We start from the raw sequence: 71,763 nt of genomic DNA on the forward strand, positions 1-71,763 counted from the left end.
CTGGCTTATAAAATGTGAGGCTGGGGATGTGGGACACTTCTTTGTAGAAGCTTGATGAGCCGGGAGATGCTTTACCTTGATTTCCCTCCCGCCACTCCAAGGTTGCAGTGTGCTTAGCAGCTACTCTGTTCGCCTGGGTCCCAGAGTAAAGACGAGATGAACCTGAGCCACTGCCATCTTGTGACCACCATGTAGTAAGAGCAGGAAGTTGTTACAAACCACTGAGAACTCCGGGTTGTCCCTGCGGCATAATTTACCCTAACCCGACTAATACGCACACCATCCTTATGTTACCGGTAAGAATGCTGATGGGAACAGCCAGATAGAAATAAAAACGGAAAAACATATTCCATTTGTAACAGTGATAAAAGTACAGAATACTAAGGCTAAATTCAACACGACAGGCTTAAGGCATATGAGGAAAATCGTAAAATATCATTGAAGGATATACGGCATGTAAAGTTTTCCCATAATCGTGTACAAATTTAATGTAATTCCAACCATAATCCTAATGGTTTCTTTTTAATTAGATAAAAGCATTTTAAAGTTCATGGGGAATACTAGAACTGACCTATAATGTTGCGGCCAGGATTAAATGGGCTAAAATACAGGCATAAAAAAATGTTAGCTAGTTTTTCTGTTTGGAAAACTAATGAGATCATTAGAATGGAGAGTCTCAAAATGTATCTTAGTGTAAATGGGATTTTAATATAGCCTCTAGAGGAAAATAAACTTAAACCCCTCGCTTACTCCGTATTTAAAAATAAATTCCATATGATTTAGAAACAAAGTATGAAAAATAGCATTTTAGAATAAAATTTGAGAATAAATTCATGAACTAGGGGCTAGGGAAATATTGTCAACTGAAACAGCCAGGAAGTTGCAAAGGAAAAGAAACGTTTATTAAAAATGTATAGGTCAAAGATACCAAAACAGAAGAAAAATATTACAGATTATGAGAAATATTTGTGATGAGACAAAGGTCAACGTCTATAATATATGAGCACCCACAAATTTATAGGAAGATGAAAAATTCCATAGAAAAATGAGCAAAGGATGAGTGAACAGGCATTTCCAGGAAAGCGTATTTAAACAATAAATAAATGTGAAAAAAAATGCTTTATCTTACTAGCAATCAGGAAGAATCAAACTGAAGTAACAATAAGCCATGACTTCTCATTCATCAGATCAACAGAAATTTGTTGACAGCAATGTGCACTTACACATTCTGAATCACTTTGTGCATCTATTTAAAAAAAAGGATATCTCAGAACAATCCTTTAATAAATATAATGGTAAAGGAAGAAATTATTTTGTATTGCAATTAGTCATACAGAAACTACACTATTTTGAAACTTCAGGTTCTCTTGGAATATATTTTGACAAGACGTTGACTTATGTCGCTCTTTGTTATTTTCCCCACCCTGTAAGATCCCTCTCAGCCCAAAGAATTTTGCAATTACTTATGGTCACTGGACAGTGTTGTTTTGTTGTCTTGCTTTGTTTTTTAATTTTTACATTTTAATTCCAGTTGCTTAACATACAGTGTTATATTAATTTCAGATGTACAATATCATAATTTAACACTTCTATACCAAACCCTGTGCTCGTCATGACAAGTGCACTCCTTAATCCCCATCACCTATTTAACCCATTCCCCCTCCTCCCCACAGTTTTTTTTTTTTGTTCGTTTTTTACTTCATTACCTTTCTGACCCAGGACCTAGTCCTAGTACTCCCGAGAGCCCTACTTGTGCAAGTTCTGAACTCTGGCTACCAATACCTTTTTAGATCTGTGCTTTGTATGGCTGTCCACACCTGATTCTTCACCTAGTTTCTCACAGCCCTTACTTTTTCTACTGAACTCCTCACTCCTCTCCCACAGTTTGCTGGAATCTCTCAGCAGGGTGCTAGGGTCAAGGCGGTCTTAATATTTACTGAAGGAAATAAATCAGACTCAGTGCTAACTGTGCCCTGGGGCTAATTTCACCAGACCTTTGAAACCCGCAGCCATTGTTTCTTAAGTCTACTCACCGTGGTGATGGTGTGGAGAATGGACTGGGGAACAGGTGAGGAGACAGGCAGGCAGGCCAGCTGAAAGGCTATTAGGGTGTGCCCTAATGAAAGGGCTACCAAAGGATACCGTCAGCTCGAAAGGATAGGAATGGAAGTTACAGTGTAACAAGGAGAGGCACATTTGAAAACAAGAAGTGGAACTTTGTGTTACCGATGCTGTGATACCACTCCTGTAAGTACACGCAACGGGGCACAAATCTATTCTCTTTGGAAGGGGGAAAGCAGGACAGCACAAGCCAGGAAAGGCTTCAGAGAGGAAGTGATGCTTGCCCTTGAGACCATGCAACAGAGTCTTCCAGAAAAAGGGGAGGACAGGAGTACAAGTACAGGGGCATGAAACGTGTGACATTTTCAGAGAATTCCAAGTAATTTAATATGACCAGAGTAAAGGATTTAGGAATGAGGTTGGCAGTCAGATCACAGAAGGCCTGTTTGCCATTCTGAAGAGTCTGGAATTAGTCCTGGAGGGCAGACAACAGGGAGCTATTGAAGGGCTTTCAGGAGGGAAGTAATAGGTTTGAATTTGAGGGCACAAAACATCTTTAGCAGCACCATGGAAGACGGTTTGGAACAAGGCAGGAGCTCTTCTTCTGACCCAGGCATCAGGCAATTAATTCTGTTAACCATAATACCCTATTTGTCAGGCAATCTCACTGAGGTATCTGAGAAATAATGCTTTCCTTCCTCACTGATGTAAACACCTCTAACTACAACGATAAAAAAAAAAAAAGGCTTTTTTTTTTTTTTCTTCTAGACTCTATTGTGTAAACTTAGTTGCACACTCTGATTTAATAAATAGAGTGAGGCTGAATAGCCTTTGGCATCAATCCCAGATACTAAAACAGTGAGAAAACAACAAAACATGGAACGTAATATCTATCCATAAATCCAATTGTATGGTTAGGGCTATGGAGCACTTTAAGAGTTATGATTTCCCTGGCAAAGTATCAAAAAAACATACCTTTGAAAATTATTCAGAACAGCCGTTTGGCATCCAACCATGCTGACAGAATGAAAAATACTGAGTAAATAGCCTACGTGTAGTTCACCATCCTTTAAGTAAAGAAAGGATGTTTTCTAAAGCTTCAGAATGACATCTTTTGTAAAATAAAAACATGGTCATGACAAAAGCCAAGAGAAAACTTCCCAACTCACTTAGAAGACGGGGTCAATCTATTTTTGTAAAAAAGATAAATAGATCTATTCTGTCATATAAAAGAATATCTTCAAGCCAGTATGTTCCCGGTGGTCATTTCTGCTCTCCATTCCCTTCTTTTTGTCCTTTGGCGTTTTCTGATTTTCTACAATGACTGTGCATTGCTTCCATAATTAAAAACGAAAAACCTCAGACAGACCAATCATACGATCAGAATGACTTAGGCTGCTGTCTCAGCTTTTAAATTCGAAATCAGCTTTCTGATTCTGAAAAAGATGAGTGTAAGCTGTTTTTGAGGTAGCCTTCTACTATGTTTGGAATGAATATAGGCAAATTTTCTCTCCTCCAGTTTTTAATGGGCTTCAAGGAGCAAAATTTTGATTTTCAAAAATACAAAAACTTCTCCTCAAGTATTCACACCAGTGGAGAAGAATACGGACCCTAGATTCCAAAACTATCATCCGGATTGAAGATACCATTGTACATGTATATCCTATGAGGGTCTATCTGCAGCTGTATAATGCTTTTGGCAGATATGCCTTCCGAATTAAATTTTTCTTTAGCTGATATTAACACAACTCTGTGCTTCTACGTGTGGGCTGGCAAATGAAGGGTAACAGAAACAAGTCTAGAATTTAAACTTCGTTGCATATAACCTACACACTGTACGCTCCACAAATAAAGACTCTCTATGATAAAAATATAAACCACTTTTTCAAAAGCACAGACCCGAAATAGGGCTATGAGAGCATGAAAAATGAAATGCTAACCTCTGCTGTCTGATGCAACGCAGATGGAAAATAGTAAAACGAGACACCTGGATTCCAGAGTCCACGCTACTACTTACTCTCAAATCCCAGCCTTTCATATTCAGAGGACACTCTTCTAAGAGCACCTCCATCTGAAATCAGAGTCAGCAAGTATTTCAGAAGAAATATGAAACATTCATCTCTTAGGGTTAAAGAAAATGGTCTGTCAAATACACTTGGTGTGAAGTATTTCTCCGTCCCGTAACACTTATGAAGGGACTTGCAAAGAGAGATGTGTCAGTGGAATTTGTCTGAAATTAAGCACACTGAATCTTCCCCACCACTGTAAGAACTTAGATCATTTAAAGGAAGAGCTGGGTGTAGTATTTACGATTTATATAGATTCTCTTCAGGTCCTCTGAAGCATCGTAACTTTCTTACCATTGACATTTGGACCACCCCTTCACAAAAACTCCCTCCCCAACCTCATAGGGGAGCACCACTGCTGAAACTGACGCAGCCGGAGTACATGTTTTACAAAATTTTTACACTAAATATCTTTCCCTCCTGTGTCTCGCAAACAATGGAGCTCTTGTGCTTCTCCTACTCTAAACTCTGAGGGAAAAGTCGCTGTCACCAACCCTCATCGCCAATCCCCCCATTCTGCTTTCAGAGCTCAAAAGAATCCATGTGGCTAAGAACTGTCAGAGTCTGGGAGGACAAAAGACCAACCAGGACTGGCCAGAATTTGTAGCTGGAAGGGGGAGGGGGAAGGGTGGGCATATCTCTCTCTCTCTCTCTCTCTCTCTCTCTCTCTCTCTCTCTCACACACACACACACACACACACACACACACACACACACATCCGTGGCTCTTAATGTCAGTGGATGTCAGAACTGTTGACTTTTTGGTGAGGTGCCGGATTTTGTGGAGTCTAGCCCTGGGGGAAAGGGGATCATTGGAGCCAGGCAAGGATTAAGGGCCTTGGCTTATAGTGCTGAGCTTTAAGGTTGGGTTTCAGGCCCGAGAAGATGCTTCTGGAAACTTCTCCAAATAAGTTATCTTGGACCACCCTTGTCTACCCCCACCTATTTCCCAACCATGTTAGTCTAGTCTTGCCTACTAGGCACAATGATCCATTCATCTGTTCTTTCCTACACTTTTCATTCAATAAGCATTACTGGTGCTGTGTGCCAGATACAGATACAATAATGTGTAAGGCATAGCCCCTGACTGCAGAAGCCTGTCAGAGAGAAGGAACAGAGAGACCTGAAAATAGATGAACACAATTAATAGATTAACAGCTAAAGGTTACGGCCAAGGGTGTATAGGTTGTATCAGGTCATAAGGGAAAGGACCTTGACTTCTCTACCCCATGTATTCCTCTGGTACCATTACCTGTTCGGCCCCTGAACCTGCTACTCACTGGTCTTTCCTTCATAAACCCCTGCCACCATGTCCCTTGGAACATACAATTAGACTTCCCTAGTTTATTGTGACTACATTTCCCAGTATGGTTTACTTGGCCACAAGTTCTCTTCCCACATCTTAGCCCCAACTAAAACCTAGCTTTCTCATAAGTGATGCCACTTTCCTCAAGTCTATCCCTTGAGTGGAGTCTCATCTTCCTCCCACTTTCCCTAACTCACAGGGTAAGAAAAACGTCAGCACGGCCTCCTGCTCCCCACTTTACTGCTCGATCATTGACTTTATCACTCAACTGACGACGTCTTCTTTGAAATGCACGTGCTTGCTTTATACCATCCTTTCTTTTGAAGGGACGAGGACTCAACCAAAGCGAAGGGCACATTTCAACTCAGCGTGCTTTTACACCAACCCGAGCTGTATCCATTCACCTGTGCTCACCCATGTTCAGCAGGCTGCTGCACTCTAGATGGGTTTCTTCTGCTACGTCCAACAATGCGCACGAAACAAATATTTTTGCCAGAGAGCCTGAAGAGTAAAGTCAGGGAAGACAACAAAATGTGAAACAGAGTACTTGTTCTCTTACAATGTACACAGTGAGCCTGTTTCTTACGGAAAATGGGAATAATAGTAGTACCTACCTCACAGAGTAATTGAGGATTAACTGAAACAATGTATGTAAAGAACTAAGAACGCCGCCAGCTACTCAGCGGACGTTAACAATTACTAATAGTCTGTCCTCCAAACGATATTACATAAAGTCTAAGTAAACATTAAACCATTCTAATGTCAAGTCTAATTGAATTCTTCAAGCTACTTGAGCATACTTAACACTGACTTGTATTGGTTAATGCTGTAACAAACCTTTTAAAAGGATATAAATATAGGTGTGTGTATGGCTCAAAGGAAGGCGATTTTTCTCCTTGCTGCCCTCCTGATAGTATCCTATCAGTCACCGGAGACTTATTTTTGACACTTCATCTTTTTTTTTTTTTTCTTTTTTCAACGTTTTTTTTTTTATTTTTTTATTTTTGGGATAGAGAGAGACAGAGCATGAACGGGGGAGGGGCAGAGAGAGAGGGAGACACAGAATCGGAAACAGGCTCCAGGCTCTGAGCCATCAGCCCAGAGCCTGACGCGGGGCTCGAACTCCCGGACCGCGAGATCGTGACCTGGCTGAAGTCGGACGCTTAACCGACTGCGCCACCCAGGCGCCCCAACACTTCATCATCTTTTTAAAGCGATTTTAAAGCTACTTTTAAACCTTAACTACTTTTCAATCTCTCATCCCTTCCTTCCCCTGTGGACTCTAACTACTGCAACACTCCAAATGGTACCTTGGTTCCTAGTTTCTCCTAATTCCAGTACAGTCCTCAGGCTGCCACCAGAATAATTGTTTTTAATGTCAAGTGTCTTGTGAAAAGACCTCCATTATTGCCTATTCCCTGCAAGATAAAGCCTAAAACCCCAGGATACCATACAGGGCCCTTTATTTTATCCTCAACCAATCCCTCCAATTTCATTTCATGCTGTTCCACCTGCTCCCCCTGAACTCCCAACTGCATGGGAATATTCCTCATTGTTCTTATTACAACATGCCCTTTTGCAAACCTCTGCCTTTCCACATTTCCTCTTCCTCAAAAGCCGGTTTTCCCTGTTCCCAGCCACTTTCTGATCCGGCTCCTTTCTCTACTACACATTTACATTTATTTACCATACTTCTACCCCCCGGTAAAATAAAAGTATCTCAAGTATAGGGAAATGGCTCTTCTCTTTGGCTCCAGAATCAAATGCTCAACGAAAATGTAATGACTGAACTGTGAGCAATCAACAACCTTAAAATAATTTCTTTTTAAGAGCTGCAGTTTTAAAATTTCTCCTTAGGTGGAACTGAGTGAAAGGAAAAAATGCAAATGAAACATTCAAACTCAAATCTCAAGGAAAACATGGAAAAGCCAGAAGAAGACACATAAAGGCAGCAGTGCAGAATATTCAAAACCTGGAACTTCAAGGTTGTAGGACCATGGCAAGTGGATATACATAACATACATGACTTTATCACCTCCCTTAGAGGTGACAGAAGTCCTCCAATGGTTAAAAAAAAATTTTTTTTTAATGTTTTTATTTATTTTTGAGACAGAGACAGACAGAGCATGAGCAGGGGAGGGGCAGAGAGGGGGAGACACAGAATTGGAAGCAGGCTCCAGGCTCTGAGCTGTCAGCACAGAGCCCCACAAGGGGCTTGAACTCACGGACTGTGAGATCCGTCGGACGCTTAACCGTCTGAGCCACCCAGGCGCCCAGAAATCCTCCAATGGTTTTTAAAGATAAAGCCTCACCCTTAATTGGCACAGAGGCCTCCAAAATAAACTTGCCTCCATCTATTCACAGCCTCATCTCCCACTACTCTCTCCATACTCTCTGAACTTTGGCCACACAGACCTCTTTTCCCAGTTCAGTTTTTGCGCAAGCAAATTTGCCAGTAATGTTCTTTCCCATACTCTCCTACCTTTCAGTATCAGCCCAAGGATTCTTTAAGTTATCCCCATTATATGGTAACAGAGTAGGAGTCCATTTTATCGCGTTATATTTGGAAGGCAACACAGTATAATGCTTTGAAAACGGATGATTGGGTCCTTGGGCATATTTAAACTCTTTTGTCTTGCTTTCCTTGCCTATAAAGTTGAGATAACAATAGAGCCTACTTCATAAGATTATTGAAGAGATTAAAGGGGATAATTCAGGTAAAGGGCTTAGAATTCTATCGCGAGAAGAGCCCCAATATATGTTGGTAATTATCATCCGTACTTCGCTCCATGTCACCCGCCCCACCCCCAGCAGTTCCGCTGCTCCTCTTGCCTAGGAACCACATCAGCCCGATTCATTTCTATATTCTTAGCCTCCGCACAGGGTTCTGAACATAGCAGACCTTCGTTCTATGGTTTTAAAGAATGAACTGGCAAAGCCTCGTGTTCTACTTTTGCCTTTTTCTAGCTGAAACGCTGCAAATTATTCATTGCACCTGTGCCTCGTTTGCCCTCACGAAAAATGTAGTCTCCCCTTGGACGAGGTTTTGTATTCACTAAGGGGATGCATCTACCAAAGCACACTGCATACCTTAAAATACTGTACCAACGGTGGATGTTTATCATTAAGCGGAGGTCCGCGTCTTCCCTCCCCTCCGGCACATCTCGTCCCGACCCCACCCTCCCCCCAGCCCACACCCTTACTGCGCCCTTGGCCCCGGGTCCCTCGGGACTTCAGGCGTGGGAGCCCCGGCCCCGCGCGGCTCCCTCCCGGCGCCCCGCGCCCTCCTTCCTTCCTCGCCCGGACGGACGCACTTCCGGCGGATGTGGGGGGGCAACCCCGGAAACGGAAGTGAGCAGTGGGGCCGGCTGACGGTAACGGGGCTGAGAGGCTGTTCACTGAGCAAGTTGAAGATGGTGAGTGAGCCCCCGGGCGACCTGAGTTCCCGGCGGGTTCGGGACCCTGGCCCGGCAGGAACAGGCCGCCTCCTCCTGGCTCGTCCCGGGGTGGCGGCGGCGGCGGGAGGATGAGGCCGGCCTCGGGCGCCATGATCTGTCGAGTCACGGGGTTGGGGGTTTCGTGGCTGTCGTCCGGGCTGGGCTCGGCGCGGGTCCCGCGAGTAGCGCTTCGGTTTCATCCCCTTCGCTTGGTTCTCTTCTCTCGGTCTGCGCCCCCTCGTCCCCAAGTCCCCAGTACCCCCCGGCTCCTTCCTCGTGGTTGGCGCCGAGCTGGCACATCCGAGAGTGCAGCCTGTGATGCGGCGCTGCAGACTACCCTGCCCCAGAGGGGCGAACCTTGGGGGCCCAGAGCCCTCGAACTCCTCGCCCACCCCCGACCTCGGAACTGCTTTGCGAACAGACCCACAGCTGAAAGTCTCCTTTTCATCTCTTACCTTTACAGACATTTCTGGGAGCTTGTAGTGTGCCAGACGTTGGAGGGGTAAAAATCAAGGCAGTTGTTACTCCCCGTGTGTCTGTATCTTTAGTGCATCCCCTCCCCCCCTCCACTCCCTTTCTCTCCTTGTAACGTAAAAGTAGTGATGCTTGGGAAAGACTCCTGAACCGCCCTGGCCCCTGATTCTGATACTAGGCCATCTAAATCTAGAAAGCTTGTGTTGGTAATATTGCTGATTATTATGAAGATGTTGTATAAACTCTCTGAGGTGTAACTAGTGATACTTTTCATAGATTTGGTTTTCTCTGCTGCTTTAAATTTTTTTTTTCAACGTTTATTTATTTTTTGGGACAGAGAGAGACAGAGCATGAACGGGGGAGGGGCAGAGAGAGAGGGAGACACAGAATCGGAAACAGGCTCCAGGCTCCGAGCCATCAGCCCAGAGCCTGACGCGGGGCTCGAACTCACGGACCGCGAGATCGTGACCTGGCTGAAGTCGGACGCTTAACCGACTGCGCCACCCAGGCGCCCCTCTGCTGCTTTAGTAGAAACATCGGGTGCCTATCCTGATGTTGTACAGAAGGAAATTGGGGGAAATGATAAAGTAGAACCCAGAGATCAGAATTCTCCTTTTCTTTGTGCATAGAAGAAACTTTCCTTCTGTTACTTTACAATAAAGCAATCTGGGAGGAAGAGAGTGTTCCTTTCCTGGTGGGAAAGTACCAGGAGATACATTTGGTAAGGTAGAATCATACCACTCTGGTCCTGGCAAGAGTTCAGGTGCCTGGGAGGATAAGTAAATGGGGCCAGAGACATTGTATGCCTTGATCATAGTCACGTAGGAGGTTAGAGACAGGCCACACTACATAGATTCCAGATTCTGTTTCCTGATCAACCTTGACTTCTGTGTTGGGGAACCTGTTGTGTAGGTTCTTGAGTTCCAGGATAAGGATATTGGGCTTTGTTTTTCAGACTGGACATTGGTGAATCGGTGAAAGGTGGTGTTTTTTTTTGTTTTTTTTTTTTAACAGGTTGGTGGGGAAGATTATATGTTTTAGGAAAACCTTGAGATGCAGAATTGGAAAGTGGAAGAGTCTAGAGACAGCAGTACCCAGCAGAGTGCTGTTAAGGTTACCCAGGTGTGAGGTCTTGAAGTAGGGCGGTAGATTGAAGAAACCCTGGACAGGATAAAGTACCTGACCAAATAAAATACACGGGTAAATCCAACAGTCAACATAAAACACTGGTTTCTCAGAGTAGTTTCTCCTAGAGTAGTGTAAGGCTGCTCACCAAACTACCTGTAGCTGTTGTACATTTTTCTGCAGAATTACAGGGTTGTTGTATGTGAGCAACACGTGATTAAAAGTTAGCTCTTGTGTGTTCCCTGTTGTAACATTTATTGCATTTTATTTGCTTGTTTGATTTATCTTCATTAGACTCAACCCTGGGGAAGGTGTCCATTCAGCATCTACCAGAATACCTGACACATAATGGGTGTTTAATAAATCACCTGCTGATTATTAAATGGTTTTTATATTTAAATATAATTATTGAATTTTTTTTGATTAAATGTCTTATAGCGTAGATGTGGAGGGTGATAATACGGTAGTACCCAATGTACTGTGAGTCTTTGGTTTTGTTTACATTATGCTGATTAGGTTTAGTTTTCATAGGGTGTACCCTCTTTCAGAAACCAAATACTTTCTGAACGTCCCTTTTTTTCTTAGCTTCTGTGACTTCATTCTTCTAGCCATTCTATTCATTCTTAACCCCATTTCCTTGTGCTTTTTTAAGGAATAGTGGTTTCCAGGATTCTGCCCTCGACTTTTTTTCATTCTGTGCTAATCATTTCAACCTAGGGGAAGAATCTTTCTGATGAAAGTAATTCTGATCATGCCAGAACCTTCAGAGGCTCTCTCAATTTCAGAATAAAACCTGAATTTCTTCTCATGTTCGAGCCTTTTTCCATTTTGCCAGTCTGCCTTTACCTCTGCCTCACTGAGACATGGAGTTATCTCAGACTACTTGTAGCGTATTCATTTATGTCTCTTTCTTTTACCTGTGTTCTTTTTTCCTAGAATGCCTTTCAATATGACAGTATTCAGAGATCAACTCAGGGATCCTACCTACTCCCAAGTTTGATATTATTTAGTGTACCATGTATGATCACCCTACCATAATGCTAAGTCTCATCACAATTGTCTAGACTATGGGCTCTTTGAGGGCAGAGACTTTATTTTTTTGTCTAATGCTTAAACAGTTTTTTACATAGATGTTCAGTGTAAGTTTTAAAAAGTTTTTTGTATTTAATGGTGTTTTTGGTTGTGTCGTAGAATGCCAGAGGACTTGGATCTCAGCTAAAGGACAGTATTCCAGTTACTGAACTTTCAGCAAGTGGACCTTTTGAAAGTCATGATCTTCTTCGAAAAGGGTATATGGGCGGGGGGGAGGGGCGGAATTGTGACTTTGACTTTGTTGTAATAAAATGTTTCTGTGAATTCTTTTTCACAGTATTCTTTAAATATTTTGATAGGCCATAAATATATATTTAATTGGGGACATAGCAAGTAATATACCTTAGACTGGGTGAGTGTGGGCGTGGATGTTTTTTGTTTTTGTTTTTCTTTAATTTTTATTTAATTTACTTCTTTAATGTATATCCAAGTTAGCTAGCATATAGTGCAACAGTGATTTCAGGAGTAGATTCCTTAATGCCCCTTCCCATTTAGCCCATCCCCCCTCCCACAACCTCTCCAGTAACCCTCTGTTTGTTCTCCATATTTAAGAGTCTCTTGGGGCGCCTGGGTGGCTCAGTCGGCTAAGCGTCCGACTTCAGCTCAGGTCACGATCTCGCATGAGTTCGAGCCCTGCGTCGGGCCCTGTGCTGACAGCTCAGAGCCTGGGGCCTGTTTCAGATTCTGTGTCTCCCTCTCTCTCTGACCCTGCCCCGTTCATGCTCTGTCTCTCTCTGTCTCAAAAATAAATAAGCGTTAAAAAAAAAAAAAGAGTCTCTTATGTTTTGTCCCCCTCCCTGTTTTTATATTATTTTTGCTTCCCTTCCCTTGTGTTCATCTGTTTTGTATCTTAGAGTCCTCATATAAGTGCAGTCCTGTGATATTTGTCTCTCTCTGACTGACTTCGCTTACTGTAATACCCTCTAGTTCCATCACGTGGTTGCAAATGGCCAGATTTCATTCTTTTTGATTGCCGAGTAATACTCCAGTGTGTGTGTGAGTATTGTGTGTTTGTGTACCACATCTTCTTTATCCATTCAGTGGATGTTTTCTGTAATGAAGAAATGTTTTAACGGTAGTGGGTTCCCAGATTAGGGCCTCCTTCTAGGAGCTGTCACCCAGGAGCATGATTTGCTAGGATTCTCCTTTTTGCTACTGCTGACTTGGAAAGCCATTGTGTCCTTATCTTATTTCCTACTGGAGTAATTCTCTGGGAGACACTAGAACACAGCAGATACAGAATTAACTCCGGACTAGGCCGCCTGGGTTTTGATCCGCTCTTTACTAGATGTATGACTTTGAGCAGGTTACTTAATTGCTCTATTTCTCAGAGTCTTTGTATGTGAAATAGGGCTGTTAATAGTATAAACCTTATTTTGAGGAATAAATGAGTTAGTACATGAAAAATAGAACAGTCCCTGACATTAGTAAGTTCTTAGTAAGTGTCAGCCGTTGTTATTTTTCTTCTCTACCCTCAGTGCACAGTTGTACCCTTGATTTCTTCCAGGTTTCTATATGTTTAGGTCTCGATTTCTAGTACTTCTTGGCAGGTTGCCTTTCTGCTTAATCCAATAAGAGTAGCATCTGAATTTTGAATTCTATATGTAACTTTAAGATATTTAGGTCCTGCTATAATAGAATGTTGTTCTAATACTGGTGTCTGGGGACAGATATGATGCCTTGTTATTATTGTCTTTCCATTTTATAGTGAAAGATGCAGTTTATAGTCTTTGGAATTAGAGAATATAATTTGATTTATGGCATAGTGTAATCAAGTTCACGAGTTAGTCAGTGACCAAGTTCTGATGATTTGTTATTTATTTATTTTCACATTAAATGCTCCTTTTTCTTCCTGGTTAGACTATAAGATTGCTGTGAACAGAACCATTTTCAAATTCCACTTGTAGGATACTTCTGTACAAAGACAGTATTCAGTAAATGGTTGTTGCAGGATTTCTGTGGTTTCTTTCAGCTTTCAAATCCTGTTTTGGCAATAAGAATAGTTATCTTTATATATCTAGGGTGATAAAGACCAGTGGTCTGGTTCTAGCAGCGTGTGACCTTACATACTAGGTGTTCAGTAAATGTGAAACACATTGTTCAACATGTGTTTATTAAAGATACGTTAAATATTGAATATGTATTAGACCTAAACAGAAGGGGTGTAGATATTTTGTATAGTAAAGGAAGCACGTCATCAAATAATAGTAGTTTTAAACATACTTTATTAAATTTCTTCTAGATAATAGGACATCGTTTAAACACTGTTTTTTGAAGGGCTCTCCCTAGTTAATTGACTACTAGTATCTATAATTGGTACATTTTAAAACAGTTATATAGTAGATTTGACTTTTTTTCTCTTAATGTTATATAACTCGTTATAATTCATTATGTTACAATTCATAGTTATATGAATTTTAACACATGTATCAGTTTCTGTAACCACTGTCACAGTCAGGATGCAGAGTGTCATCGTCCCCCAAAAGTCCCTTGTGGCATTCTGTTATAGATAAACGCATTGATAGATGTGATTTTGAGCTTTAGGGATTGAGTGATTTATCATCTACCTTTTAAATGTTTATTTTCAGCCTTCCTTGTGTGAAAAATGAACTTTTGCCTAGTCATCCTCTTGAATTATCAGAAAAAAATGTAAGTATGTTACTTGTATTTTTACTTTTCTTCTCTAGTAGAAGAATAGTTTTAGTAATACTTATGTGGTTTCATTTATTAAGACATTTTTGATTTTGAGCATTTGACCATGAAGAATATGAGGACTTATTTTCAGTATCCTGGTAGAGTAGGCTTCAAATTATCATTATACTGCTTCACTAAAGCTCTACACATTCCTTCTTTTGTCTTTTTTATGGATGTTTCTTTTTTTTTCTTTTTTAAATTTTAACTAGGCTCCACGCCCAGCATGGGGCTTGAACTCATGACCCTCAGATTAAGAGTCGCATGCTTGGGGCGCCTGGGTGGCGCAGTCGGTTGAGCGTCCGACTTCAGCCAGGTCACGATCTCGCGGTCCGTGAGTTCGAGCCCCGCGTCGGGCTCTGGGCTGATGGCTCAGAGCCTGGAGCCTGTTTCCGATTCTGTGTCTCCCTCTCTCTCTGCCCCTCCCCAGTCATGCTCTGTCTCTCTCTGTCCCAAAAATAAATAAACGTTGAAAAAAAAAATTAAAATAAAAAAAAAAAAAAAAGAGTCGCATGCTCTACCAGCCGAGCCAGGTGCCCCTTTATGGACATTTCTGAAAGCCAATCCACCATTCCTCTCATAATATTTCCCCATTTGATGATCCTGTTTTCTTTCATATTGTTGCTCTGCCATTTTTGCTATTGATCTCCAAATCCTTATCTCTAGCCTTGACCTCTTTCTCAAGCCCTGCACCTCCAAGGTACTGAGGGACATATCCTCTTATGTGGTATAGTAGGTACACAGAGGAATATGACATAATCCCCATCCTGGAGGGGCTGAAAATTTAACGGGAGGACAGGCAGTGGAGAGGGGCTATATAAAATGCTATAGAGGACGAAGACGGAGCAACCACTTGTGCATATGGCTAGTGGAAGGCTTTAGAGAGCAGACATTTGAATAGTTTTAGATCAGTCACTCCAAAGGGAGTATAGCCTGGATGGATGTTGTAAGGCAGCTTACAGGGTTTCTAAATACACGTTCAGAGCAAGAATAAAGAGGGGTCTTATTACTTCAGGAAGATGGTGCAATGTTGTTATTAATAAGATGGGGCTCACTCAAATCAAGGGAGGAGACAGTCTCACTTTCCCAAGTATTATTTGGAATATTGGTTCACTTCTGGGCAATACATGTTAAGAGAAACTTGGACAACTCTGAGTGAGACTGGCCCAGATGAAGAGTTAAAAAATCATATAGTTGTTTTGAGACTCAGCTTCTATGTGCTACCTCTGTGTAGTCTCCTTAATCACTTAACCAGGTAGTGGGAATCTCTTGAAATTGTCTGGCACTTTCTGTTATAAATCCTTCAGCACAGGTTGTGTAATTGAACTATCCAGGTTTGAATTCTTGGTACCATACTTAGCAGCTAAGTGAACTTGGCAAGTTTCTTAATTTCTCTTTAAGTCTTAGTTTCTTCATCTGTATAATGGAGTTAGTAATAGCCATGACTTGGCACATGCTGACTTAAAGTAGCTCTCCATGATTGGGAGCTATAGTAACGATAGGGAAGATGGCCATCGTTATTCATACCAGTGGTTGTCAACTAGGAATGATTTTGCCTCCTCCAGGGGACATTTGAAAAGGTCTAATTGTCACAAGGGTTGGGGAAGAAGGATCTTTGGTAGTGGCATCAGTTGGACGGAGGCCAGGGATGCTGCTAAACATCTTACAGTGTACAGGACTGTCCCCGTGCACCACGACAGATAATTACGTAGCCCAAGATGTCAGTAGCGCCAGGGGTTGAGAAGTCCTGATCTGTATGTAATGTTTTCCCAGTTCGATCATACAACCTTCTCCGTGGTAGACTGGTTGTCGTACATTGCCACAGAGCCTAATTCTAATTTTGCATGTGGTTGTTAGTGATTAAGTATATGTTGACTGATAATTGCAGTTTGACAGCATATTATAAGGTGGATACATTCATCAAAGTTTGTAAAATTGAATCTTTTACATAAAACTGTATTTACTTAATTCAGTATTTAAAGGAAACCCTTCAGTGAGAACTTCAGATTATATACCCCTAATGAAATATTGCATATTTTCTCTAAGGACCATCTGTTAAAATTTTGCATTCCAGCTACAGTAGTTAAAAACCATATTGCTTAATATCCTTTAGACTTCACGTATATGGCCCCAGGTTGTGTCTCAGTGGGCACTAATCTCTCAGTAGGTATTTGATTAAAATTTCTTACCCTGCCCCTGCCATGACTTAAAATCTTACCAAGAGAATGTAGTATAATAAAAAATGATCACACAGGTCCCTTTACCTTACTATAGTTAACTTACACAGACCTTTGTAGCAGTCTGTCTGCAAATCATATCCGCTACCCCTAAGAGCCATTTTAGGAAACTGTATGATTAGAATCCATGAATGGAGTTGATTCATTTTGCCTGAAGTACATTAAATTGTCAAAGTTTTTTACAAGTAATATCAATGTTTAGTAAAAATATGATTCCAGAAAAAAAAAATTCCTTATTAGCACCCAATGCAAACTGGACAGACTTTAGAGTTTCGGATCCCTACCCCCCAGGAATCTACTACTCCAAAGAGTGGAGTTTAAACATTATAGCCTAGTTAACAGGGTGGTATAATGGGTGTGATTATTTCTTCTGTGAAATCCTTTGAATTGTATATTTTCATACTGAGAAATTCACCATTTTTGTCACTTGTATGTAACTATTTCTGGATCTCAGGTTATTTATACCTTTCTGTGTTTTACCAGTTTTGCGGGAATTCTAATCAAAAGCACTGAAACGTTTTGTAAATGTATTTTTGCAATGTGAAAAACATTCTTTATCTAAAGTTTTGTAAATCCAAGTTTTAGGGGTAATTTTACGTTAGTGAAGTACCCTATACCTGCATGCTGGATAAAACAGACGTACGTACTCTAAACTTTATTAACAAAAGTGTTTTGTTTTTATTTCAGTTATGGATAGTAAAATGCTTTGTCTAAGTGTTGTGTTATACATGTATCAATGAAGTTTTGAAAGCAGAGTGTTGAGTGTAACCTTTCAACTTCCGTTGTTGTCCTGTGTAGTTCCAGCTCAACCAAGATAAAATGAATTTTTCCACACTGAGAAACATCCAGGGTCTGTTTGCTCCACTCAAATTACAAATGGAATTCAAGGCAGTGCAGCAGGTGAGTTTGTGCATGTCAGCTATGATACATTCCACCTGTGTGTTGCTATGGACTGGAAGGACTCTTCCCTAGTCATAGCCCTATAAACCTTACCTTCTCTTCTCTACAGCCTATTCTACTTTGTCCCCTTTTAGGATAGGACCCCGAGTCCTACTTTATACAGAAAAAAAAGAAGACATTAAGCGGAAGACTTCAAATTAAGAGCTCAGTGCCAAAACTTACCTGCATCTGCTTTCATGTTTTTCTTTTTGGAGGGTTACATTGAATTTGAAATGCCTCTAGAAATATCCATGTGGTGGTGTGTAGCAGGCAGTTTGCATATAGCTGGGTACGTACGCCTGTTGCTAAAGAATAAGATCTTCAGAAATGTCCTTCCAGGTGTAAGAACTGTCTCGACCTGTGTTCTAGGTTCTGCCCTCTCACACCACGTCAGAGAATTCTGTTTTCGTGGATCCTTTCTGTAGCTGATGTCTTCATCCTCTCCGTCTACTTGCTCAGACTCCTCAGCAGTGTTTATGTGCATCCCAACCTTTTCTGTCTTTTAAAACAACCCAAATGTTGTATCAGTCCCTTTATAGCAACTTCTCGCTCACTAAATGTACTTTTGCCAGGTTAGTGTCGTAGACTTGCCTGTTTGCTGCGTATGTGCCTTTGCCTCCTGTCCACCCAACCCAGTGTTTCCTGGCTTCCATCACCAGTGAAAGTGCTCCTGAACAGTGTGGACGTCTGGTCTCCCTGTGGTGTGTAATACCAATGACTCCTTCCTTCTTCCCCTGGCTTTTAGGACACCACACTTTTCCTGATACTCCTTCCTGTCTGAAATCGCCTTCTCGGGTATTTCTGCGTAGGTTCCTTTTGCTTTTTTCTTCTGCGTCTTGCAATACCAGGTTTGTTAGTTCCCGTCTCCAGTCCTCTTCTCATCCTATTATTTCCTACCTATTCCTGTGACTTTAGGTATCATGTATATGTTGATGACTCCCAAGTTTTAATTCTCATGAGCTGTAAACCTGTAGGCTTCTCCAGTTGTAAGTCCCACGGGCACTTCACATTTCACATGTGTGAGTACAGAAGAACTCCTTATGCCGCACATACTGTGTGTCACGTGTGACTAGGTTGCTACCTAAGGCAGAGATTGCAGCATTAGCCTTGGTTGTCTCAAGCGGCACCTGTCCCCACCCACCACCCTGCCTCCCACCGTCCAGTCAATTACACGTTGACACCATCGCTTCTGCATTGGTTTTGATCCCCTACTGTGCTTCGTCTGGATCAGTGCGACACCCACCCCTGCTGCCCTCCAGTCCATTGTACATGCTGTAGCCACGTAATTTTTGTAAAATACAGAGTTGATCGTGGCACTCCCCTCACTTTGCCCTCAGAATAATTCTCTGACCCTGTAATGTGGCTGTGCTCCTGAACTGGCCTCTCCTTGTTCTCCAGTGTACTTCGTAGCCTCCTGAAACTACTTTCAGCGTCCTAGCTTTTTTTCTGGCCTTTTGGCTTTTGCACGTGTTCTTCCTACTACTGTGTCTTTTTCAACAAATTCTATTAATGCCAGCAACTGTGTTGGCTGAGTCGTCCTGGAAGCTGTTTTAGAACTTTTTTCCAAGGATCAAGCTCCGAAAGAGCATGTGTGGCTCTAACAGTAACCTGGATGTGAATCTTGGCTCCACTGCCTACCAGTCTTAAGAACTTAAACAAGTTAGAGACCTTTCTGAGCCCCAGATCTTGTGTTTGTTTTTAATGTGAAATGGAGTTAACAGGAACAACACTGTCGGGTTATTAGGGTAACTCTGAAGATTAAATACAACATATGTTTGGCACAGAATTGTTCGTTTCCCTTTTATTTTCCTGCTACTCAGATTCCAGTTACATATTGCTCATATTTTGGGCCTAAACTTTTAATTCCATTTAATCCAAAAATCCTCGTCCAGAATTCTGTCCCCCGCCCCGCCTTTTTCCCTTATCCTTGTGCTGTTGTGGTTCTCGCTTATTGGGAAATATAACAACTGCCTGCTCCTTCCTGCTTTTGGTGCTTTCTCAGGACTGTGTCTGATCAAACTGTACCTACCAGGCCCCTTACTCTCTGATTTAACTTAAAGCTCCATTTTTGTCTCTTCCTCTGTCTTCCCTACTTTCCTTTAAAAAACAAAAACAAACAAACAAAAAATACATACATACATACATACATTTGTCAACCTAGAGATTTTTTCATCCTAAATTCTATAAGCCATTAGTAATTAAAAATAGTTTTAGTCTGGTTATATTTTCTTGGGGGAGATAATCTTAATGCCCTGAGATTTCAAAGTCATGGTTACTTTAAAATACTGGTATCATATGGTCACGGACCATCACTCTTGGTATTCTTTTGTTAATATCCAAACTAATCTTACGACTAACAGAGAACACAGAACTTGAAAATTTGGTTTGCTTGTATAAAAGTTCATCGAATACCAAGTATGTGCCAACGACTATACCAAATACATACTTTACACCACACCGTTCCGCCAGTTTGAGAGGAAGGTGATAGTATCCTGTTTCCCAGATGAGGAAACCAAGAGTGAGACAGATCAGGTACTTCTACGAAGCCAGAGTAATGGTGAGTCCTAAAACAGTCTGGATCCAGATACCACTGGCTCTACAACCCGTGCTTTCTCTGCTACGCTTACAAACCAGGGTGCAGATCCTATGCTTGATACTTTACTTGAAGGGGCGCCTGGGTGGGTCAGTCGGTTAAGCATTCGACTCTTGATTTCAACTCAGGTCACGATTTCACGGTTTGTGAGTTCAAACCCTGTGTCAGGCTCTGTGCTGACAGCACGGAGCCTGCTTGGGATTCTCTGTCTCTCGCTCTCTCTCTGCCCTTCTCCTGCTCTCTCTCTGTCTCAAAATAAATAAACATTAAAAAAAAAAAAGGGGGCACCTGGGTGGCTCAGTTGGTTAAGCATCCGACTTTGGCTCAGGTCATGATCTCACGGTCCGTGAGTTCGAGCCCCGCGTCGGGCTCTGTGCTGACAGCTCAGAGCCTGGAGCCTGTTTCAGATTCTGTGTCTCCTTCTCTCTCTCTGCCCCTCCCCTGTTCACGCTCTGTCTCTCTCTGTCTCAAAAATAAATAAACGTTAAAAAAAATTAAAAAAAAAAGTTAAAAAAAATACGGTACTTGAAAAAAGTAGATACTGCTAGTTCAGAATGGTATCGTGGTTTTTTTTGTTTTGTTTTGTTTTAAAGTTCATTCATTTATTTTGAGAGCGAGAGTGGGAGAGGGAGGGAGGGAGAATCCAAGCAGGCTCTGCACTGCCAGCACGGAGCCCAATGTGGGGCTCGAACTCATGAACCATGAGATTGTGATCTGAGCCAAAATCAAGAGCCGGGGGCTTAGCCGACTCAGCCACCCCAGTGCCCGATGTTACTGTGTTTTTTAAAGGCCTCACAAGTGACTTTGACCTTCCTTTCTGGTTACCAGTACTGTTTTAAAGGGCCATAACTTACATTTTTACTATGAGCAATATGAAATATGAAACAACATACAGAGTGAAGTCATCAGTTTGCTAAGTAGAGTAGTATTCTTACTAAGCTGGGATTTCTTCAGGAATTTGATCATCCCACCTTTATTTGGAACTAGATTATGGCGTTAGGCTCTGGGATTTTTGCATGTCGTCATGTGTATGACAGAAGCAAAGCCCCAAAATATGTGCAAACCTGATGGAATTATTAAGTGTTAATAAAACTAATAGTGTTAATAACTCTAATTTTCAGGGTCTTTACATATTTTGAGTAAAGTTTTGAGGAATTTTAAAAAATTTGGTTTGGGTCTAAAATATGAACTGCTATTTGGTTTTTTCCCCCCACTGGTTAAACTGTTTATTTAGTTTTGTGAATTTTACAAATAAAGAATGAAGAGCAAGAAGTTAGATTATTTATTGTTTTTCCCCCCCTTTGGTTTTCTCTAATCTTGCCCTTTCATATTTTTCCTGAAGGCTCAGCGTCTTCCATTTCTTCCAAGCTCAAACCTTTCACTGGATATTTTGAGGGGTAATGATGAGACTATTGGATTTGAAGATATTCTTAATGGTAAGTGTCATTCAGCACCTTTTTATGGAGCCCTAATAATGTACAAGGCAATGGTAGCAAACAAAACCCACAGTGTCCTGTCCTCATCCATATGGCCCTTACAGCTCATTGGATTCACTTGTGTTTATTCATTGCAATCAGACAAAATTTAATGGTAATAACTGTTCTTGAACTGGTTTTTAAAGGTGAAAGTTCTTTGTGGAGTGTCAAGGTTATAGTTACTATGAATCAACTAATGATAGTCTTTTCATTTCATGTCCTGCAGACATAGACTAATGTGTGAGTCTAACATAGTATTGTTAGGGTAGCTTGAGCAATGATTGTTGTTTCAGTATTTAAAATATTTGTGGGACACGACTAGTTTTTAAAAGGACTAGAAAAAATAAGAAAATTTTTCCTTAAAAATTGCCTCCCACCCCCAAAGAATTTTTGTGCTACTGTAGGTGGTGAATAGGAAGAAGAATCTGTCATTTTTAACAAAATTCCTTGGATAATTGTAGCATGTATGAGATAAATGACTTTTAAGTAAGAACCATACATGCAGCATCCCCTATTTTTTTGCTCCTGAGGAAGATAAACAAATATAATTCTGTCTGGTGTTGTTTCTGCTCGTTTTGCCCCGGCGGTTCAGGAGAAACAGAAAAACCCAACAGGATTAAATTATACTAGTTTTGCTTGGCTGCTGAGATCCGGTGAGGAAATGCTGTGGACACAACAGAAGTCTAGTGAGCCTGCCCTTCGAGAATCTTTCCTGAGGGAACTGTTTGAATGCAGGAAAACCTGGAATCCCTAAGCTTTTTACATTGAACTTACACCTCATTTTAAGTTAGCAAGGTGATTGTTCATGTCTGCATCTTTCTATCTTGCATTTTAAATTAGTCATAAGAACACATTTACTTAAAAATCACCTCCTGTAAGTTTGTGTAAAGAAAGTGAGAGATGCTTGTTGAGCATGTACTCAGTTATATATTTACTATGTATCAGGCACTGAGCTAGGCTCTGAATATACAATGGTAAAAAAACAAACTGTGCTGGGGCGCCTGGGTGGCTCAGTCGGTTGAGCTTCCGACTTCGGCTCAGGTCATGATCTCGCGGTCCGTGAGTTCGAGCCCCGCGTCGGGCTCTGTGCTGACGGCTCAGAGCCTGGAGCCTGCTTCCGATCCTGTGTCTCCCTCTCTCTCTGCCCCTCCCCCGTTCATGCTCTGTCTCTCTCTGTCTCAAAAATAAATAAACATTAAAAAAAAATTAAAAAAAAACAAAAACAAACTGTGCTTTCTAAGGCAGGAGGTAAACGTTAAACAGTTAAACACAGACATATAATTGCAAATTGTGATAAATTCTAGGAATAAAAAGGGATAGGGGTAGAGTTTGTTGTTGAGTAGGAGAGAGAGGCACTTTTGGGAATATGACACATAACCTGATTCCTAGAAGATGTATGAATTAGTTGATAAAGTAGAGGTAGAAGCAGTGTGTTCAGGGTCTGTAACCTGAGAGAACAGCTGAAGAACTCTGATGTTGTCCTATCTAGAAGCTAACAGGTTAGCCTGCCATGGTTTCATGAATCCGGGCAGAAGACAAGATTCCTAGAGACAACAGTTTATTACTAAGAGCAGTAGTAGTAGCTGGAGTGTCAGCTTTCTGGTTGGTTCCCCGAGCCCCAGCTCCCACAGAGCAGCAAGAAGGTCAGGTGATGCTGCATATGTTACGTATTTTGTTACAGGTAGAGGAACCCCCAGGTAAGGGCATCTGAACCTTTTACAATAGGCAGTAAGGCTTCCTGTTCTGTGCTCCAGAGGAGACACGATCTTTGTCGTCTTCTTAGTCTGTTCACTGTAGTAACAACTTTGGACAGAGAGTCTAGAACAAAGGCAGGCTGTGTATCCAAGGCTTACAAGAAGCATGAGAGACGCATGGAGAATTGTCTCAACACACATAAGAGTGTGTTAAGAAGACCTATGTGACTGGAGGTTTTGAGTTCAGTGTTGGAGGTGATGAAGTTTTGCTTGCTCATCAGGGAGTACTTGGCCAAGAAAATTCTGCACGTTTTACGAGGAAGGGAAGGGAATATGAGGAGGGCAATAGTAAAGTCAAAACAAGACTTTTAATGCTGAAAGGGGATTTCTGTTTACTCTAGTTCCCTCACTTGATGGTGGTTAAACAGCCTGATGGAGAGGCTCAGTCCTCCCTCATGGTCTCACAGCAGACGTTGGAGTCACAGGCCATCGCCCTGCTTATGTGGCGTGCTGTTTTCTGGTGGAAGTGACTTATTTAATAAGCATGTACTTTATTAAACTCAAAGTTTAAAACGGTTTAAAAGAAAGTCGTCATTATACAAATTAACGTATTCTTTAACGATTTAAAACATGACAGCTGAAACTCAAGTCCTCCATGATTACCCCCAAACCCATTTCTCTTTTGTTCTTCATTTACTTGCTATTTATATTTAGTGTATTTCCTTCCAGACTTTTTCCTGTATGTCTTCGTACAAATATATATAACCAGAAATCTTTGGTCTTGCTTAGTGTTTTGTTTTTGTTTTTTTAACACAACAGGTATACTGGGTCTATCTTAACAGTATGCGTGATACCTCAGTGCATTTATTGATGGTTGCTTATCTTTTTTCACTTATTCACATGAAACAGTGCTGTAGGCAAACATCTTTGCCTATCCTTTGTACTCCTGTGCAGGCATTTTTTTTTAATAAGTTTAGATTTTGAATGCCTGTTACATACATAGCAGTTTACTCTGTTGTTAATAATTACAGCAGCGTCAGTTGTTGTTAAGGCTGCTTTATGGTGCGATGAGTGCAGAGAGTATATAGATGACTGAACTGATGTGACACAGTAATCTCTAGTCTCTTAGGAGATCCAGCGAGGAAACATCCAGAGCTGTAATCATTATTTTAATGTGGGTGGTTTATTTATTTTTACAAACTGATTTTACAGTCTAGTTCATTGGGGTTTTTTTATCCTGTTTGTGGAGTAGGGGACAGAAATGGAAAAAGGCTTTGTTATTTTGCAACTTACTGTTAGTATTAATTTTAAAAGCTCTTCTAGGTGTATTGTATGGTTAAAATAAGTCTTTTGTCTGACTCATCTCTAAAAATGAGTGAAGATTTTAAAATTTTTCTTGGTCTAGGATTCTGATTTATGTTTGTGTATGGAAGAGAGTACAAAACAATAGAAATAAAACGTTTTTGCAAACTAGATTAAGAGACTGATCAATTTCTTGATTAGAGATTGTTTCTGGGAAGCCTCTGGAAAACTTCGGAGCTTTGAAAAAGAAGAACGTTTTCAATCTGTTGTTGTTTTTGTTTGTCTGCTTAACAGTCAACTGTATTGAGGTATAATTGACATACAATAGAATGCTCTCATTTTAACTGTATATTCTGTGAATTTTAGCAAATGTGTACTGCTGTGTAAGTGTCCCCCCAGTCAAGATATAAAATGTTTATCACCCCAGAAAGTCTGCTTGCTCCTTTTGCAGTCAGTTTCTCACCTTTGGCCCCAGGCAACTGCTCGTCTGTCTTCTTTCATGTTAGTTTTGCCTGTTCTAGATTTTCATGTGAGTGGAATCATGGAATTTATCTTTTTTTGAGAATCTTTAATATGTTTGTTTTTGTTTGTTTTCAGACCCGTCACAAAGTGAACTAATGGGAGAGCCACACTTGATGGTGGAATATAAACTGGGTTTACTGTAATCTCTTGTGCTGTTCATGAAAATAGAGGGACTGCATCTTGTTTATAGTCCTTTTTTTACTATAATTTGATGTACACAACATTAAAAGTACTGACATCTGAGAATTCTTGCCTAAATAGTATCTGTGATCATTTGAAATTATTTGGGTCTTTGGTTTATTGCCATGTGACAATTGAAAGCACTAAAGGGAGATGCTTTTAAAACTCCCAATTTATATGAAAACAGTAGCCTTCTATATCTTTAAAAAATTGTTGCTAAGGAGTATTTTAAAACTGTCTACAGGTGTACAGTGCAACCTGTTGTTTGGGTATTATATAAATTTAGTTCTGAAACCATTATCAGCATTGGAGTCTGCAACCTTCATAGTAATGTCTTTCAGAATAAACATCTGTAATTGATTTTAGTGGCAACACTTCAAATTAAGTACAAAGCAAGGTATTTATATTTTACCTTGTTTCAGTGTAGCTCATTAATATTCAGAAGAATAATATTGGCTGTATTGATGCTATTTTAGAATTATAGCTATTCTTTGAGGTTGGAAAGTAGAAGTTCAGAGGTTTTGATTTCGGTCTTGTCTTTAACGTGAAAAATTAAATAAAGCAACCAGGATATGCTGATTAAACTGTTGTACCACATAGATTTATATATCACAAGATGCTTAAATTGAAAAATAATCAGAATATTCATGTACACACATACTATGTATCCATGAACAAATCCCATAATAATTTATTTAAAAATAAACCTTCGCTATGGTTGTTCTTTCTTATGAGATATTCTTTATGAACCTGGTATACAAAAATTAAAGAATTTTAGATTTAATTAGCAAATGGGTCATCTTTCACTAATAAGAAATATATTTTGATAATAAAAGTGCCAAATGAAGATGATTTTAAAAACTCATAATTTATATTGAAACAGTAGCCTTCTATGTCATAAAAAAAGTTATTACTGAATATTGTAAAACTGCTTATATTCAGTTTGCTCCCTGCAATCCCAAATCATTTGGTTCACCATGTCAGTAGTGTCAGGGATGACAAACCTTGAAATAAAGCAGATGACGCATTTTTAAAAATTGCTCTTGGGGTGCCTGGGTGGCTTAGTCAGTTGAGTGTCTGACTTCAGCTTAGGTCATAATCTCACGGTTCATGAGTTTGAGCCCCACATTGGGCTGGCTGCTGTCAACGCGGAACCCACTTTAGATCCTCTCTCCCCCTCTCACTCTGCCCCTCCCCTGCTTGCGTGCTCTTTCTCAAAAATAATAAATAAACATTAAAAAACAACAACAACAACAACAAAAAACCTCTAAAATTACTCCTGACTGTTGAGGTTAGGTTTAGAAACACCTTTGCTACCACAATATTTGCCAAACCATTTTACACTTAAATTATGAGAAAATACAGAAGTAATGAAGGTTCACTGAGTGTTTCTAGATATAGTCTTTCAACTAAGAAAATGGGAAATTTCTTCTTTACCATAGTTCTAAGAATAATACATACCCTTCCCGACCAGGAGAGGGTACTATGAAATTAATGAGCATAGTTTAAATGGAAAGCTGATGCTTTAAACAAATGGGAATACTTTCTGAAGGTCTTTTCACTTCCCCTCTCTCTCCTTGTCCTCTTTTACCTTCTTTGTAAAGAATACCAGTGATCCCGATTGCTGGATACACAAAAAATCACCTGGGGATCTTGTGAAGGAATTTTGGTACTGGGTCTGAATCTCAGAAATTCCAATAAGACCAGAATGGATCCTGGGAAGTGTACTTTTGAAAAGCTCTCCAGGGTTGAGAACATTTGGTTTGTATGCTTGCTTTCCTCTATGCTCACTTTTGCCTTTGTATTAGCAACAGTCATTGGCATTAATTAGTTAATTCTTCTGGCCTACCTCACTGCTGAAAAGCTTGCCATTTCTTTTTTTTTTTCAACGTTTATTTATTTTTGGGACAGACAGAGACAGAGCATGAACGGGGGAGGGGCAGAGAGAGAGGGAGACACAGAATCGGAAACAAGCTCCAGGCTCTGAGCCATCAGCCCAGAGCCCGACGCGGGGCTCGAACTCGCGGACCGCGAGATCGTGACCTGGCTGAAGTCGGACGCTTAACCGACTGCACCACCCAGGCGCCCCATCCATTTCTTAATTCCTGCAGTTTTACTATGTGCTTGGAGTTGAATTATTTGGGTTCCTGCATTAGAGTCCATTGCAGGGCTGTCTGAGTTACCTGTCTAGGTGTCCAACTCTAATTAGGCATTTTTTCTTTCAGAGGCTGTGACTTTATTGAAGAATTAGTTTAGTATTTTCCTGGTCTTTTTTTGTTTGTTTTTTTTTTTTTTGCTTGTGAACTATCTTTGGGTTCAAGGGGAACTTCATAGGTTGGTGGCTAATTGAAATTCATTTTATTCACATTAAAATGATAAAATTCACAATAAAAGATGGAAGCATGCCTAATGATGTACAATCTAATTCTTTCTTAAGCCTCTCAATATATATGAGGATAAAGGAATTTGTGGGTTTTATTGTCTGGAAGTGTTGGGGGTGGTTGTCAAAAAAATTAAGCACTATTTGGCATACACACCATGGGATGGCTCTTTCCTACCCTCTGTGCAAAATACAGCTGATAGGTGTACCATGTTTCCTTAATTGTGCCCTTTGCAGTGTTATCCCTCTTTCAGGAGTACACATAACCAGTGTATAACCCAGTGCTCTCCTGTGTTTCGTTACTCCTTCAAACGCAGACATGGAAGAATGTAAAAGGTGATCTGAACAAATAGATGATGAAGTTTTGAAAAACAGACTGTTGTGTATCATCTTCCACTGAAATTTACCATCGATTAAATTCTTTTTATCAAGCACCTAAAATCTATATATTAACTAAATTTTGACTTGCTATTTGAATAAAGCAAAACTAAGAGTGTTGTGACACTTTTTGGACCTGTTTAGCTCATGATTTCAAAACAAATTTAGATTCCTTCATGTACAATGAATGTTTAAGAATGTACATGTTTAGTTTGTTTTATTATAGATCCTTATGTTAAAGAAAATATACTGTTAGTTTTTGAGTCGAATTTCAACAGTTATTTTTTTCTGATTGAAAAAAGTAAAAGGGACTTTAATATATATATACACGTTATGTACATATATATATACACATATATATATACATGTATATAACATGTATATATATGTATGTGTGTATATATAATATATATAATGTTTTATATTAGAGAGAGAGCAAGAGAGCACGAGCAGGGGAGGGGCAGAGAGAGACAGAATCTGAAGCAGGCTCCAGGCTCCGAGCTGTCAGCACAGGGCCCGATGCGGGGCTTGAACTCAGGAACCATGAGATCATGGCCTGAGCCGAAGTCTGATGCTTCACCAACCGGCGCCCCTCTTTTAAAGATAATTCAAGTTTAAAAAACTTAGAGTTTGCTTTCAGATCTCGAGTTTATTTCTGGAGCCAGTAGACCTTCTTTGCCAGTCGTACTTTGTCATTTTGCTTTTCTTTAGCGTCTTGAACTAGTGGAGACAGGAAGAGTCTATGTTGTTCATCTGTGTGACAGAATAGAGGTCGCAGAGGGTATGGCTTTGGGTCAGTGAAGGACCAGGTGAAATTCTGCTTCAACTTCACCTAGGCTGTTTTACTTTTGGTGAGATGGATTGATTTTAACCCAAGACCTAGACCACTCTTTTTATTTGTTTGTTTTCTGTATTATATTTTATATAATTATATTGTATTATATTTTATAATCCCTTTCTGTCATCACTCTCTGATGCCCCAAACCTAACCATTCTAGTGAATACACAGACCTTTAATTTGAAAAGAAAATTCCATGGGGGGTTCAAGTACTGGATTTAATTTTTAGCATTCCTAATTTAATGTTATTTCACAGAGTTTTGAATATACTTGAGATACTTTAGTTACCATAGTTATCATAATCATAGTTATTAGAGAAGTTATGACCAAAGAAATATTGTGTCAGTCATAGGGGAAAACACTGCTGAACTTAATACTACTGATGTTTTGATGTTTTGCCTGATCACATGAGAAAGTCATGAGATCAAGACAAGTGAGGGCAGCCATAGTCTTGGTCCATTGTACGCTGTGGCTTCCAAGTAGGCAGTATATTAGGAACATTTGAGAAGATAAAAGGAACTGATAAGGCACAAGAAGTGCTGTATTGTTCTTCTTTTTAAACTTTTTCTTGAAAATTTCAGACATCCAAACGTAGGTAGAAAAAGACCATACAATCTCATGTTCCACAATATACTCATGACCAGCCTTAGTTCATTGACATTTTTTTATCCACTTTCCCCCTCAATATTTTTGGAAAGAAATTTCATTCATCAATTCCATGCTGAACTATTTCATTATATAAAGCTAACCATAACCGCAGTATTGTACCTAAGTGGACAATAATTCCTTATAATTCAGTGTCTAGTCAGTATTCAGATTTCTGATAGTCCAGTAATTGTTATAAACTTCTTTTTTTGCAACTGTTTTGTTTGAATCAGGATCCAAGTAACTCACATTGTGATTGGTTTTTGTGGCAGTTGTCTTTTGATTCATGGGTTCAACCTCCATCTATTTCTCTTTTCTTTCACTTGCTATTTGTTAAAGAGACCAAGTTGTTTTGTAGAACTTCTCACAGTCTAGCTTTTGTTGTTTGTGTCCTTGTGACACAGTTTCACATGTTCTTCTCACCTCTGCATTTCCTATAAATTGCTAGTTGAATCTACAGATTTACTCACATTCAGGCTCATTATTTCGGAAGAGATCGATTAATGGTGTTCCATAAAAAGACATAAAAAGACACCTAATGCCTAGTGGGCTCTCATTTTGTGTTATTGGTGGCCACCGAAGCCCAATGCATGCGCTCATTTATTTATTAGGGGTTGCAAAATTCTAAATCTGTCATTCATTCCCTCTTCACTTTTTTATCCGGACTACTCCCTTGGAAGGAAACTTACTGTGATCTACCATTTGGTTACCTGAGGGTAGAGTTGATATAGAAAAGACAGGGAAAATATGCTTTCTTTTTTACTTTGCTTTTAGCCATTTTCAAAATAAGGTGGGTTTTTTTTGTTTTTTAAATATTCTATAACAGGGTTTAGCTTTGGGCAAAGATAGGCAAGACTAGCTTTATCCCACCATACCCTTAATTTCACCTTCCACTTTGTAGAATTCATTTGTCTTACTTTGGCTGTCTGGGATCCACTCTCACTTTCTGAACATTCAGAATTCTTTAGGCAAATCACCTTTCCTCTATTGTGTGTTTCCTTGGGGGAAGATCACGCATACCTGCCTCTGTAGAATTCTGTAAAGGCGTGCCTCTCTGCTCCTGGTGCCCGTGGGGCAGGTCTGTGACCTGAGTCAACCAATCAAACCTCTTGCCTGGACTTGGACTCCAGAGAACAAGGGCATGAGGAAGACAGTGAGGTGGCTCATCACTGGCAGAAATAACGCCCTTTGGTGCTGCATGATTATTGCTGTGTCGCTGCTGCTTTATCTCTGGAGCTCCATTGGCTCCCTATTATTTTCTTACCTGTTCTTTGGCTTTTTATTGAAGCTACTACTGATGTAGAAAATGTTGGGGTTCGGAGCCAATGGCCAAGAAAGAATTCTTGAGATGTCTTCGGTGCAAAAAGGTGGTTTTATTAAAGCATGGGGACAGGACCGTGGGCAGAAAGCTGTGCTGGGGTTGTGAAGAGTGACTGATTATATACCTTCAGATTGGGATGGGGTTAGGGATAGCACAAGTCTCCAAGGTATTTTGGAAACAAGGTTTCCAGGATCCTGAGGAGACTAGCTTTTGTCAGGAAAAGGCAATTTATTACTATTTAGTAATAACTCAGTCATGACACCCTTCAGATGTGTATCAGTGGGCTATATGCTTGGAGGATGATTGTTTACATTTGGGGGGGGGGGGGCGGGATAGAGAGAAAGGAAGTTTCCAAAGGAATTTTTATGTGTTAAAGTAGACTTAACAGGATCCTGGAGGTTGGGATAACGTGAAGCTAAGATTGCCTTTTGTCCTTAGCAAAGTGTCATCAAGGAGGCAACTGAGCTCCCAGAGGAATGTCACTCTGGGTCTCAAGGACTTGTCAACGGGCTGTAAGTTGTAAGGAAACTTAATTTTTATCTTTTACCTTTGTTCCCCACATCGCTATCATTCCAGTAAATTCACTGTGCTTAAGATAAACAGTACATTTTGTTGTTTCCGGTCAGGATCTCTGAATGCTGTGGAAATTGGCATCAGATAGTTGGTGTTATGGGGAGCACATCCCCAGAGACTTGTGGGAAGCAGGGGTTAGTTATCTGACTGGGATAGGTTAGGCAGTGAATCTGGGTAGGAAGTCTAGCTGTCTTTCCAGTGGTTCTCTGGTCACATGAAATCATATGCCCGATTCATAGCAAAGCTCTGGGCAACCAGAATGTGGAAAAGTCAGGATGGTGGAGTGGCTGCTTCTGGCTGTACTGGAAAGTTTAAAGTAGGTAAATCCCAAGTTCAAATCCACAAGCCAACCTATCGAAGCCTAAAGAATGTAGTCTTACAGGCATAGTACTGTAGCAAAAACCAGTGTGAGGCTCCAGAATTGGCCCAGTTGTGGAAGTCACTGCCTTACCAGATCTAACGTATGAAAATCGGAGCACTGATTAGAGTCCTGAGAATTAAGTAGGAATGTGATTTAGCAAGGAAGCAATTTCTTCACTTAGACAGAGGGCGTTTCTTTCTTAAGACATTTTCACCTGAGGGGGTCAGTTTACCAGAGAAAACCAATTACTTATTGTCTTGTCACTGTGCTCTATTCCCAAACCCGGAGCTAGTGTTAAGAGCCTAGCATGCCCCCTGGAGGCCAAATCCAAAGAAATCTAGCGTGGAGGAGGAATTTGGGGACTGCTAATTTTTATATGCCAAGAATTTCAGGAACGTGCAAAAGAATAGAGGTTGAATGTGCTTTTCGAATCTTAGTATGATCCCCTTATACAAGATAGTTCTAGATACGTTTAACTCAAGAAGATGGATGCGGTTTTAATTGTTTGCAAAATTGCATTTAACACAGGCCCGCACTAAATGAAGCTGAGAGGCCAGAGGTTGTTAGTATTGTGTAAAGCAGTGGTTCTTAAACTTTTTCGTGCATCGGGCTCATGGGAGGGCTTTTAGAAACACAGACTGCAACGCCTCCCCCAACCCCCCCAGAGTGTGTGATTCTGGAGGTTTGAGTTGAAGCCTGAGAATTTGCATTTCCCACAAATTCTGAGGTGATGATGATAATCCAGGGATCACACTCTGAGCACAGCAGGTGTAGAAGGAGGAAGTCAAATACTTTTGCGAGACAGAGACAGACAGGAGCTTTGGGATTTTTGGTTTGCTTGTATAAATCTGTTCACTGTCCACCTAACTGGCTTTCCCAAGATAAGCTAGGTAACTATTATACCTTTATCAAGGGCTTCAAGCATATATTAGTGCTGGCTTCACAGCATCAATATAGGCTTTTTAATTGAAGGTTATTGAGGCAAAATTTACATAAAGTTGATGGATATCCTTGCCCTATTCCCAATCTTATGGGACAAGTGTCCAGTCTTTTTACTATTATGTATGTATTGTGTTAGCTGTACAGTTGTGTGTGTGTGTGTGTGTGTGTGTGTGTGTGTGTGTGTGTTTGGTAGGTAGATGCCCTTTATCAGCTTGATTCTAGTTTTTTGAGAATTTTTATCATGAATGGAATTTTGAATTTAAAATTTTCTTTTGTATCTATTGAGATAGTCATGTGTTCCCCCCCCCTCAATCTGTTAGTATAGTGCATTAAGTAATTTTCAGATGCTGAGCCAGACTTGTGTTCTCTAGATAAATTCCACTTGGACAGATGTATTATCTTTTTCATATATTGCTTGATTTGTTAATATTTTATTGTGACTTTTTTACGTTCATGAGAGATATTAGTCTGTAGTGTTGCAATGTGTCTCTGTAAATGCCCCAGTTGACCAGAAATGCAGCATATCCAGTCAACCCGTCCCCAAATGCCAAGCCATCTCAGAGCTTTCTACTTACTTCCGTGTTCCTTACTCTTTTTTCTGGTAAAAGCTTCCTGCCTTCTGACCCAGTTTGGTATTCTCCAGATGGAGTCCTATTTTCATGAAGTGTTAAATAAAGAGTGTCCCCTAACTTGTCTTTTTTATTTAACAGTAGTTCACTTTTCATGCACAGACAGTCCCCACCTTAGGATATTAGACTTAATGATTTTTTGACTTTATGATGGTGTGAAAGGAATACACATTCCATAGAAACTGCACTTGGAATTTTGACCTTTCCCTAGGCTGTGATATGTAGTAGGATCCTCTCGCGATGCTGGGCATTGGCAGCTCCCAGGTAGCTGTGCGACCGTGAGAGTAAACAGCCGACACACTGACAACCATTCTGTTTTCCACTTTCAGTACAGTATTCAGTACATTACATGAGATATTCAACACTTTATTATAAAACAGGCTTTGTGTTAGATGACTTCGTCCAACTGTAGGTTAATATAAGAGCCCTGAGAACAGTTAAGTGGGCTAGGCTAAGTAAGCTGTGATGTTTTGGCAGGTTAGGATTTTCGACTTAGGATACTTTCAACTTACGATGGCTTTCTTGGGATATAACTCAAGGAAGATCTGTAATTTCTTGGTCTGGTTTTGCATCAGGATAATGCTGACTTCATAAAATGAGTTGGGAAGTGTTCCTTGCTTCTCTCTTCTGGAAACACTTGTGTAGAGTTGATTTATTCCTTAAATATTTGGCAGTGAAACCATTTGGGCTAGGTCCCATCTTGATCATATTCTAGCTGTATATCATCCCCAAGAAAGCGGTCCCTAAGTAACCATCTGAAGCTGTGTAGGTCTAGAAACTTATTCCTGTGAGCACAACCAGATCATTCTGGCTCCCAGGACTATCTTGAGCTAATCAAATGAGACTGCTTTTTCAAGCCCCCACTGAGTCAGGAACTGTACCAAGAGTTCTATATTTACATTATTTTATGCATTCTGTGATTTAAAATGCCAATATTTACAGTGAAGGACATAGCTCTCCAGTAACCACAATGTGTGTGTTCTCTGTCTAGAGCAGGGCTTCAGCAAAGTCCTGCCCAATTCAGCTGGCTGCTTGTTTTGTTTTTTGGAGGACTGCTGTGCACATTCGTTAGTATATGGTCTATGGTTGCTTTGTGCTTCAATGGCAGGTAAGTAATTGTGACAGACTGTATAACCCACAAAGCCTAAAATACTTATTCTCTGGCCATTGATAAAAAGAGTTTGCTGACCCTTCATCGAAAGCAGTGATTCTCAACCTTGGCCACATACTAGACATACTGGAATCACCTGGATAACATTAGGTGATTTGAAAAAATACTAATGTCCACCCTCCCCTCCTAGAAATTTTCCGATTTAGTTGGCCTGGAGATTGGCAATGTTGAAAGCCCCCTAGGTGATTCTCCATGGCAGCTAAGACTGAAAACCACTGGCCCATGAAAAGGCTTACTTGTATTTATTTTACTGCCCATCCCACACTGATTATTCTAATGTGCATTTAGAAGAGGGCTGAGAAGAATCACTTGGCCAGTAGTTTCCAGATCTGGATGTGTATCAGTCACGTGGAAAGTTTTAAAAACAGATTCTGAGGGGCGCCTGGGTGGCTCAGCCGGTTAAGCGTCTGACTTCGGCTCAGGTCATGATCTCACGGTTCGTGAGTTCGAGCCCCACATCGGGCTCTGTGCTGACAGCTCAGAGCCTGGAGCCTGCTTCAGATTCTGTGTCTCCCTCCCCCTCTCTCTGCCTCTCCCCCACTCACACTCTGTCTCTCTCTCTCTCTCAAAAATAAACATTAAAAAAAGAATTAAAAAAAAAAAAAGAATTGGTCACCTTCAGAGGATGATAGGGAACCAATTTATAAAAAAAAAAACAACCAAAACAAACAAACAAACAAAAAACCCAGGTTCTGAGACCTCATTCCAGACTGACTGGATCAGAATCTCCAGGGATTAAAAAAAAAAATTCCTTGGGTGGTTCTGATATGCAGGCATTTCATTAAAAGAGAACTGAAACTAGGACACCTTATTCTTTTTAATGTTTATTTATTTTTGAGACAGAGAGAGACAGAGCATGAATGGGGGAGGGTCAGAGAGAGGGGGAGACACAGAATCCGAAGCAGGCTCCAGGCTCTGAGCTGTCAGCACAGAGCCCGACGCGGGGCTCGAACTCACGGACCGTGAGATCATGACCTGAGCCGAAGTCGGACGCTCGACTGACTGAGCCCCCCAGGCGCCCCCACCTTATTCTTATCAGCAGGATTTTTGGACATTGAGGGATTATTTGGTGAGTGTAGGAGTGGTGAAAAGGGGTTTCTTGAGGCTGTGCGATGCAGGATGTAAATGATCTTATTGAATAGTCCAGCCTCATAGAAATACCCGCTGTGTAGCGATAAGAGTATCCATTTCTTCTGGATCTGGGTATATCTAGCCCCTCTTGTACCGTGCTGGATAAAAAGGAACGTGTCTTTCCTCTTTGTTCCTTTTATATGGACTCCACAGAGACAAATCATCCCACCAATATTCTTTCTTCAGGTAATCAGATAATTAGGTCACATTATGGGAGATTAAGCGGTAACATTTTTTCCCTCACTTCTGTCTCGACTGTGTAACCCCATCAGCTTGTGCATTTTTCTAGTCTCTTCCGTATCACATTTACTAATTGTATCTTAGGATAGATACTTTAAAGATGGCTAAACTCCTTCATGCTGTTTTTACCCTGAGCCATCTCAATCCAGTGCCCTGATGTACTTACTGGATCTCCAATAGTTTTTGCTCAAAGATGAAACCCATCTTTTCATCTCTTAACTGTATGAAACAATACCATTTGTGCTCTCTTCACTTTGGATGAAAATTGTAAAAGCATGGAAAGCTGAGCTGAAAGGGTCTTTAGAGGCCATTATGTCTACCATTAAAAAGGGCAATACTGTAGGCAGTCTAGGCGGGTACAGTTGGGAGGTACTTCATACCCTACCTTGTACAAGTGTTGATACTGGGTTTACAGTCTGTAACATGGGCACCTTAGCCGTGAAGAATCTGAACCACGCCAAGTCCATCTGTGTTTGACGCTGATGCCTGGAGGGAGCCGAATAACCATGGTCAGGTCTCTCCGAGACTTACCCTCCTTGAGTGTACTGAGGAAAATGAGTGTCTATCTTGCAGGGTTATTAAGGGAGTATACAGTAAGTTGATATGGAAGATCCCTTTGTAAACCATGAAGTCTTTTTGGTTTGGGAAAATTATTGGACAGGAAGAAAAACAAAACTAAGTAACTATGGAAATCTCCCAGTTCTTACGTGGGCTTGTGGCCCAGAAGGCATTCGGTAGACTTAAAAGGAATGGTCTTGGAAATAAAAATTTCTAATATTTTACACCAAGTGCTATTCGCTAGTCCAGCTATCATTGATTACCCTACAGGGAGAAGCTGTAAGCAGTGCTGTCAAATGGAAAACTGTCTGTGTTCAAGAGATCACAGAGAAGTCAATCATCTAGTTGTACTTGAAGGCATTTGCGATATTATGTATTGTAACTTAGAAAATCAGAGATACTGGGGCATCTGGGTGTCTGAGTTGGTTAGGCATCCGACTTCGGCTCGGGTCATGATCTCACGGTTCGTGGGTTTGATCCTTGTGTCGGGCTCTGTGCTGACAGCTCGGAGCCTGGAGCCTGCTTCGGATTCTGCCCCTCCCCTGCTTGAGCTCTGTCTCTCTCTCTCTCTCTCAATAATAAATAAACATTTAAAACATTAAAAAAAAAAACAAACAAACCAGAGATATTGAAGGACCAGTGAAAATACCATAAACCAATTTAAAAAGTGCTGGCATATTTTTTCAATTGACTTGCAAGGTTGGCTTAATGGCTGTGGCATGCTATCAGTGGCTACTTAAATATGTAACTTTAAATTATTTTTACCAGGAAAAGCAAAATTTTGTATTTAGTTCAACAAACATTTATTGAGGATACAATGAGGAATCAAAGACTGTCCCTGTCCTCAAGGTGCTCATTGTCAAGTAAGGAAAACAAACATTAGGAGACGGTGGAAAATGCGAGGATGGAAGTATGCACCCAGTGCTGTGGGTGCCCTGCAGGGGCGGGGGGAGCATAGGAGTAGGGAAGAAATGTCAAGAAGGCTACACAGAGGAAGCAGGATTTGGCTGACAGTTGAAAGTTCCAATGTCTCAAAGGAGGAAAGGCAAATGGAACAGTGTATAGAAAGATAGGAGGCATGAGAGAATGTGTTCTGAGGGACCAGGGTGGGTCTCAGGATAAGTTTAAGGCAGTAAGATATGGATATCCCTGGATAAAAATAAGGAATGAATATTGGCTCTATAACATTACTTCATGATTGGCTGCTTGCTCGGTGTTTACGTTTCTTTATGAAAAATTTTATTTACGGTATTTTTCCAGTCACCCCTGTGTCACCTATATAAACACTATCATACCTGTCACTGATGGCACGTATTAGGAAAAGTGAAAACATGTCTCCTCTAAAGTGCTTCCATTTTAAGGTTTTTGCATCTCTTAGACACTTTCACGGTCCCTAGCACCTTGATGGGCTCTGTAAAACAAAGCATTATCCAAGCAGAGGTGTGACTGTACTAGAATTGTTTGAAACTTCTACCATTATTTTCCTATCAGAGAATGATTCATCATCATTTTGAACAGTGATGCCTTCAAAATCTTTGAGAGGTCAGAAACCCATTTTGCAGATGAAGAAACTGAGGTATAGAGTTCTCCTTGGTCCCAGGGTGAGAGGCTGGAGTATGTCAGGGAGATTATTGCTTTTGACTGTGTTAAGTTTCTTAATCCCTTTAGACTGTGAAGTTTCCGTTTCTTTCCCAAATCCAGAAGTGGGAAGTGTTTTGAGATTTGTTCTATCTATGGGACTCCATCGCAGAATATTCATAAAGTGCTCAAAGTGCATGGTACTGTAAGAAGCTAGAGCCAGGGGCCGTTTCTCTCACTGTTTAGTTGAGAAGAAAGGGCATGTAGCATTGATTATTTACGAACTATTGATTATGGAACTAGTTTACAGTCCTCGGAAGTCTGAGTATATAATGTGTGTGTCCAATTATTTTTTTAAAATCACGATCAGCTGTCTGAAGTGTCTTCACTGGGTTCCTCTTGTGTAAGAAGTACATAGCTTCCCTCGTTCCAGCTGGTGCACTTGACGATGCTGCAAAAGCAAACAAGACATTCTGCAATTGTGACCAAAGCAATACATAAATAAAAAATCTATATTCCAACTTCCCCCTGGTTATATGGCTTGCAATAAATTGTGCAAATTATACACAGAAGGAACATACTGGCACTTTGAGTCCAGCTGACTTGCTAGGCATAGCATTCTGAAAATAATAAACAATCTACAGTTCTTTTCTCTTCCAGATCCCTGAAATGTCCATCCATCCCACTGTTTAGTTTCCATAGTCCACAAAAAAGTAGTTATAACTGTAGGTGTGGCTGAAGTTCATGTCCAATACCTATAACTGAAGCTGGGACAAGAAGACACCTGGAACTTAAAAAACATGTAATTTGGGGGTGCTTGGGGTGGCTCAGTCCGACTCTTGGTTTCGGCTCAGGTGTTGGCAGTGCAGAGCCTGCTTGGGATTCTCTCCCCCTCTCTCTGCCTCTCCCCCACTTGCACTGTCTCTGCCTCTCTCAAATAAATAAACTTTAATAAAAAATAAGCATTTAACTTTTTTAAAATATTGAATGGTATAGGGTTAAAAAAATCTCAGGAGACCATCTACATTTACATTAGAAGCATTATTGAAAGCATAACTATCTTTTATCTAGCTGTGTATATGTTCATTAACAGATATGTATGAATATATGAAGAATACAAATTACCCATTTTCTACTCCCTAATTCTTTTTATTTTTCGTGATATGGTATGGATGCACGATCATTTATTTAATCATTCTCTTTTGGTCATTTAAAAAATGTTTTTGTCTTCATAAACTTTGTATCAGTTGACCTTTGAACGTCCCATGTAGTTGGAAATGCGCATATAACTTTTGACTCCCTAAAAACTTAACTACTAATAGTCTACCATTGACCAGAAGCTTTACCAGTAACATAAAACAGTCTACCAACACATATTTGGCATGTCATAAGGATTATATGCTGTATTTTTATAATAAAGCCAGAGAAAAGAAAATGGCATTAAAATCATGAGAAAGTATATTATGGTACTGCATATATAGAAAAAAAATCTGCATGTAAGTGAATCCATGCAGTTCAGACCTGTGCTGTTCAGAGTTAACTGTACATAAATTTTTGATATTACTGATCATTTCCTTAGGATGTGCTTCTAAAAGGAATCACTGGGTCAAATACTACAAACTTCTTAAAAAAGCTTTTGATACATGTTTATGAATTGCTTTCCAAAGATGATACTGCCAAATAACACTCCTACAAGCAATGCGTAAGACTGTCTCATCATTTACTATATAGCATAGCATGTATTTTTAATTTTGCTGGTTCAACAGGTGGAGTCTCTTTTTAAAAAGATATCTAGTAAAAATCACTTTTCATCAGAATCACAGAGGAACTGTAAATAGTACTGTAGTCTGTCTTACACAGATCTAGGTATGAAAATTACCTAGACATTATGTAATGAGGTCCTACTATGATTAGGACGTAGGGCAGCCCTTCAAGGAGGTCACAGTCTTGGTCGAATGGGTAAGGCCTGTGCACGTAGGTACTTTCCTTACTCACCCCGCACCCCCCCCCTCACCGCCCCCCAGTGCTCAGGAGAAAGCAGAGATGTGTTGTGCTCCACCTCCTACTGACCCCTGTCACTGCACTGTCACTGCACTGTCACTGCACTGTGCTCTCAGCCGTGTAGACTGGGCAAAGCCCAGCAAGGAAAGGGCAAAGAGCTCTCGGCCCAGTGCGCTGGCCCCATAGAACGTGTTCACTCTCTTTGCTTGGCCATTTCGGCAACCACTTGTCTAGTTAGATTACACTTTTTGTTAACTGAAGGGCAAAGGAAGAAAGAAATACTTGTTATGTGTATGACTCTGGTCTTTTTATTCTATGTACTATTCATATATAGAATTTGGTACTTTGTATTTATTTGGATATTTACATTTAAAAAGGGAGTCACGGGGCACCAGGGTGGTGCAGTCGGTTAAGCGTCCGACTTCAGCCAGGTCACGATCTCGCGGTCCGTGAGTTCGAGCCCCGCGTCAGGCTCTGGGACGATGGCTCAGAGCCTGGAGCCTGTTTCCGATTCTGTGTCTCCCTCTCTCTCTGCCCCTCCCCCGTTCATGCTCTGTCTCTCTCTGTCCCAAAAATAAATAAACGTTGAAAAAAAATAAATAAGTAAAAATAAAAAGGGAGTCATTAGGGGCGCCTGGGTGGCTCAGCTGGTTGGGCAACTGACTTCGGCTCAGGTCATGATCTCACAGTCCGTGGGTTCGAGCCCTGTGTCGGGCTCTGTACTGACAGCATGGACTCTGGAGCCTGCTTCGGATTCTGTGTCTCCCCCTCTCCCAACCCCTCCCCTGCTCACGCTCTGTGTCTCTCTGTCTCTCAATAATAAATAAACGTTGAAAAAAAACACTTTTTTTTAAAAGGGAGTCACTAAATAAGCCAACATTCTTCAAAGAAAATTCTTGATATTCAGTGCACACGATTTGCTCTTGTCATCAGCCCAAGACTCCATATTAAAGTCTGTCTTCTTATAGGAATCTTTGACCCCCCAGGGGATATTATACTCTAGGAAATCATAATTGAATATGAATATATATACATACACACACATACGCATACACATGCATATTCTTGGATGCTGATTTAATCGGTTCATATCTAAAGAGACAGGGGGTGGCTATTCAGTCTGACCCAATCTTTCTTTCTCTTAATAATGGTGAGCCTTGTCATTGTCTCTTTCTTCTTAAGTCTTCAACATTATCAATAGATGTCCTCATGTCTAAAAGGTACTGAGAAAAGTACATTCTGGGGCAAAACTTCGTTCAAAAGAAACCCACAGGCCCCACGTGGTTTCCATTAGGCCAGCTCATCAAACCTGGACTTCACATGTAACTTACCTGCACTCCCAGCCTCCCCCAGAGGCTCGTCTTCACCAGTCAAGCCAGGAGTTCTCTGACCGGCACCGGTGAGCCTGCTACTTGGGCCCTTTCTATCCCCCAGAGAAAGATGAGGTCATCCACCCTAATAAGACCCCTGCCCTTCTCCCTAAGGGAAGGTGACTCTGCCTGAAATAATTATTTCTTCTCCTCTGCTAATAACGTCACAACCCACCCTCTTTCCTATGAAAACCTTCCAGTTAGCACAGCTCCTCAGAGCCCCGCTCTACTTGTTAGATGGGATGCCGCCTGGTTCGTGAATCAACCAGTGGAGCCAATTAGATCTTTAAAAGTTACCCAGTTGAATTTTTTTTTTTTTAAACAACTTTAACAGATCCTCCTTACTAGTGAGGTTAGGGAATTCATTTAATCCAGCTATCCTCTGACAAAATGGTTGAAAATAATTACCTACCATAGACTGATGGCTGGAATTAGTAATAGAACGGCAGACAGCAGAAAGGTGAAGCCTGGGTACCAGGCGACAGTGGCTGAATAAATTCCATTAAAAGCAGAAACTGCAGTGACACCACCAAGCGTTTCTAAGAAGGCAATGCAAGCAAACAGAGTACCTGTTTGGGGTCAGGGTGTGGAAGGAGAAAAAGAAATGGCTTCGTGACAAAACAACGAACAGAACAAAGGGAGAAAACTTACTCACTGGAAAAAACAAACATGGGGCACTGCTTGGTGAATGAAAGCTATTTCCTCCAAATCCTTGAGAAGTCAGTAACCCATTTTTGCAGGTGGAGACACTGAGATCATGAGGTCCGCTTGGACTTGATGTGACGGAAGGTGAAAACACAATAGTTCCGATGTCGGTAGGGCAAAGGTAAAAGGCAACGACAGCTGACACGTTTGAAACCCACAGTCTCCTGTCCCTGAACAGCCGCAGGCATAGCCACAACTACATAGCCCTGACGTTCAAGCTTATTTCCCACTCTCAGTCCCCAAGCTGGGGACATCTGTGACACACCTCCTATGTGCAGGTGGCTCCTACCAGCAAAGGTCCCACCCGAGGAGCCTTTTGAGTTAAAGCAATCCTTTTCATCTGCTTCTCAGATCTGGCAAAAGTGACAGCTGCAGACAAAGACAGATGGTGGCACACGCTTTCTGCAGCGTGCACTGGATCCCTCCCTCCAAAGTGCCGGCAAACTGAGCAGCCACAAGGTTCCTTTGTGTGACTCCTCAAGTAACTGTCTGTGCTCTAGTTCTGCCACGGTTTGATGCGAAGTGAGTCTTTTCTGCCTTCCCTGCCTGAAACGGCTTCCACGCTGAGGTGGCTCACGAGACTGAGTGAACGGGGATCCCGCCACTGCCCGGCACCCCTGCCCGCCTACCACGGTTGGTCGAGGGCAGGCCCTGGAGCATCGTTCGAGGAGCGTAGGGTGGCTGCATGGTCAGTCCAAGTTCATAATCCGAGAAAAGGGGGCACAAATTCTACCAATGTTTCGTTCTGTCTGCAATCCAAGACCACGCTGACTGAGCAGTTAAACCTCTAAAGGACAGGCGGGTCATCTCGATGTACTTGTCTTCCTCTTTGCCCTATTTTGCATCACCAGATGAAAAACTTTGTCCTGGTTTTCCGCTCTTCTTGATGTCCCCGGTAGAAGTCCCTACGTGGCTTTGGCAGACTCTATCATTAAGCCGTTGTGATTGTTCCCTGCTTTGCCAAGTTTACTTTTCCATGAGAAGTTGTGATGTATTTTTTCTACAAACAATGCAAATCATGTAAATAACTGTATTTGATTGGACTGGTGAGAAGGAAAAGGCAAGCATGAGGGTCACCTTTCATAACCAGATTATGGCTTACACTGTCTGTGTTTTAAGGTCTTGACTACAAGACCGTGGTCTTGGTCTTGTAGACCGTGTGGCCTATAGGTTTTTATCTACTGAGACTTTTTACCCTGGTATACATCTTCTCGTACGTTGCTTCTAATTCTTCACCGAATGACAGGTCACATGTTCATAAAACATAAACATATCTCTGAAGAATACTGTGTTTTCCCGTACATGTCTTCTTTTGACTAAAACGAAAGCTCTGTTCATGCCAAGTGCACATCTACTCTGTTTACTGCTGTGTCCCAGGGCCTGTCTGTCCTGGCACATGGAAGATGTTTAACCCGTATTTGTCGAATGGATGAAAAAAAGCTTCATTCAAGAGCCCAGTTACCAATCAGCAAGTAGTACACAGACCTGTTGCCTCCATGATTTATGATAAAACACGAAGTCAGTTCAGTTGGGAGGAAGTTCTCCTACCTGTCTATGCGATTATCTTCTCTTATTTCTGATCCCTTGCCACAGCCAGGCACAGTGCCCATGGAGGACAGACTGGACAGATGTAGCCCTATGTTGCAATGACCTAACTCGATTCTTGACAGAAAGCTGGCCAGGTGGTACGTGTGTCTGGCATAAACAGCCATCCTGTGACACAGTAGGGTTCACTTGTCGCTCAACTTTCTCGAGCAGTTCAACTTGTGTCACAGTCACCAGAGATAAACTGGATTAAGTAATCAGCCCATTGTTTCGTATCTATACTTTTTCTTAATCCGGTAGGTTTCAAAAGTCGAGTGTGTTTTGCCGGTGTTCCAAGTAATCACAAAGAGTGCGCAGGGAGCAGCAAGGCAAGAGGTAGTCCAGGGTGGCTTTAGCTGGGAGTTTCACAGCTGTATGGAGCACAGAGATTCCGAAACAATCCAGTTTCCTCTCCTTTCTCATTCAAGATGCTGGGGATACTGAGAGACTCATGAAAACCTCTGTGCCACTTCCTTTCTCCTCTGATTACCTTAAAGCACATAACATTTTCACGAAAATATCCCGTTTTTAAAAAAGTAATGCAGGACCAGAATATACTCAGTAGGGGAACTCTGACATCAGCAAAAGGCTTTCTTAGTGAAAATCCAAAAAACAAAACATTTTAAAGTGTCACTTTAAATAGCCTTTGTAAGTAGACTACACCAAATAAAAACCAAAACAAACCAGACACTCTGAGAAGTCTCTTTTAGCTCCAAGTTGTGAAGCAGGTAGATGTTTCTTTTTCTTCTGAACAGCTCTACCGAGGTATAATTCATATGCCCTAGAACCCACCCCTTTAAACTGCACAGTTAACGGAGCTGTGCAGCCTCACCCCAGAAGAAACTACCCATTAGCAATCTCTCCCTTTCTCTCCAGCCCTGGACAGCACTTACCTGATTTCTGTCTCCATGGGTTTGCCTTTTCTGAACGTTTCATATAAATGGAGTATTTATACGACAATGTGTGACCTTTTGTGTCGGGCTTCTTCATTTTCCATAATGATTTCAAGGTTCATCCATGGGGTAGCGGGTATCATCAGTACTTTATTTTTATTGCCAAATAATATTTCATTGGGCCGATATACCACATGGCATCTATCCATTCATCAGTTCATGGACGTTTACATTTGTCTTTACTTTTAGGCTACTATAAATAATGCTGCTGTGAACATTTGTGTGCAGGATTTTTTTGTGGGCATATGTTTTCATTTCTTTTGGGATTTCAATTCCATTCTATTTCTAGGGATGGAATTGCTGAGTCCTAAGGGAATTTTATTTAACTTTCTGAGGAACTACCAAACTGTTTTGGCAAAATGGGTGCATCATTTTATGTTCCCACCAGCAGTGTAGGAGGGTTCCAGGTTCTCCACATCCTGACCATCTCTTGTTGTGGTCTTTCCATTTCAGCCACCCCGGTGGGTCTCACTGTGGTTTTGGTTTGCATTTCCCTGAAGGCTAATGATGTTGAGCATTTATTCATATAATTCTTGGCCATTTGTACAGCTTTTGGAGAGATGTCTATTCAAATCTGTTGCCTATATAGTTGGGTTGTCTTTTGGTTGTTGTTGTTTTTTTTTTTTTAATTCCAGTGTAGTTAACACACAGTGTTATAATAGTCCCAGGTGTACAATACAGCGATCCAGTAGGTTCCATATACTACTCAGTGCCCATCCAGATAAGTGTATTCTTAATCCTCCTTACCTATTTCATCCATTCCCCTCCCCCACCTCCCAAGTTCCTTATTAGACATGTGATTTACTCATATATTCTCACACTCTGTAGCTTGTCTTTTCACTCTCTGGATGGTGTCCTTTAAAGTGCAAAAGCTCTTAATTTGGATAAAGTCTAATTTATCTATTTTTCTTTTGTTGTTGTGCTTTTGGTGTCATACCTGAGAAACCACTGTAACCCAAAGAAGCAGGTATATTTTTACATATTACAGTTACAAATTTTTATATTCCTAAGTGGTTTTCCAGTCAATCATCATTACATAATATATAAACAGCTGTGTGCATATACAGTGACATGGGTGGAAGAGAATCAAGAAATATATTTTTAAAGGCACTGAATTAGCAGTCTTCCCCAGTGTTGACTAAACTGCCATAAATACAGTAGCCTAGATATGAATGGTCCATCAACAATTAATATGAATATCTGCACCAGGCTGAGGCATGAAACAAAAGAAAGCTCCAAAATCTAACAATATTCACATGGTACAGATGTGCCTAATATCTAACTAGTAACTAGTTCTAACTAGAAATTTGATTTTTTTGTCCTTTTGTATTGGTTATTCTCTGCCCTCCCACTTCAGCTGTTTGATCTCCTGTGTCCTCCTCTGTGCTTGGGAGGCTGATAGATTTACTCCTATCGAATGACGTGGATTTCCTTGCTAATCTGACTTTCTGTTGCACTTGGTCAACGAGATGAAGGTGGAGAGAAAGCTTGTAGTGTCTTGTCTCTGCTCCCTATTTGGGCCACCTTCTCTGGGTGCCTTCTCCACTGCCCACTCCGCCATACTGCTTGGACTTCATGAAAGTCCCACCAGCTGAGTGGGATCCTGTTTTTGCTAGGATTCTAATTCAGGCCCAGCCCTAACATTTGTGGGGTCCAGTGTAAGAATACACTTAGAAGCCTATATATTGTACTGTAAGTATTTGTGAGTTACAGTTCTAACGAACAGACTGTTCAGTAAGCTATGTTTCAACTACCCGCTCTGAGAAATATGCCTTCTATACCTTCACGATGATTTGGGAGGTCAGACACAGACTCCGAATTCTCAGACTCTTTGGAGTTCTGTGGAGGAACATGGCAGCACTGGCCGAGCTAGCTGGCCCTTGGCCCTCAGTCCCCAGCTGCAGGGTGCAGTCCGCCCACTCTGTGTTCTATCTCTTGCTCCATCCTGCTCAGAAAGGATCATTTACACATGGCTGTACACACCCCACTCTGCAATGCCAAGGTTGGGCTAGTTCTATGAAGAGTGATGGCTTGGCTACCCCTTTGGTCTAGAGGGGAACACACGGTCTACCCTCAGGAGAAAGGGTCTGAGGAAGAGGACCACCCAGGCACTGAAAGACATGAACCCGAAACTGTTTGGCTGGGAATTATGGGTCCCGGATACCCAGAGTATAGTCTAGAAGGGGGAGGTGTTGTGAGCTCCCGGGTGGGCATCTGCCTGGCCCTGAGCACTCCTCTGCTCTTGAGGCAAGGCCTGGCTAGATGCAAGCCTTCTAAAGCGGGAGACCCTGGGCAGGGCACCCCTGCCTGAACATAAGCCTCTACCGAACACTGAATTTACTTACCACTTAATTCAAAAGGCGTTCTGAACAAAAAAAGTGTTGTAGAATATTCGGAAGAATCAAACATTGGTTGTCCATAGATTTCAGTTGATACAGATTGTAAACTCATTATGTTCATTAAGCAAATTAAACTCACCTTGTTCAGTAGAACGAACCACTTTTGATATCATGGACCGGAGAACAGAGAGCGGCACGATCGTGAAAAGGAATGGCAACCTGACTGTAAGAGAAATGGTGGGAAATCACTGGCCAAGTCAGAAAACGAATGGCCAATTTTAAATGTGAAATACTTTCTTTCTGACTATGTCCTTTTCTATAAGCATCCTACCTCATTGCATCTAAGGACTGAATTCATTAATTGCAGACTTCTGTCTCGTGACTTAAGATACACTATAGATGGGTCAGCTAAAGGTTACTTTACTTTGTTATTCCGGGAGTAAGAATAAGAGTTCGTGGAGGTTTTAGGTCCTTGGGATTAGAACTGCGATTGGGACTGATGTGCTATTTCCCTGATTATTACAGTGACCTCTCGTTCAGCAAGTTGTGACTTAGCTTTCTTCATGTATTTTCTGGTTTTGCTCCCTCAGACTTGACATTCTTAGTGTTAGCATGCTTGTAGTATATTGACTCACTTATCGAGAAATTGGTTCTTTCTGCTTGTTCATCTTTGTGCTGAATCATTTTATGAGCCCAGATCACCTCTCCTCTTAAATTATGACCCCTAATAGTAGCATTTCTAGTTCTTTGACAAAACAGTAATAGATTATTTTTGCAGATGATGTTAAAGTTTTCACACACGTATCAACTTCCTTGACCTTGGCAATTCTAAGGGAGACAGGGAGAACCGACATTTACTGAACACAAGGCCTTCTGCGAAGTGCTTTACAGTGATCTCTTCTAATATTCTTGTAACCCTCTGAATTAGGTACTACTGTGCCCATTTTACATTTGAATAAATGAAGGCCCTGAGTACTTGAGTAATTTGCTTAAGATCACCTGGTGCCATATAGATGGACATTAAACCTGATTCTCTTTGGTCACCCTGCTTCCCTGCAAGGTAGCAAGAGGTTGGCAGTGGCTTTGTAGAAAAAGATGAAATCGGACCTTTCCTAAGGTCCCACTTGACAGATCCCTTAGCTCTTTCAAAGGCGGCATCTCACTCAAGCCCTACAGAAACCACCTGTGGGGTAGGTAGTTGAGGAGGTGGTCCAGTTTGCCAAAAAATGATTTATCAAAAGCCAATTGACGGAATGACCAATTTGCAAAACCTTGTCTTAAAGAATTTTCTTCTTGAATATATTCAACAAATGTGAATTTTATAAATCTTTTGAGTTTATTTTATGTAATGATTTTTAATTCTTATGGGGCGCCTGGTGGCTCAGCCAGTGGAGCGTATGACTCTTGATCTTGGGGTTGTGAGTGAGCCCCACGTTGGATGTGGAGATTACTTAAAAATAAAATCTTAAAAAATAGTTTTTAAAAAGTTTTATGGAAAGTAGTCTTCTTAGCAGCACTTTAAGAAATATTCAAGTTGGCAAAAAGCTCTATTGAAGAATTGACTCACAAGAAGAATGCTTCTCAAAACAATTTTTTGGCAAGTATGCAAATTTAGAAAATTGTGGTTAATCATTAGTGGTTTTTTTTGTTTGTTTTTTGTTTTTATTTTTTTTTTTTTTTCAACGTTTATTTATTTTTGGGACAGAGAGACACAGAGCATGAACGGGGGAGGGGCAGAGAGAGAGGGAGACACAGAATCGGAAACAGGCTCCAGTCTCCGAGCCGTCAGCCCAGAGCCTGACACGGGGCTCGAACTCACGGAGCGCGAGATCGTGACCCGGCTGAAGTCGGACGCTTAACCGACTGCGCCAACCAGGCGCCCCAATCATTAGTGTTTTTTAAACCAATGGGCTTTCACTTCCTGGCAAAGTGCCTTAACTGAACTAGAATGCGTTAAATAGAGAATGTTAAACTAAAAGTTTCTCACCCGGCAGACTAAATTCATTTTATATAAACATCAAATACATGGTTAGTTCTAAGGCTACATTTTGTATCTTACCTAAAAACATCATTAATGTTGTTCTGGCAAAAGCAGTCATAACCATTCCTGCCATGGTGGTAAAGATTCCAATGAAGGCCATGTGAATGTCTTCCATACAGTAAGAAAAAAGCCATATTCCTAGGAAACTGCTGAAAAAGGTAATGCTACCCAGAGCCGATCCATAACCTATAAAGACTTCATTCCAGCAGAGTGGAGAATCCAATTCATAAAGGATAAAAATGGGGGAAATGCCAATTGTCACGAAAAAATAAGTGATCATTGTAAAAAGTAACAAACAGAGAAAATACCGTCGCTTACCAGAAGCATTTTTAAAAAGCATGTAAGTTCGGTAAAATAGGTTTTTAAAGCCTTCACTACATGATATGGCAACATTCGGAGATGAAGATTCTTTCAATGAATCGCCAAGAAAAAATAAAATATAAATCAAGTTAACAGCAAAAGCCATACTAATAATGAAAAAGGACCACACAAAACCTAGTTCTCTGATAAAATAGCCAGAAGACAGTCCCGTTAACCCAGTGACAAGTCCAAGTATGAAGTCAATTATAGCTATTCGAATTGTTCTTTGTTTCTGTTCTACACATTGATCAACTACGTAGGCAAAACAGGCCCCTAAAAATGTGGTAGAATTGCCACACAGTGCACCGATAAAGGTGGATGCAATCAGAAGCTGGACTGGAAAAGCAAAGTAGGAGAGCACACAGAGCCAAACACTGGTTGCAAGGGCACCAGCGGAAGACAAAATCAAAGGGAATTTCCGTCCTCGATGATCACTATGAGACAGAAGTATGAACGTAGACACTAGACCAGGAATTAGCCCACTTATGTCCATCTGCAGATTAAAGAGAGACACCTTCTTCTGAACTTCCTGCAAAGAAACAAAAAGAAGATGATGTGTTTACAGAGATATAGACAACATGCATGAAAATATCACAGTGCGTGCTTTTCTTTTTTCCAGTACGTCGCCAATAAGGAATCTCTGCGGCATGGGTTTGATACAGCCTGAATCTTCATCCAGTTCACAAAGCAAATATCAAGAGGTGACAGGAATCAAAGCTCAGTCATAATATTCAAGTACCGTGGTGGGCACTTTCACTCATAAAAAGAAAATTGGGTATTGCGTCGTGTCTGTCTTATATAGGGGCTCCACAGACCCCAAGACATCTGGGACTGGCCGTATAAGGATATTTCTTTCTTCTGTGAACAGCTAGCACGGAGATCATGACCACTGTTGTAAAGCAAGAGCGACACCCTTTCCCGTGACAGATCCTTCTGTCTACTTAAAAGGGAATGAATATCACGTGTAAATGTCATACTCGATAGACCTTTATTTAGGAGGCACTCAGTTGCTTTTTTCACATGTGTCTCCACAAATAAGTTTCTTCCAGTTTCTTTCTTTCCTTACTAAAAAATAAGATAAAACCCCAAGAGAAGCTTTGCACTGACGAAGACGGATGGTAGCACGCCATGAACTGAGGAGGAAGGTAAATCCAGCTTCTCCAAGCCAACACAACCGGGGGCACACACAGGCTGGAAGATGTTACAGTCGCTGCACTGGTTGTTTGATGGAGAGCATTTGGGGTGATTTCTGTTTGCCACCTCTCTCTGTATTTTCCAAGTTTTATGTAGAGTATGTGCCATTTTTATAACAGGGATTACTAAACTCATTTTTAAAAACAGACGGATTCATGTAATATTTAGAAAGCACCCTAGAACAACTGATGAACCACACAGAAAAATCAAGTACTGAAATTAATGATTTTTTAAAAGAGTGAGCCTGTGTTTATTTTTATATATCCATATAATGCAAGTTACTTCCCGTTACCAGGAAGTGTTGTCGTCACTGAGACTCAAAACTCCAGTCATCTTTGTTTCTGGCCTTTCCCTTCACCCATGCCTGCCAACACCCAATGCTTCTCGTGACCTCTGCCTCTTTCCGGTCCCATCACTGCCACTGGGAGCACAGGGCTCCTAGTGCTCACCAGCACTCCCCAGGCACCTTGCTTTCTCTCTCTTCAATTCGGTCTATGACCCAGCCTCGTCACTTTGTGGATCACACACCCTAATGGTGGGAGCGGCTTGCCAAAACACACTAGTGGCACGTCTCTCACCTGCTTATTAGCCCTCTGCCTGCTAGAGAAAGCTCACGCTTTCCGTGTCTGTTATGTTAGGCCACCCAGATGTGGTCCAACCCCACTCTTCAGCATGATCTCCACTCCCTTCCCTAAGAAGCCATGTTACAGGCACAGGCCTTAGTCAAGTCCAACTTGGATTTGCCTGAAATGCCCAAACAGATGTAATCTCTCCTGCTGAACCTTCTCATCTGGCCATTATCATTCTTCAGTTGCACTTTTTTGTGTAGCGATTAAGAGCTCTGGAGTCAGATCGATCTAGATTCAGAAGGAGCCTGTTCTTTACGTAGCAATTAGAGTGATTTTTTTTTTAAACGTTTATTTATTATTGAGAGACAAAGAGACACAGAGCATGAGCAGGAGAGGGGTAGAGATGGGGGGAGACACAGAATCCGAAACAGGCTCCAGGCTCTGAGCTGTCAGCACAGAGCCCGACGCGGGGCTCGAACTCACAAACTGCAAGATCATGACCCGAGCCGAAGTCGGTCACTTAACCAACTGAGCCACCCAGGCGCCCCTAGAGTGATTTTTAAAAACACACCAACCAGCTCACGTTACTCCTCCACCCAAAATCCCTCGGTGGCTTTCCTGACAGTGGAATAAATCCGAATTCCTTGCCACGGTGTGGGCGGCGATATCATGACTTCTCTGATTTCAGGTCTGCCTCTTGGCTCCCCTCAGCCACATGCATTCCTCAGACACTCCACGCTCATTCACTTGTTTTGTACTTGCTGTTCCTTTTGCGATGACCACACGGCTCACTTCCTCAATTCAAAAGTCACTTCCTCAGAAGCCTTCTGTGAGCCATCCAGAGCAACCCCATCAACCCCCACCCAGGGCTCCATGCCCTTATCTGGCTATAGTTTTCTTTAGAGACTTGCCCCACCCCCACAGGGTGGGTTACTTTAATGGAGCTGCTCACCGTGTGCCCTCTCCACTACCACTAAGCTCTGGGAGGGCGGGCACGCGGTCTTCTTTACCACATCATCATGGATTCCAACCAAGTGCTTCACAGGGTGCCCCACAGACACTGGTTGTACCAGTGAATAAGCAGATAAAATAGGCGATGCGCTAGCTGCGTGTGATGCCGACCAAATTATTTATCCCTATAGCTTCATCTGACAAGAGGGGGGTATGAAGAGTCCCTATCTTGCAGGCTGTTGTGTGAGATTTAAAGTCAGCATGTCAACATAAGGCACACCGCAGAGACCCTATTATACGTTCACGCTTAGTCAACTCTGGTAGTTTCATTTTTACTAGGGCAGGCTTCTCGCGTACATTGTTGTGGCTCTACGGTTATAAAAGCCATCAAGTAAATATTTACCGAATAAAGAAGTAAATCAAACAATCATTTTTTAATCAGCTTTTCAACAAGATATTCCAGTTTGGGATTCCTCTTCCCATTCCCACCCCTCCCCCGTATCTGATCTTCTTTCTTACCCAACCTCTTATGCAGACTTCTCTCCTCATCTGCAATCTATTCCTTTTAAACTCTGGAGAGTCATAATTAGATAAGGGCAAATGGAAGAAATCAGAGTAAAAAGTGCTATGTCTTATACAAGACTGAACAGGGTGGCTCAAGCATCCGACTCTTGACTTCAGCTCAGGTTATGATCTCACGGTTCAGTTCATGAGTTCGAGCCCTGCGCCTGACTCTGCACCGACAGCGTGGAGCCCGCTTGGGGTCCTCTCTCTCTCTCTCTCTCTCTCTCTCTCTCCCACCCGTTCACTCGTGCACGCACACTCGCACACTCTCTCTCAGAATAAACTTTGAAATAAAACTAAAAAAAAAAAAAAAAAAATAGACCGAACAGAAGGACAATGTACTGAGACAAGTGTAAGTTACATTAAGGAAAGGAATATCAATTTTCAAAAAGTCACGATTCCATAGGCTGTAGTATATATAGTAATTACAATTGAGTAGAAAACATTCTCTATCTGCTGGTAGTAAGGGACTGTGTTAGTTATTAAAAGGGTTGTAAGTAAATTACTGAATAAGAACAATTTCACAATCTGGTTGACACCAACTTGCCCCCTCAACTAGCAGCGTCCCTGTCTTGATAGCACTTGAAGAGAAGAGACCAAAGTGGCCAGTTTAGCACCTCAAAACCAGTCGTTTAACCTGGGAAGGAGAGGATGGCAAGGGGCTTCAAAATTCCTTCCTCCACACAAGTCAACAAACATGCTTAGAATTCCCCACCTCTTCTGCTTTAGCCAAGAGTGTCCTTCCCACAGCCTTGCCATTTTAAGAGGCCCTTTAGAGATTAATCTTGCTCAAGAGAAGTATGTAGGTGCATCTTATAGTCACAAGACTCAGAAAACTCAAAGATTCGGAAAGTAGGTTAGATGAATATTTATATGTATTTATATTTATATGTCTATATATATTTGACCCTACTAGGTTGAAAAATAAGACTTTTCATTCATATAGACTTTCAAAATGTTAAGTATAAGTGAAATAGCTTAGTTTATTCTTATATCTATACCCTGAAATTCATATTATTATCTTGCATTCCAATACATGTGTCTGTGTCTGTGTATTTGTTATATAGAAAGATAAATAAATATAGTCTCACAGTAAGAAGTTCAATACCCTATTGTATTATGCACTCTTCTTACAAATAATTGGTCTTTTGGGAGAGTGGCAAAGAAAAATTTGAACTGAAAAAAATCCTTTGTTTTATTCAGGACTGACTCTGTGTGTCCTATGACATTTTATTTTTAGGGTTACAAGAACAGTTCTCAAACCCCTAAATTTCTTTAAGTCAGCAAGTGCCCAGCACCCACCCCCAGCAGAGCTGGGAATTGAGAAGGAAGGTCCTAAAACAGGGAACATTTGTCCTTGGATTTAAAGGTAAGAGAGGGGCGCCTGGGTGGCTCAGTCAGTTAAGTGTCCGCCTTCAGCTCAGATCACGATCTCACCGTTTGTGAATTCGAGCCCCACGTCAGGCTCCGTGCCAACAGCTCGGAGCCTGGAGCCTGCTTCGGATTCTCTGTTTCCCTCTCTCTGCCCCTCCCTCACTTGCACTTTGCGTGTGTCTCTCTCTCAAAAATACAGAAACATTAAAAAAATAAAAATAAAGGTAAGAGAATATTCTTATATTGAGCAGGAACAGTATCCAGAAAAGGGGCCAGAGGGAAATGCTGAAGGAGATGGGGGTGCCTCCTGGGAAGGAAAAATGCTCCTGTGACCTAAGGAGCAAAAAGCGAGTGGCCTGCCTGCCCTGTCCCAATTGTGGGTGGGGACAGTCATGCTTTCTAGTTCCCCAATCTGAGAAAAAGCATCTGTAGCTCTAGAGCACCAACTTTAAGAGAAGGGATCTAGGGCACTATGTTTTCTTGAATATTAATCTAATTAAAAAACAATTAAACACTGGGCAGAAATTTTCAAAATGAGACCACTGCTCTGGGCAGTGGGGGCCTCTCAGCAGCTGGGTAAGGCCAGAGGCGGCCAGTACTCATCACCTGCACAGTCACAGAGGCCACCAAGATGACTGAACCATGGCCTGTCTCCCCTCACTCTGGGAGGGCAAGGGCAGCAGACTTTTCCACACATTCAAGTCCTCTCCCCCTCTGTCCCTCCCACTGCTCCCAGGTGTCTGCTGTAGGAAAGCATGGAATCCAATATAGAAACTGATGAGCCTACTGAACCTTTTCACTCCCTGGGAGTTTATATATATAATATATAAATATATATAATTATATATTCATATATTTGTTAATATAAATATATAGTTATAATATTTATAAAGTATTTATATATTTATTTATATAATATATTTATTATATGTATTATATATAAAATATATAATATATATATAGGAACATTCTTAAAGTCAGGAGACAAAACCACCAGGTGAGACCCTTGGCCCTTCTATTTTTATGACCCCACTCTAGGCCAGAACCCTGATGTCTGCATGGCTTCCCAGCAATTATCAGTTCCAAGAAAGTTTCTCCCATGGAAATGAGGAACGGCAGAAGCTGTGTCCAAAGGCCAGGCCTCAGCCCAGCAAGGTTATATCTGACACCTGGGGAGCCACCTCCAGAAGCGCTACAGCCTTCCTTCTGGGCCCTTGGCCATTTCTTCTAGGCCTCAGACCCCTCTCCCAGTCACACCTGAATCCCCTTCTCCTGAGGAGAAAAATCTGAGAGCCGGCTAGGCAAGTGACTTGAATTCCTCCAAACTCTTCTTGTCCTTTGAGAGGTGAGGCGGTGCCACTCTTTGCCGTCACAAAATATCCCCTAGGGGAAGAGTGCAAGGTGTGGAACTGCGGTCTGTTTTTGAGGCTTTCTGAGGGGAACAATTCCAGATCTAAATGCTATCTCCTTCGCATCTGGACATTGGTAGACTTTGCTAAAAACTGTCGGAGGGAGCTGGAGGATGGTGACGTACCTCCTGTTTGAAACAAATACAAAATTGGGGGAGGAGGCCAGAGAGGGAGAAGGTAAGGCTCTGTAATATCTGCCTCAACATTTTCAGTGTCCTCAGAACCAAAGTGAGTGCTCCCCTCCGCAGATAGCCTCCCACAGCTGCTCCTGGGCACTTGGGAGTCAAAGCTGATCTGCTAACACCAAATGATGAATGACAAATGCTGCCCCCTGCCCCCTACAAGTCCATGAAGGACACTGGCCCCAAGGTCCACAGTCTTCAGTGATGGGCTACTTACGGGGTCACTGAAAACTGGGTCATGTACAGGCAGAAGGAGGGGTGGTGGAAGGAAGCAAGCCAGGGAAAGGCAGAAACACTGTTTCCCCCGGCCGCTGGGACCATCGAGTACTCATTCCAGTTGGCTGTGGTCCAACTTTCAGGCTTTGGGATGGGGGTGGGGGAGGACGAGGAAAGAGCCCCTGGGGAGGTGAGACTAGGCTGAAATTTCCTAAGAAAGGAGAAGCACCAATGTCACAGAAGAAGAAGGGGCTTTTGCTTAGAAGAGGCAGATTAGGGACACCTGGGTGGCTCAGTCGTTTGGGGTAACTGACTTCAGCTCAGGTCATGATCTCACAGATCATGGGTTCCAGCTCGGGGTCAAGCTCTGTGCTGACAGTTCAGAGCCTGGAGCCTGCTTGGGATTCTGTGTCTCCCTGTATCTCTGCCCTTCCCTGCTCATACTCTGTGTCTCTCTCTCAAAAATAAACATTAAAAAATTAAAAAAAAAAAAAAAAAAAAAAAGAAGAGGCAGATGAAAGGTGTCAGGAAACTTCAAACAGGAGAACTGAATATAAAGGCTCTTGACCTGGGATTTCGGAGCGTTTAAGGTGACCCTTGAGAGATCAACGTATGATGAGTGCAATGCCCTCTTTCATCAAAAACGCCTTTACACATTCCCCTTTTATTACATTTTAGGGATTTTTTTTTTTAATTTTTTTTTCAACGTTTATTTATTTTTGGGACAGAGAGAGACAGAGCATGAACGGGCGAGGGGCAGAGAGAGAGGGAGACACAGAATCGGAAACAGGCTCCAGGCTCCGAGCCATCAGCCCAGAGCCCGACGCGGGGCTCGAACTCCCGGACCGCGAGATCGTGACCTGGCTGAAGTCGGACGCTTAACCGACTGCGCCACCCAGGCGCCCCACATTTTAGGGATATTTTAATGTCTTACCTCCTGGAATGCAAAGATTGGGCTGCTTGTATTTTTTCCACACTCAGAAATATTGCTATCCGACACAAAACTGTAGTTGCTGGTTTCTTCCCATATTCTCCTATACACATACTGTGTTGTCAGTGGGGCAGTCAAAGTCATAGCAAATGCACTCAGGCAAATGGCAGGTTCTACAAAGAAAATCTTCATATTGCCTGGGTAGGTAGTTGAATTCTGTTAAAAAGAACGGGGAAGTTAGAGGAGTCTTGTGGAGTAACTGGGGAACAGAAAGCAGTAAGCAGTTCGTAAGAGATTAATTTTCACTTTGGAATAGGGTACGCAGTAAACCGGTGACTATCGTACTTAACTATTTTTAAGAGTAAGTATGACCTTTCAGGGCTCAAACCGCCTTAAAATAATCTTAGTAAGTTGTCACCCATTTTCGTTTGGAATCATCTCACCGCAGTCCCCACATTGTATATACTGCCAACCGGTTTTCAAAAGGGAAACAATGAGGTTCCTCCGGGAACGCGATAATTGCGCAACTGTTTGTTATTGTTATTTTGCTGCTCGTTAACAAGGACAGGAAGGGGGCCTTTAAAAAGCAGCTCCCGATCGTAAAGGGATTTTTTTTCTCGTTTAAACTCACCCCACGGTTACAGTCTTCCTGCCAGGCTAGGCGCAGGTCTGATCATTTTCGGGGCCGGAATCCCCGGGGGCTGTCTTCTTTGGGGGGGGGGGTGCCCTGCGCTCTCCGGGCGCCTGCCGAGCAGCAAGTGCTCCCGAGGCTGGGGCGGCCCGGGACGCGCCGGGGACACTGACCGCCGCCTGGGTCGGGGGCCGGGTCTGCGCCGGCCGACGCGCTGGGACGGGGAGGGGAATTTCCGTTGAATTCGACCAAATGCACCTGTCGGGGAAACTCAAGCTCTCGTTTTAAAGCAAACCAACCGAGCGCACTCCGGCGTCCAGAGTGACGACGGCGACAGGTCACTGCGCAGCCACCGCTCGGCTCCTCGGTGGCCCTGCGGACTCGGCCCCAGGGAGCACGGGCGGCTGCTCCCTGCGCGGTCGGCAGCCTGTCCGCGGGTCGGTGGGTGGGTCTGCGGGCCCGCTGCCGGTCGGCTCCAGACAGAGGATTAGCTCCCGCCCGCGGAGCCCTGCCGCCGACCGAGAGGGCGGGGCCGCTGGCTGCCGGGGTCGCCGCCGGCGTGGCCGTCCCTGTCCTGCCTGGCTCTTCTGCGATTGGGCCCGGTGTCTGGCTCCCTCGCGGGGATTGGTCCGCTCGACGTCGCTCCCGTGAGCCCGCCCCCAGAGGCCCCAGGCTAAACCAGCCAGAGCCGTTTGTAGGGCAGCGCAGAGGTCTCGCTTTAGGGCTCTGCAGTGGCAGAACATTTCTGGGTCAGAACACCGTTTTTCGCAGAAGCACACGGAGATCTGTTGCAAAAGTAACGTGTGTGGGATGCAGCTGCCTGCAGCATCCGGGTCGGCAGGGCAAGTGCCCTAAGAAACGCAGAAAAGGGGGACGGGGTAGGGGGCGCCCGTGCAGGGAAAGAGAGTGTTCCTGGCAAAGGGTCTGAAATGTGGTCTCTGGCTCTTCCTGGCGGTGTGACCTTGGGCAAATTATTTAATCTCTATGAACCTCCTTTCTTTGTCAAGTGGGCATAACAGCCCTACAGGATTGTTCTAATGAACCCTCAACACGTATATACAGCATAGCCTTGGGACAAAGGAGGGACTGTACCAGTGCCTTCCAACAAGCCCGCCAGGACCACACCTGAAGTTAGGTTTATGACTTCTTGTAAGGAGGAGGAATACATAAATGGGGAGCAATGGGGTATTTCAGTAGAAGTGTTAGAATTTGTCATGGGATTTGGGCATAAGTGATGTGTGGGAAGGGTTCAAGAAAGCAAGCCCCCCCCCGCCCCCCCCCCCCCCCCACCGTATTGGATGCTGTCAGGAAGTAGGGGTAATTCTATGATTGGGTGTCTTAATTCTTAGTAAGAAGGAGTGAACATAAGTGGGGGTTAAAGCCATAACTGATAAAGAAGTAGCTTACGGTAGACATTTTTTGTCATTTTTGTGGTTTAGACCATGTTCATGTTCTGTGTTCCAACTAGACTGTGGAAGCGGTCTGGTTTTTGTCTCGACCATGGTCAAAGAATGGCCTTGTCTGATGTTATCCTGTGAAATTGTTTTTATTCCACAGAACATGGTCCAGACGAGCTCATAGCAACATCAAGGTCAGTACCCAGATGTCTGAGCTGCTTTCTCTTCCTCAGTGCTCAATAAATGGTAGTGAAATCATGGAATGTTGAGTCAGAAGTCTTAGAATCGTACTTATAACTTTGCTACTGGAGTGCTACTTATAACTTGGGACTTGCCACTTACCTTCTCAACTTCTTCAAATGAGCATTTTTAAAGCACTTGTTATGCGTCTGAAACAGTAGAGCTTGGCTGTCGGTTGGAAAGAAGGTATACAAAAATGGACAGGACACAGTTTCCTAGGAAGACGGATCTTATTTTAAAACGGCAGGACGCTGTACTAAGTGCTGAATTAGGGGCACATTAGAAGTGGGATGGGCAGTGAGAGCAGTCGACTGACCAACGAGTGTTGGTCTGGAAGGGAGAGGGAGAGAGATCTGACCACTTCCCAAGACCACCAGGGAAAAGAAATGAAATAATTAATGAAGAATGCTTTTGAGAGTTGTAAAGCATGTCATAATCTTACTCTCACTAAAATAACATCTATTTTTTTTAAGTTTATTTATTTTGAGAGAGAGAATGTGTGCATGTGCATGGGGGAAGGGCAGATAGAGAGAGGAAGACAGAGAATCCCAAGCAGGCTCCTCACTGTCAGCGCCGAACCCGATGCAGGGCTCATTCCCACAAGTGGCGAGATCATGACCTGAGTCAAAATCAAGAGTTGGTTGCTCAACTGACTGAGCCACCCAGGGGCCGCAATAACATTTATTTTTGTGTTAGGTACATCCACTTTCTAAATGTTTTAGCCGGCTTAGACCCTCTTGTTGAGATAGGAGTAAAATGATCACTTCAGGTGCTTGGCCCCTGTAAAATCAAGAAGGCCAAGGTCATGCCCCAAATCTCAGTATCTTAAAGCAGCAAAGGTTTATTTACCTCTTGATCTACCTGTCCATCGCGTCACTGGAGAGCTTTACTCTCTATCATTTTCACTCACAGACACAGACGAATGGAGCCATCATCTGAATACTATCACTGGCATCAAAGCAGAGAAAACAGAATGTGGTGAATCTGACACCAGCTTTTAAAGGTTCCCCCATAGAAATGATACATACCACTTCTGCTCACATTTGACGGGCCAAAACAAGCCACAGGGCCACATGAAAAATAGAAAAAATTGAAAATGAAAAATTTCATGTGCTCAGAAAGAGGAAGAAATATCAGCAAATAGCTCTAATGACCTCCGTGTCGCCAAGGCCACGGTTTCTCACAAAGATCAAGAGAAAGGAAAAGGCATTTAAGAGATGCTCTTTCTTATGGGCAGAAACAGTTAGTATCCAATATACTTGCATGCTTTGGTGTTCCTACTCTTCCACTTGGAGAAAGCCAGGCCTTTTTAATTTACTCTCTGCTGTGTATCTCTATGTGATAATACTCATTATGCAACCTTCCTCTTGCCAAATAATATTAAATGCTTGAGTATGTATTAAAGAGGGCTTAACCAACTATCAATTGGAATCTGTCACTGTACTAGGGGCTGTCGATGCAACAAAGAAAGTTAACACGCCACAGTTAATTATCAAACATCCATTTATTTTTTTTAGGAAAAGATAAAAATACATGAAAGGAGTAAAAATGATTCTAAACCGAAGTCTCTGGATGTCATCGTAGGCCAGAGATTGTCATTCACCCACTGCTATTGTTACTCCTCACAGGTTCTAATTCAAACCCTCTTCCCTTAAAGACAGAAATCAAAAATAAAGGGTAGGCATGAGAGAGGAGTGCCCATCCACTGGGCATAGTCTCCCTGGCAGTGTTTCTGAAACATGAGTCAACAGGTCCCCAGGAGGACTTTGAATTTTCATGGTTTCAGTTCAGGATCCAGAAATTCTCATGTAAGCATATCCTGAAATTGTATTGCCACTTGATATCACCTGTATTTGTATTTCTGTTTATGATACATTGGTGCTGAGTAGAAATACTTTAATAATATCAGACTAAAAAGAAAAGAAATGGACTAAATATATAAATGGGATGCCCAAGCTAAGTGAAGACAGTGTCCTATCATGGTGTTCAAAATGTTTCCAGAGCATTCCAGGAAAAAGTGTAGGGGAATTGAATCATTACCTGACATGTGAATAGACATACCGAACTCAAAAGAACCATGCTGTACAGGGGCAGTGCCATAGTCAAGTGGCAAAGACAAAACACCATATAGTAGTTACTAGATTTCATTGATGTCAAGAGGAAAGTGGCTTTTTTGCTTCTGATAAAATCAGCAGAGTAAGATGTGATGAAAAGGCCTTAGTTATACCAATTACTACTTAGCAAGTGATGGTCAATAGTGTGCTGATAAGAGTCTAATTATACAACTCCAAGCACAAATTGTTGAAAGGGAATGTTAATCTGATCATATGACCTTAATCAATAATATGCCAAAACAGACCTTTATCTGTGTGAGAAACTCATAACCTGACTTCAGTCCCTGGCTTTCTTGACCTCTGTTACCTTGAACGCTGTTGAACAAATTCCTTCTCCTTGAAATGTTTTCTCCCTTTGGGGTCCATGACACGTCTCTATCTTTCTCCTACTTGAAGAGCTCCTTCGCTTCCTCGGTGGGCTTGCTTCCCAAATGGTACTATTCCTCAGGTTCCTTCTCAGCTGTCTTCCTCTCTGGAGTCAATCACATCCTCACTGTGATTCAACTACCAATGCAGCCATCACTTCCAAATCTCAAGCTCACCTGCTACTCTTGAACTTGACACCCAGAACTTCCACCTGAGTATTTAAAAAAGCCACTGCATAGTTTTAAATGTCCCAAACAGATATTCTCTTCTTGTAAATCTTGCAAAGGGATCAAGGATTTCCCTAGCAAATCAGAAATCCTGGCTCTTTCCCTTTAGGGTTTCAAACCACAGGGAAGGTTATAACCCTTCTGATGGGTTATAACCCTTCTGATGTGCTGGGATGGTCCTACCTAAGTTAAGTGGCCAGGAATATACAATAATGGCCCTCAAGAAGAAATCCACCATCATGACGGCAGTGGTGGTGATGGTGGTGGTGGAGTGAAAGGGCTGGGCTGGTAAGCCAGGTCAACACCAGGGCCCGTCTGGTCTTAAGAGGAAGGTCGGTTGCTCACAAAGTGATGATGTTACATCCTGTCCTGACCCACCATCTTGGACCTTGGGGTTCCTTAAGAGAAATAGTTGATTATCAGTACATGAAAATATTTGTCACTGGAGTTGTAATTGGGAACCCAGTCTCCTATAGAGTGGAGTAACCATCAGTAACCTCTCTCCCTCCAGTCTGTGCACCACTATCTGCAGTGGGTTAAGCCTCCAACCTTTAGACATGGGAGCTGGACTTCCTGTTTTCTGAACCAGCCTCACAAAAGCAGAAGTGAGAACCTTAGGCAGTCAGATCAGACTTCTCAATTTCTTTTCTGAATAACAGAAATAAACAAGATTGACTCATTTGGATAAGGTGAGCACTGAAGGGGTCTTACTTTCTGAGGAAGGGAGGGCTCAGGGAATGGTGAATGGACCTCTCATAATCAGGATAGAAGCATAAATTTGCTCTATTTGTGTGGTAACTTAAGTATGGCTTTATTTTCGACCACAGCAAGTGAGATAGGATGTATGTGAAAGCTCCTAGAACAGGGTCTGACACTTGGTGGGTATTCAGTGATGTTTGGATTTGAATCGAAATCTTGTTTAATAAGACATACATACTACTGTGTTTGAGAAATTACAGAGAAGAACCTGGTCATGGCTTCAAGTTGGCATTTCCTTTTGTGACTCCAGAGAACAATAGTCATCTTCCTTTCTTAAGAGGATTCCGTCCCATTTACAGTGAGGTTGGTTAGCGGAAGGATTTGGAGTCAGCAGAGTCAGTTAAATGCATGCACATGTGATTCCACAATATAGACCATGTTTATAGGATTAGTCCCCCTCCTTCCGTGTGCAGTTCCTTACCCCAGGCCACCATAGTCTCTTGTCTGCAGTCCTGCCACAGTTTCTTACTTGGGTGCTCTGCTTCTACTCTTTATTCTCCAACAACAGCAAAGCATGATCATCTTCATATAGATGTAGGATCACATCATTCTCTTGCCTGAAACCCTTCCGTGGCTTCCCCATTGTATTCTGAATAAAGGTCAACCTCCTTGCTGTGGCCTGAAAGACCCTAAACAACCCGGCTACTATCCACCACTCACCCCTGAACTCCCTCCCACCATCAGGGTTGCCACACTTCTCATTCAGGTGTTAGCTTCCTTTAGGTGTCAACTTGAACGTCACCTTAGAGAAGTCTTTTCTGAGCATCTTGCCAAACTAGCAAATGTGTTCTCTTCTGCTGTTCTCTAGCTCAACAGCTTCTTGTTTAAGACCTCACATTCTATATTATTTTATTTATTTGTATGTTCCCCCCCCTTTTTTTTTTTTTGGTCATCTTTTCCCTGCACTAGAATTGTAAGCACAAAACCATGGCTGACTCGGGCAAGACTGTCCATGTCTACAGTAGTGGTTGGAACTCAATAAATCTTTGTTAAATGGATGAAAGGAGATGATTTTGTCCAGTGCTCCCAAGTTATAGAATTGTATACAAAATCTGCCCTTGTGAACCACAGAGAATAATTATATATATATATATATATACATAATATATATGTAAAAATATATACATACAATTAAATACATATAAACTTAGTCCCTTATAGGGACTAAGTTTATGACTACGTGCATTCTCGCTGAATCCCTTAAAAGATGTACGTACCAGAGTATTGAGCAAACAATGGTTACCAACAGTATTCTAACATACTATGTGATAATGGCAGAAATGAAAAGGTTGTATTCATAACACCAGTCTAAAATGTGTAACTTCAAAACTAATTATAATTTTATCTGAAATGTTACTCTTTACCAGAAAAAGAGGGAAAAATGTTCAGTCTCACTAGTAATCAAATAAACGTGCATTCGGATAATGATTTAGGTGTCATCTTCCACATTCAAAATAGGCAAAGGTTTTGTTTTTAAGATAAAATTTATTTGGAATGAACATGCTGTAGTATACTGCCGGTGAAAAGTCAGCTGGCAAAAGTTTTTTCAGAAAAGTAATTTAACAATATGCACTAAAGTCATTAATGTTTTCGATCCACATTGTCTTCCCAACAAGTCCTATTGGTAAAATAATAATAGAAAACTTTAGCTACTTGGATTTTTTACAAGGTTGTTTATAATTTGAAAAGTCCTCAATATACAACACTATGTAACTATAACTGTTGTAGGAGTAAAATAATAGAGGAATAGTGCATATATAATTGCATATTGAGAAAGGCTATTGTACTGTGTTTTCACAGAATACTTAATTACATAAAAGGCTATTATACTGTGTTTTCACAGAATATTTAGTTACATGGAAAATTTTTCATACTGTGGCATTAAGTGAGACAAAGAGCGAATGAAAAGTATATTGCAATTTTCTTAAAAAAGTATGAGTATACGTATGAATGCAGAGAAAAAAGCCCCTCCCCCCAATAACAAATGTTGATAACAATTATCTTTGAGTGATGGGATTACTAACAATTTTTATTGAGTATTGAATACCATAGACAGTATAATTTTCTGTATTCTCCATATTTTTAGCAATGAACATATGTTAATTTATAGTCAGAAAAAGTGCTTATCTAAAAAGAAATGGGAGAGGGAAATGATAAAAAAAAATACATGCAAAATCATCTATATTTGTTACAAAGCTTGAGTAAAAAAAAAAAAAAAGAAAGAAACCTTTGGAACTTCTCAAAGGTTGATTCTTTTCCAAATGGCACTACAAGCTTCAAAGTTGAGTCAGCAACCACATGACAAACTGACATCCGTGGCCTGTCCCAGGTGGCCCAAGATAAGACAGGACGGAAGCCAACTCCTGACAAGCAAGAGTTCTTTCTCTAGACAGGTGCTTTGACAACGGAGAAATGACTGTTCTGAAATGAACAGAGGAGCCAGTGTGACCTTTTGGATTGTATGGCCCAGACTCTTTAAAACCAGGGTCACACAACAGTGGAGACTCAAAGAACATACAAACCCTCTAGTTTCGAAAGAAGCAGGAAGGAATCATTGTGTTATTCTTCACTTTCTGTGTTTGCTCTTTGATAGCGCTGTGCTCACAAAGATAGGGAAAGGATCCTCCTTGGAATGCCGGCTGCCAATTCTTCCATTATTATTATTATTATTATTATTATTATTATTATTATTATTTGTAACAGAAAATGAATGGAGTTTTTAAGGAGAAGTGTAAGAAGGCAGTTAAGAGGTTTAAGAAGGGGTTTTAAGCAGGAGAGTCTGTTACCCATCCCGGTGCCCCAGGAAGGTAAAGTGTACTCTCTTATCTTGTCACTCCTAGGTGGCTCCCATGTCACTCAGTCGCTGCTACTGTGACCTCCAGGTCCTTGCACTCCCTGAGGTTATGCAAACAGGGCACTCACACCACCGTGGCTGACACTGATGGGAGCCGCACCCCTGCGTATCTTTAAATGAAAGGAGACATAACTTGTGTCGCCACGTTCACACCAATCCTGAACCATTGGATTATGGTTTATTTTATTTCTATCCCCCTCCCCCCGCCTCCCACCCCTCCAGAAAGAAAACCTTCAGGTCATCAGAGCAAAATTTGCAAGTCTGCAAAACATAACTAAGCAGAACTCTCCATTAATGGTTTTTTTTTCTTTTTAATTGTCCTTCCCCAAATATCTGCTATCCCACTGTGTTCCCTATCTTACTTCTCACCCCAGCCAGACCCTGGTGTCCTCCCTGACTCCTCTCTGCTACCTTCTCTCCAGAAGTGTTCATTCAGACCTGCTTACTGTGCTTCATTCATTCAACAGGAATGTACTGAGGCAGTTCTGATCTCGGTTCCACTGTGTAAAGACCTTGCAGGTCATTAATCCCGTCCTCAGGGCAAAAAAAGCTGAACAAGCTGAAATCAATACATTCCCTTGAACCCATCAGTGACTGAGGTCCCAGGGCAGAGCTGCATCCCATGATCTGGAGAGAGAGGCCAGACCAGAGCCACAGCCAAGATCTCCTTACCTGTCCAGAAAGTGCTGCAGCCCCACGCTGGTGGCAACACTTAGATGACAGTTTTGATAAATCGCTGGAGGCTGAGTGTGGACCAGCCTGAGGGTAAGAAACTCCTGGAGTCTGCCTTCTTTTTCGGGGTCTTACCACCAGGAACCTCACCAGGGTTTTCACGACGAAGAGCCCAGAGTGATCCCCATGTGGCTCTGGCACAGAAAGGGGAATATTTACCATTCAAAAATATGCCTGGAGCATTCTTGTAACAAAGGCCTACTTGCTAAGGGAAAGGACTGTCCTACCTGGGGAAGGGCATTTCCCTGCCTCCAGCCCCCTCCAGCCTTCCTGTCTCACCTGAGGGAAGGGGGGGAAAAGAGCTAATAAACACTTGTGAAAGTCATAGCCCAGGAAGACAAGCCCACTTGAAGACATATTTAATTATAAGATCACATCCGAACGCTTCCCGTTGCCCACACTTTAGCAGTACCTGCAAACCTCGGTGAAACAGCAGCGGGTTGTAACTGAAAGGCACAGGCCCTAGCTACTTGAGGCCTCTGGCACCTGCACCTTCAGAGATTAAAGACAGGTCAACACCCTGGCTACATTAGAATAGAAGCTGAGACTAAGGGGCCGCATACCTCAGGTCCTATTACCTGACATGTCATGTCTGGCTTCCAGCAAAAAGTTGCAACGCAAGGTAACAGGCAAGCAAAACCACAATCCGAGCAGCATCAGCACCAGGTGCCGGTATGGCAGAGATTTGGGAATTACGGGGCAAGCAACTAAAATAGCTATGATAAATATTTTAAAAGCTATTTTGGGAAAAGTGGACAGACAACTTGCAAGAACAGTTGAGTCAGGTAAGCAGCAAGATGGAAACTTTAAGAAAGCAGTAAAAGGAAATGCTAGAGGTAAAACACACTGTAACAGAAACAAAGAGTGCCTCTGATGGGCCCCGCAGTAGACTGGACGTGGCCAAGAAAAGAACCATTACGCTCGAAGACAGATAAAAATGTCCTCAGTGCCTCTGTGTGCCAGACACTGTGTTGGGCCATAGTGAACAAGGCGGATGGCCTGTGTCCTTCTAGAAGTGCCTTCCTGCAAGCGGAGAATTCAGAATACATCCATTCATCTCCCATCTGTCCTATCCTTCCCATCTTTGCTATCTATTACCATCCCCGTCCTGACCTTTGCCTCTTTGAAACCTCCCAGATGAGTCTTAACACTTTCACATCTGGTCTTCGTACCTTCCAGCACCTGCCCCGTTCCAATTAATTCTTGGCACTGTTGCTGGAAAAAATCAATCTCAGATATAAAACGGGCTGCATTCTCCCTGCTTTGGTGGTTACAGGTTGCTGTCCGGATAAAGTCTGAATCCCTAAGTGAGACATGCAGCATTGACTTCGACCTCCTTCTTTTATAGCTTCAACTTTTACCAACCCCTACCTAGAATTTTATGCACCGACACAGCGAACTCTGGTTCAGTAACTTAATATTCTGACCTGCTAAATTTCTTCCACTAGTGGAATGTCGGTCCCCTTCCCTGTTCTACCTTGCCTAGGCATCTAATGTATCCTTCAGGAGACAGTTTTGGAATCAGTGACCACAGGAAGCCTTCCTTCCCTTCTCCCATAGCATATCAGTTAGGTACGTTTTCTGTTTATCATAGCAGTTACCACTCTGTGTCATAACCATCTGTTTTCTTGACTGTTCTGCCCTGGACTAGGCTGTGGTTCTTTAAGGGTATGTGTCATTCTTAATAGGCAATGTTTTCCAGACACCTAGTACTTTGACAATTAATGGCAACCAGTACATGTTTGATGGGTAAATGCATGTATAGGTGAATGCAGAAGGTTTACAGTAGGAGAGAAATAGCTAAATACAAGAAACGAAACTACAACAGGCATCTGGCTTAAAAGCTAACTTCTAGGGTGTAATAGTTAGGGTTTGTGGTTACAAAGATGACTCTGGGTTCACTTGAGCAGAGTTGGAATTTTCTAGAGGGGTATCAGGTGGCTCATGGAATCAATAGAAAGGCTGGAGAGTCATGGAAAAGACATAACCAAGAACTTGGCCTAGAAATGACCTGCTGAGAACTGAGGCTGGTGTAGCTGTCTTGGCACATTTGCTACAGGACTTCTCTACCTGCCACAGCCACTGCCAAGAGTCACAATTTGGTTGCCTAGTCCCTCTTTCAAGATTCAAAATCTCCACAGGGAGACTCTGACTTGCCGTGCTTGGGTGAGGTGTCTGTGATGTAATTGCTGGGGGCGGGAAAAGGGACTAGCTCCTCTTCGGTTTCAAAGGAATGGTGTTCACATGCTAAGTAGCCAAAGGGACAAAATGGCGACCGTGCAGATTTTCCCCGAAGAGCTACGTGTCAATTTCCTAGGGCTGTCATAACAAAGGACTACAACCTGGATGACTTACAACAACAAAAATTTATTTCCTCACAATTCTAGAAGCTAGAAGTCTGAAATCAAGGTGTCAGCAGGGTTGATTCCTTCCAGAGAGTGCCTTTGTCTTAGCTTCTGGTGCTTACTGGAAATCCTTGGCATTGTGGCTTCCAGACGTATCACTACAAGAACATCAAGCGGTGTTTTCCCTGTGTGTCTGTGTTTCTGTGCCTCTTCTTCTTATAAGGACACCAGCCGTATTGGATTAGGGGGGCACCTACTCCAACATGACCTCCGCGGTGACCCTATTTCCAAATAAGGTTACATTCTGAGGTACTGGGAGTTAGGACTTCAACATGCCTTTTTGGAGGACGCGGTTCAACCATAACGTCCTACACCTTCTACATCAATGTTTTCCTTCTATCCCATGGTTTCCCAAGAGCAGTGAAGGGGGAGTCTTCTGCCCCAAGTGTAGACAGGGGGTACAATGTGAAGGATGTAAAGATATAATAAAAATGACTAAAAGATGGTTGCTTTTTGTTCTCGACTTGGGCCAGGGGTTCTAAACAACATCAGTGATAAAATACTTTTCTCTCCCACATCTGTGTGTTGGTTCTAAATAATTTTAGTATGTGGTAAAACTATGTCCACAAATTCTTCAATATGCCTCCCTTTGACCTGTGGAGCCCACTTCTTCTCTCCTGAATGTGGGCTGGACTTAATATTTTTGTTTGGTTCATCCATAGTGTATTTACAGAGTTTGAAATCTATCTTTAAATGGAAATTTATTCTTTTTTTTTTTTTTGCTAGTTTTATTTTTTATTTTTTTTATACATAATTTATTGTCAAGTTAGGTAACATACAGTGTATACAGTGTGCTCTTGGTTTTGGGGGTAGATTCCCATGATTGATCACTCACACATAACACCCAGTGTCATCCCAACAAATGCCCTCCTCAATGCCCAACACCCATCTCCTCTCTCCCTTGCCCCTCTTCCCCATCAACCCTCAGTTTGTTCTCAGTATTTAAGAGTCTCTTATGGTTTGCCTCCCTCTGTGTTTGAAACTATTTTTCCCCATGGTCTTCTGTTAAGTTTCTCAAGTTCCATATATGAGTGAAAACATATGATGTCTGTCTTTCTCTGACTGACTTATTTCACTTAGCATAATATCCTCCAGTTCCATCCATGTTGTTGCAAATGGCAGGATTTCCTTCTTTCTCATTGTCAAGTAGTATTCCATTGTATATATAAACCACATCTTGTTTATCCATTCATCAGTTGATGGACATTTAGGCTCTTTCCATAATTTGGCTATTGTTGAAAGCACTGCTATAAACATTGGGGTACATGTGCCCCTATGAATCAGCACTCCTGTATCCTTTGGATAAATTCCTAGCAGTGCAATTTCTGGGTCATAGGGTAGTTCTATTTTTAATTTTTTGAGGAACCTCAACACTGTTTTCCAGAGCGGCTGCCCCAGTTTGCATTCCCCCCAACAGTGCAAGAGGGTTCCTGTTTCTCCACATCCATGCCAGCATCTGTTCTTTCCTGAGTTGTTAATTTTAGCCCCTCTTACCAGTGTGAGGTGGTATCTCAACGTGGTTTTGATTTGTATTTCCCTGATGATGAGGGACGTTGAGCATCTTTTCATGTGTCTGTTGGCCATCTGGATGTTTTCTTTGGAAAAGTGTCTATTCATGTTTTCTGGCCATTTCTTCACTGGATTATTTGTTTTTTGGGTGTTGGGTTTGGTAAGTTATTTATAGATTTTGGATGCGAATCCTTTATCCGATATGTCATTTGCAAATATCTTCTCCCATTCCATCAGTTGCCTTTTAGTTTTGTTGATTTTTTTCCTTTGCAGTGCAGAAGCTTTTTATCTTGATGAGGTTCCCAATAGTTCATTTTTGCTTTTATTTCTCTTGCCTTCAGAGATGTGTTGAGCAAGAAATTGCTGTGGCTGAGGTCAAAGAGGTTGTTGCCTGTTTTCTCCTCTAGGGTTTTGATGGTTTCCTGTCTCACATTTAAGTCTTTCATCCATTTTGAGTTTATTTTTGTGAATGGTGTAAGAAAGTGGTCCAGTTTCATTCTTCTGCATGTTGCCATCCAGTTCTCCCAGCACCATTTACTAAAGAGACTGTCTTTTTTTCCATTGGATGCTCTTTCCTGCTTTGTCAAAGATTAGTTGGCTATACATTTGTGGGTCCAGTTCCGGGTTCTCTATTCTATTCCATTGGTCTATATGTCTGTTTTTGTGCAGGTACCATACTGTCTTAATGATTACAGCTTTGTAGTAGAGGCTGAAGTCCAGGATTGTGATGCTGCCTGCTTTGGTTTTCTTTTTCAACATAAATTTGGCTATTTGGGGTCTTTTGTGGTTCTATACAAATTTTAGGATTGTTTATTTTAGATTTGAGAAGAATGCTGGTGAAATTTTGATTGGGATTGCTTTGGGTAATATTGACATTTTAACCATGTTTCTTCTTCCAATCCATGAGCATGGAATGTTTTTCCATTTCTGTGTGTCTTCTTCAATTTCCTTCATAAGTTTTCCATAGTTTTCAGCATACAGATCTTTTACATCTTTGGCTAAGCTTATTCCTAGGTATTTTATGGTTCTTGGTGCAATTATAAATGGGATTGATTTCTTGGTTTCTCTTCCTGCTGCTTCATTATTGGTATATGGAAATGCAACTGATTTCTGTACGTTGATTTTGTATCCTGCAACTTCGCTGAATTCATGTATCAGTTCTAGCAGTTTTTTGGAGGTCTTTTGGGTTTTCCATGTAGAGTATCATGTCATTTGCAAAAAGTGAAAGTTTGATTTCTTCTTTGCCAATTTGGATGCCTTTCATTTCATTTTGTTGTCTGATTGCTGAGGCTAGGACTTCCAACACTATGTTAAACAACAGTGGTAAGAGTGGAAATCCCTGTCGTGTTCCTGATCTCAGGGGAAGGTTCTCAGTTTTTCCCCATTGAGAATGATATTAGCTGTGGGCTTTTCATAAATGGCTTTTATGATGTTTTAGTATGATCCTTCTATCCCGACTTTCTTGAAGGTTTTTATTAAGAAAGGATTCCATATTTTGTTAAATGCTTTTTCTGCATCTATTGACAGGATGGTCAATAGATAAATATGGTATTTATCCTTTCTTCTATTAATGTGATGTATCACATCGACTGGTTTGCGAATATTGAACCAGCTCTGCAGCCCAGGAATGAATCCCACTTGATCGTGGTGAATAATTCTTTTGATATACTGTTGAACTCGATTTGCTAGTATCTCATTGAGAATTTTTGCATCCATGTTCATCAGGGAAATTGGTCTATAGTTCTCCTTTTTTTTTTTTTAATTTTTTTTTTAACGTTTATTTATTTTTGGGACAGAGAGAGACAGAGCATGAATGGGGGAGGGGCAGAGAGAGAGGGAGACACAGA

General features: G+C 41.8%; 2 protein-coding genes across 3 annotated transcripts; one reads left to right on the forward strand and one right to left on the reverse strand.

The window, feature by feature from the left end:
* The first annotated feature begins 8,725 nt into the window (after window positions 1-8,725).
* POMP (proteasome maturation protein) lies at window positions 8,726-25,921 on the forward strand. Its single transcript, XM_040448116.1, has 6 exons — window positions 8,726-8,849; window positions 11,661-11,758; window positions 14,150-14,210; window positions 17,288-17,389; window positions 21,364-21,457; window positions 25,090-25,921. Exons 1-6 carry the CDS (start codon window positions 8,757-8,759, stop codon window positions 25,155-25,157), a joined length of 516 nt encoding a protein of 171 aa, XP_040304050.1. The 5' UTR covers window positions 8,726-8,756; the 3' UTR covers window positions 25,158-25,921.
* Window positions 25,922-38,296: 12,375 nt separating this feature from the next.
* Window positions 38,297-57,865, reverse strand: SLC46A3 (solute carrier family 46 member 3). Of its 2 annotated transcripts, none has more exons than XM_040448117.1 (6): window positions 57,613-57,865; window positions 56,686-56,898; window positions 48,951-49,821; window positions 47,031-47,114; window positions 41,723-41,879; window positions 38,297-38,390 (listed from the first exon to the last, which is right to left on the reverse strand). In XM_040448117.1, the coding sequence occupies exons 2-6, from the start codon at window positions 56,872-56,874 to the stop codon at window positions 38,306-38,308; spliced, it is 1,386 nt and encodes a 461-aa protein (XP_040304051.1). In that variant the 5' UTR covers window positions 56,875-56,898; window positions 57,613-57,865; the 3' UTR covers window positions 38,297-38,305. The 2 variants fall into 2 exon arrangements, with proteins under 2 accessions (XP_040304051.1, XP_040304052.1); XM_040448118.1 differs by lacking the exon at window positions 57,613-57,865 and adding an exon at window positions 57,314-57,604.
* Between the last annotated feature and the right edge of the window lie 13,898 nt (window positions 57,866-71,763).

Source organism: Herpailurus yagouaroundi, unplaced genomic scaffold, assembly GCF_014898765.1.
Source record: "Herpailurus yagouaroundi ecotype Mexico unplaced genomic scaffold, PumYag 197, whole genome shotgun sequence".
In the NCBI taxonomy this organism is placed as follows: domain Eukaryota; kingdom Metazoa; phylum Chordata; class Mammalia; order Carnivora; family Felidae; genus Herpailurus; species Herpailurus yagouaroundi.

What these genes read in the sequence shown, in the direction of transcription:
- POMP (XM_040448116.1), top strand. Translation starts at nt 8,757, where the DNA reads ATGTGGGGGGGCAACCCCGGAAACGGAAGTGAGCAGTGGGGCCGGCTG. An exon ending in TTGAATTATCAGAAAAAAAT is followed by an intron (nt 14,211 to 17,287) that starts GTAAGTATGTTA and finishes TGTCCTGTGTAG; the next exon opens with TTCCAGCTCAACCAAGATAA. An exon ending in AATTCAAGGCAGTGCAGCAG is followed by an intron (nt 17,390 to 21,363) that starts GTGAGTTTGTGC and finishes TTTTTCCTGAAG; the next exon opens with GCTCAGCGTCTTCCATTTCT.
- SLC46A3 (XM_040448117.1), bottom strand. Translation starts at nt 56,874, where the DNA reads ATGAAGATTTTCTTTGTAGAACCTGCCATTTGCCTGAGTGCATTTGCT. An exon ending in CAATCTTTGCATTCCAGGAG is followed by an intron (nt 49,822 to 56,685) that starts GTAAGACATTAA and finishes GTTTCTTTGCAG; the next exon opens with GAAGTTCAGAAGAAGGTGTC. An exon ending in GGTTCGTTCTACTGAACAAG is followed by an intron (nt 41,880 to 47,030) that starts GTGAGTTTAATT and finishes GACCCCAAACAG; the next exon opens with GTACTCTGTTTGCTTGCATT.